General features: G+C 30.7%; 1 pseudogene across 1 annotated transcript; it reads right to left on the bottom strand.

Moving 5' to 3' along the window:
* Positions 1 to 45,001: 45,001 nt before the first annotated feature.
* LOC149540505 (protein HOTHEAD-like) lies at positions 45,002 to 47,040 on the bottom strand (annotated as a pseudogene). The gene is made up of 4 exons (XR_016356533.1): positions 46,918 to 47,040; positions 46,150 to 46,800; positions 45,161 to 45,986; positions 45,002 to 45,059 (listed from the first exon to the last, which is right to left on the bottom strand). The product of XR_016356533.1 is annotated as a protein HOTHEAD-like (transcript).
* Positions 47,041 to 72,089: the final 25,049 nt, after the last annotated feature.

Here is a 72,089-nt window from a genome sequence, read left to right on the forward strand (position 1 = left end):
AGGTTAGCAATTTTTGGATTTGAGAATTTCATTTATCAAATAGGTTTATTTAACAAATGGGGATTTTTGGAATTAGATAGGAGAAAAGAATTTAATTGATAAATAATAGATTATTTGATTTATCAATTAGGACTATAGATGATTAATTAAATTAATCAACTAGGGATGGCAAAGGATTAATTAAATAAGAATTTAATTAATAATGCCTTTAGAGATGGCTAAATTAGATTACCAAAGCATTGTAATCAAATTATTTAGGTGTCTACAGATATATGATACATCAATTCCTTACATAAAATATTCATATCTGCATATGCAAGATGCATAAGAACAAATTTATTAAAGATTTTCAAGTATCAAAAAAATTGTCTATGTTGACCAAGAATTGGAACATAGGTCGAGCACTTCAATAGAGACTTAATGATATGATAGAGATCGAATGACATGGTAGAGACCAAAGGTTATGGAAGAGACTGAGTTGTTATGTAAAGACCTAGTTAAAAGGTGTTTGTATCAACCAAGAAAGTTGACTTCCACTCATCAAAGTACACAATAGTAATGGAGACCTTAATTGATCAAAAGGGAGTTATATAATGAATTTTGAAGACATTGTTTCATACCTTTCATTCACATTTCTTAAGAGCATGGAGAAATTTAGTGATTTTAGCAACTAGTAGAGATTTCAAGAGCAATTTGATAAAGAAAAGTGAATGAGTGAAGATCTAAACTATGTCGAGTATCTAGAGAAGAAATATCATCAAACCCTATCTATGATCATGGTAGCTTCATCGATGACTATAATGAACCAAGACATTAGTAAAGTTCAATTAGTGAAGAGTAATGCCTCTCTTCCACCTAAATTTTGTGCTATTGTAGAGATTGTTGTGAAAGGAGACTCAATGGGTGTGTTATCCTTGATACCACCTAAAGTCATTATGATCCATGATGTCATAAGTTTTTATATGTGAAAAAATAGAGAGCTCAGAGATTATGAAAAAAGGGAAGCTAATGAGAAGGTGTGTAATGAAGAAACTTTGAAGGACAAGTTTTAGATTATTGAGAATAAATGGTTAACATTTTCCCTAGAATTTATGAGGAATTTTATAATTGAATGGATTAAAGTTATATTGAGAATAATTTATGACATGAAGTGTTAGTTATAGAATGGACTGGAGGAGATCAAAACGAAAATTATACATGGCTTTATAGGGAATTGAACCCTAGATAAGAAGAAAATCATGCGATGCTTGAGCTAAGAATAAATTGATGTGAATAGAAGAGACGACTAGAATGGATGTGGTTTGTCTATTACAAGCATTTTTTATCCACTTATAGAATTTTTAGTGAGATTCATTGCTCACAAATTCTATCAATCAAGTAGACTGAATAGTGTGTCATGTATGTTTGTGGATTAAGCATGGAAGATGATGATGAAAGAACATGATTATGATCTTGTTGAGTTACAAAAGTTAAAACTTGCAGAAAATCCAAAATCAATAAGAAAGACAAAGAATTCAAGGTGTAAGTTTGGTTACTTAATTGTTTATATATTCTTTTATATCCAAAAGTATTTTCCTAGTATAGGTAATGTTGTATGGGAACAAAACAAACTAGTTACAAGAAAAATCAATGTTTTTACCACTCAATTGGGAGATAACTTTGAAAATGCAATGAATGCTTATTTTGATGATTTCAAGAAAAAGGATGAAAAGGAAAATAAGAATTTTAGAAGAATTAGTCACAAAATATTATAGTGACATATGTTTTCTTGTTGATATAAATGATACATTTATATAGGTAGTTAAGTTGAGGAAGCCTTGGTTAAGTTTTGAATATGAGATAGATAGTGATGTTGTAAGTACAAACATTAATCCACTACTGAAAGAAGAAATAAATGTTAATGTTAAACCCTTTGGAAGATATGAGGAAGCCAAATCAAGGATAACTATGAACATCAAGATAGCTTCAAAGGAGAAGAAAATAAATAAGATGATTGAAGACCTAGAAGCTAAACTTGGCACCCTGGGCAAAGGAAAAGAACCATTGCAAATTACACAAGGTCTTGGTGAGGATGAAGAATAAGATAGTGGTGATGAAGAAGATGAAGAAGGAGCTAACAAGGGAAAATCCCTAGTTTTTGTCATGCCACCAAGCAATAAGGCTCAAAGAACAAAGAAGAAGTTGGCATTGACCCCTTCACTGCCAAACAAACCAAGCACCAAGGCAACTGCTAGTGCCAAGGAATCTACAAAAAAACAAATGTAGCAGAGACTACTAATCCCAATTACCTAGAACCAAAAGAAGTCCAAATTGGTCAAAGGATCACCTAAAAGGAAAGTTAAGACTATTTATGACATATATCAAGATCTAGGATCATCAGGTTTATCTAGCTTTAGATTTGTTAAGTATGATACACTAGATACATGAGATAAAAATTAGGTAGAGGAGGCTATGGTAGACATTATTGAAAATAATAAACTAGCCTCTAATGAAATTGAGAAGAAGATACCTCAAGATCATTCTAAAGGACTAGAGAGAAAATGACAGCACGCAGAGAAAGCAAAAAAATAGATAAGAAATAACACATTAGTCAGAGTTATAGAGTTATATTTGATATATCATATGATCAAAAGGACACATTTTTTGAGCAATATAGGAGTAGATTTGTTCCTAAGTATATAATGTTTATTTTATTGCAAACTAAAGGGGAAGTTGTATGAAAAAAAAGTGAATTATTATGAAAGAGAATTTTTTGATTAACTACAAAAAAGGTACAAACTATAAACATAGATGATGAATATAGTAGTTGGAAAAGCTCAAGTATGATGAGTCCACAAGGCAACATTTCTCCTATACATGGCGATACCCCTAACACTCTAAAAGCTAAGAAATCAAGGCTCAAAAATGGAGAAGAAGTAGTGAAGACAAAGAAACAAATGAAAATGATAAGATTGGTTCAACACCTCATATTGAGGAAAGAAAAGAATCAAATAAGTATGAATTGAGTGCAACTATTGTTATCTCAAGAATAGATACAAAAGAAAGACCAAGTGGTGACACCCCCTCACATACCCTTAAGGTAGTGTCGGGTAGCAACACCCCTTCACCTATTAGGAAGAGAAAAACAATAAAAGATATTTCACTAGATATTGAGGTTAGTCTACATGAAATCATTGAGATGTACAAATTGATCTGGAAAATCTCACCTTGGAGCAAAAAAATTTTCTACAAGAAATTTTGAAGAATAAAAAGAGACAAGAAGAGCTATGGAGAGAACACATGAAGAAACAAGTATCACAAGATGTAAAGCATATTTTTGTTGATGATTTTGAAATTCAAAATTTTAATGAAGGGACACCAATCTTGACCAACTTGTAAATATTATTGGTCAAGTAAATGCTGAAAATTTAGAATCCAATGAGGAGCTAATGGATTGGTTAGCAAGAAGACTTGAAACCAAGGTTGTGGAAAAAGTTTCCATAACTACTGCTAAGCAAAAAGTCCTGTTGCAAGAAAATGCAGAAGTTATGATTGAATTTATATAGAAAGCGTAACATTTGTACACAATTTTTTCAGATGTGCCAAGGTTTATAGATAATATTTAGACACAAATAAGTAAGACTTGGGAAGATATGAAGGCATCCAATAGTATTATTTTAGAGATACCAAGATCAAGCATTGCTCATTAATACTCTACTGAATGTTCAAGGCACATTGGTCGAGCTATAAGTAGCTGATAGCAATATGAGATCCAAATTGATCTCAATTTAGGCAACAATGATACATAATTTGGAGGTCATGTAGAGAGAACTAAAAACAACCAAAGATCTTATAACAAAAGATGACAACTTATTAGTGGTTGAGAGTTTAATTGATTTAGCTACAAGACTAGAGTTGTAGAGTCAAATTTTGGAGGCAACATGAACCACATGGGATCATGCACTAACCATGATTACTAGAGTTCATAAGGAATTCATTGAAAGATATGGATTACTTCAACTAATTCAACCCCAATAGAAGTGACACATATTTTTAATAGACAAGGGGAAAAGAGAATTGTCAAGGGGGAAAGAGAACTAACAAGAAGGAAAGGGAGTCAAATGTATAAAAGTAAAGTATAAAGGCTGAAATGGTTTTTTTAGTAATTGCTTCTAGATTAGATTGTGTTGAAATTTTTACCATCTAATATAGAAACAATTACTAACAATTTTAATGGATTGTGGAAATATGATCTCTCTAAAATGGATTTATTATTCATTATTCATGAAGTGATAAGACATAGGGGGGGAGCTCATTTTAATCAGATTATATTGTATAGATTTCAATATGACAAAGTGATGTAAATATGACCAAGTTTTTTTTCCACTAGTGTCAAAGGGGGAGATTTTTGGTATTTCTAACCATTGTTGTCTATTAGTGTCAACCACGTAGTCATTTACAAGGAAGATTTAGACAGTCATCATTATGACTGAGCTACTCTATATAGGTTGATTCATGTAGATATGCTAGTATGTACTGAGAATCTCTATATGAGCTGAGTAAATGTATGGTCACAAAGTAATTTTCTAGAGGTACCAAGCACATAGGTGATCAATAAAATTCAAAGTGCACAAGCACCAATTCATAAAGTATGTGTTGAGCACAATATATGCCAAGCATCAAAAGGGTAATAGAGGCTACAAAATAGCAAAATGGAGCACCAAAGATAGTAAAGAAAATGTAATGCAAATTTTACATAATAGTCAAAAATTGAACAAAGTTTGAGGTAAAACATTTTTCAAGCTGACTTGGTAAGTTTTGAAGAGGTTTTTACAAAGCATTTAATACTAGAAAAGGTTGTTATAGAACATCTACATGAGGTGAATCACATATCCCTATGTTTCATGTTCAATGATCAAGATGAAGAGGTAAAAAATGAAACCATTTATAAAAATCTTTATGGAAATATTTAAATAGTGATGATCTTAACCTAGATCAATTATCACTAGAGAGAGATGAAGAAGAGGACTATATATATGAACATGAAGCATTATACTATGAATTATTGAGAAGATCACAAGTCATTCAAGCATTCTATTATCATCTAATAGAGAAAGAAACCTATTCATAAGAAATGAAGTGGAAGAGAAAGACAAGTTTTATCAAATTAGAGGAGAGGACTAGTTAGTAAAGAGAAGACTCAAAAATATCTTATAGAGAAAATCAAGAGTGAGGTACTGAATCAGTTTAAACCAACATGAATTAGGGTAAATCTCTTAATAGATTCCTTAATTATTCGTAAGTGTTAAATCCTCTAACAAGGTTAGACCTAACAATCTCTTAATTCTTTAATATGAAAAACTCTTCAGAAGGTAGATCATATTTTATGTTCAAATATTGTAAGCTTAACTAGTTAACTTTATTACTACAGTAGTGAATATTTGTGGGTGTCATCCCCACCCAAATTTTATCTTCACCTTGGAGGGTTTCAATGTAAAAAATATTGTGTTATGTTGTTTTACTTTCATGCATGTGGTTGAACAAATTTACAAATTACAAAATGTTTACATTAGAATTTTTACATGCACAAGTTATTGATAGATGTGGATGAATTGGTGAAAAGTTTAAAGTTTTAAAGATTCTAATTTACCTCCTCTCCCCCCCCCCCGCCCCTGCCTCCTGCCCTGTCCCCCTCAATATCTCATTTATGTTGTTTACACCTCCATAAATTAGCATTTTTCAAATACCTTGAAACCAAAAAAACTAAATATGCAATATAAGGCCTTGGATGGTTTGAAATCACAATCTCAATAGTACTTCTATATGATGACTCATCAATATTTTTAGCACCATCATCTATGTACAATATAATTTCATAATTAATTATAGTGGAAATATATTACAATCAACCATATCAATTTTCTTTGACATATCCTTTTCATAATTTGTTTGACAATTAAAAATTTCATCTTTACCTTGATAAACTTTCATTCCTTAAAAAATATTTAATGAGACCTAAATGTTTCATCTCAAATTAATTCATCATAGTAACTTTGAATTCCTATTTCATCTTAGAAAAACTTCCAATATATTGCAAGTCATCAACATACAAATTTACAACAACAATATCATTACTTTCTTATTTTTAGTAAAAGATAGGTTCACTCTTTAGTTTTTTAGAAGTCATTCTACTGAATTATCCATCAATCCTAGAATACTATGATCATGATGATTTCCTAGAGGCATATAAATCTTTCCAAAACTTGTAGACATGATCTTCTTTTCCTTAAACCTCAAAAACTTATGGTTTTCTTTTCATCTCCTTAGTACCCATTCAAGGATAAACTTTTCTCATTCATGTAATGAATACTCTATTTCTTTTAAGCTTCAAGTGAAATTAGCATCCTACTAGGTCTTTTTTTGCTCCTAGTTCAAGTGTTTCTTCATAGTCAATATCATACCTTTGACTTAAATTCTTTGAAATCATTCTTTTGTTGTATATTTGAACACTCCCATCAGTGTTCTATTTGATCTTGTATACTCATTTGGTGACAATCTTCTTCTTCTCATTTAAAATATATATAAACTTCAAAGTCTTATAACTATGACTTGAATCTATTTCTTCCTTCCTTTCTTGCATCCTAACCTCATTAGTACATGCATCTTCAAAACATGATGGTTCAAAATCAGTTTTATAAAGTAATATAAAATTTACTATCTCATCTATTATATCTTATTTATATGATTCATTTTAAAATTGATTAGTTACTTGTATGTTCATGGTCATTATTATCACTATCATAATTGAAAACAAATTTTTGTTTTTCAGTTAAAGGAATTTTTGATGACCATATACTCCCCTTTCATAAAAAATTACATCTCTTGAGACAATAATCTTATTATTAATATGATCGTACAATAAATAAGATTTTATCTTCTTACTATAACTCAACAAAATTAATGGTTCACTTTTAGCATCTAACTTTTGTCTATTTTTTATTAGGTAAATAAATAAAAGTCAAATAACCAAAAACTTTAAAATGATTTGCAATTAATATTTTCTCATACCATGCTTCATATGGAGTCATGTTCTCTATGGCACTTGGAGGAATCCTCTAGAGAATATTGATTATTGTAGTTACTATATCTTCCCAATAATAATTTTTCAAATCCTTGGTTTGTAACATGAATTTACTATCTCATCTATTATATCTTATTTATGTGGTTCATTTTAAAATTGATTAGTTACTTGTATATTCATGGTCATTATTATCACTATCATAATTAAAAACAAATTTTGGTTTTTTAGTTCAATGAATTTTGAATGACCATACACTCCCCTTTCATAAAAATCACATCTCTTGAGACAATAATCTTATTATTAATATGACTGTACAATAAGTAAGATTTTATCTCCTTACTATAACTCACAAAAATTAATGGTTCACTTTTAGCATCTAACTTTTTTCTATTTTGATTAGGTAAATAAATACAAGTCAAATAACCAAATACTTTAAAATGATTTGCAATTAGGATTTTCTCATACCATGCTTCATATGGAGTCATGTTCTTTATAGCACTTGTAGGGCTCCTCTTGAGAATATTGATTGTTGTAGTTACTATATCTTCCCAATAAGAATTTTTCAAATCCTTGGTTTGTAAGATGTTCCATTCCATTTCTACCATTATATGATTCTTCCTTTCAATTACTCCACTATATAGAAGTGTGTATGAAGTTGTTAGTTTCCTTTTGATCCCATTCATCTCAAAAAAATTCTTAAAATGACTTGGATGATACACTCCTCTTTTATCCATTCTCAAACATCTGTTTGAGTTCCCTACTTAATTATCTACATGATCTTTAAACCTCTTGAAAGTGTCAAGGGATTCATCCTTACTCTTCAAAAAATAAATCCATCATATTTGTGAGTAATCATTAATAAAAGTGATAAGATATGATGGCTTAAGCCAAAATTTGTGTCTGTGTAGGAGTACACATATCTAAATGAATATGATAAAGTGGGTGATGGGCCCTCCATTCATTTTCTTGCACACTTTATTTTGCACAACCTTCACAAATATTTTTATGCTCTTCAGTCTTAACAAACCCAATAACCAAAGTATTTGATGTGAGAAACTTCAAACTTCTTAAAGTCAAATAGTTATGTTTCAAATGCCAAAAACAATATTTACGTGTAGGCCAAAGTGAAGGTAAAAATATGGAGGGGATAAAACCCATAAAATATTCACTAATAAAGCATTTTAGTTTGTCTATTAGGGCTACAAAGTTTAATCACTTTTGATGATCTACCCTGTGAGTGGTTTGCCCTACTAAGAGATTACAAGATTGTTAAATCATAATAAAGTCATAACTCTATTAGGATATTTACAATAAACATGTTATGACCATTCTATTAAGAGATTAAAGTGATACAATTGTTAGAATATATTTAGCACCATGATCTTTTAGTTTGCACTTCATAGTTGATGATATATGGGTAAAAGCACAAACCCGTGTCACTAATTTATAAAGGAAAATGCTTACAAAAGCATAATTGTTCTACATCAATGACATAAAAGTTGTATTATTATTTAGACTTTTGAAATGAAGTAAACTAATGAAATGTGTAGAAATGGATGACATTCATTATTAGTTTTAAGAATTAGTTGGAATAAGAGTTGATATATTTTTGAATTTTCAAGGATTACTTTTTAGTTGTTAAAAAATGCTAAAAATTAAGAGTTTACTTCCCACCACAAAACTATATGGAAATAAACCTTTTTCTCTTCAATATCATATTATGTTATAGATGGCATATATAGCTAGCTAAATAAACAATTAAAACTGGTATTCAACCAATAATTTCTCTTTCATAACAATTCAAATATGAAATCACCTGAAACTAATAGTTTTCACCTCCCACCATATTTTTCAAACCAAATCTATTCTATGCAAACAAGAAATTCTACATTCTAGAATTTGACTATCTCTTCTAGAATAACATATTGCTTTTTACTTTTATTTAAATGATTTACTATTTTTACTTTATCAAAATCAACATCTTCTCAAGTGTTAAAATACATACTTGTACTATTTTTTATTACAATATACCATCTAATTAAAATACTATAAGCTCTATATGATAATATTCTTAACTTTGAGCTCTAAAAAATGGTATTTGTATGTTATTAAAAAACTATCATTAAAAATAGTAAGATTTATTGAAACATCACTTTTCTGAAATAATTTTATTTCTTTAGCTATTAGACAAAAACTAGAGTAAAATATACATTTAATAGACATTTCCAATTGGAAAAGTGTGAAAACTTACACAAATTTGTTAGAATGAATTTATCTAGATCATATGTTTGAATAAAACTAAACTTTTTGATAAAAATAATCAAATTTAGTCATCTTGATAAGTCATCCTAAAAGGTGACACAAATTTCTGCTTTTACCTATATTTTCTCTTTCCAATATTCAGTCACCTAGATATTTATGTGATACAATGGTTAGAATGTATTTAGTACCATGATTCTTCTATTTGCACTTGATTACTGATGATAGAGCTTCTATTTCCAATATTCAATCACATTGATATGATAGATATATTTTATCTCCTCTCTGTACTGCTCAACCACCTTAGTAATTCTACCTCTAATTCACCTTCAACTACAGAATCCTCTCTCTAAAAAATTGACCAACAAAAAATATTGGTGTAAATCCTTCTTTTATAAACATTTGATGAAGCTTCTACTTCTAGACTAATGATTAGGATTTATTCTTTTTTATGCTTGACCTTTTTATTTTTTCTAATTGGTTGATCACACAACATAGCGATAAATGATTTATAATTATAGGGATAATTATCTCCACAGTTGAATCCTCAGTCATATAAATGTGCTTCAAACTTGATAAAATATTCTACATATAAGTTTGTGCCATTGAAAACTCAAATACAAAAAACTATGTTAATCGACTCATATAGCTTCTGGCTCTTGAACTTACTTGTTCTTTCATGTTGTCCCTCGGTATGAACTTGACTTGGCTATAACTAATTCTTCCTTCTAAATTTCTTAGCACATTTTTCCTCCTTAATCACTCAACAACTACAAAAATATTTGGTGATGAATATGTACACTTGACAACTATAATTGCCTCGAGATATAGTGACCTTATTCACTTCTCTACTTATGGATAATTTTAGTGGAAAATATTTTCCAAATGGGAAATTTCACTCATTAGGGATAATAAAATTGACAAAAATAAATTACACTCTCAGGGTGGCCATGTTTCCCACACTTTATGAAAATTGGGTCCTATGCTCAAACCAACCACCAATAATGATACATAATTATTTTTATTTTGGTGATGAGTTTGCTAATGGAAATTAATAAATTACTCACAATTTATGAGGTTTTTCTTATTCAATAATCACATTCACCAATATGTGGTAAAATATTATGTTAAGTATATATACTTGACCCATGTCTCTATTCCAGAGACTTTTCAAGTAATTTTTATTCTTTTAATATTTGGCCCAAAATATATTTGATTTGGGACATGTGTTAGTATTATGGAGACTTTCTCTAAAACATTTTGTCATTTAACATTTTATCCTATAATAGGATTTATACCATTGATTTACAATCATCTAGTGCTTATTATTTAATTGGTTACTATGTTTTAGATGATATAAACATATTTTTTCTAGATATTTGTAATTTTGATCACAAGTTTCTTCAATAATTAAAGATTTGCGAAGTTTTAATAGAATTTTCATATGACAGGAAAAATTTGCCAACAATTGTTTATTTTTTCCAGTTTGGAAAAAAATTACCAATAGAAATTAATTTTTCCCCCTAAAATATTGTTGGATTCACTAAGATTTTATAAAAAAAATTCAAAGGGGGATATCTTAAAGTTATCCTTGTCTCTACTTGATAGCTTGACTTATATGGTGGCTCGATTGCAGTAATGACCGACCACCATTCCCTAGTAAATGAAAAAGTATTTTGCATTGATTGGCAAGTTCCTTTAGGGTAAAAAATTATCCCCTTTAGCATTAGAGGAAAAACCACTTATCATTATAAAAAATGCATACATAAAATAACTTCAAAATTTGAATTCACCCCTTGGGTACACTCATACCTTAGCTCGATCACTATATACATTAATCTATTTGTGGGTTAAAAAAATATTTATCCCTTGTAATCTTTGATCTCTATACATTTCTCCCTTTTTTGTAATAGTTCGCTTTGGATAGTAAGCTGGGAACTAGGAATTAAACCATACTTAGTCAAAAATGGGTTGTTTCATTTCAAGATTAGATCCTTTATAGCATCCCAATTAGTCTTAAGTGTCTCAAGGACATGGTGTTCAATCTCCAATGTCGAAGTTCAGTCCACTGTATTATCTACAATGGATAAATTATGATTACTCTAAATAAGATCCTTGGCTTTTGGAAAATGTCTTTTTATTACCTCCAAATGACGTGTCAAAAAAGATTGAAATATGATAATCTCTGCCCTTACTTTTTTCCATTTTTATAGCAACTCAAATTTACTTCCTTGCAAAAATATCAGTTCTGAAAAATGTACTAAGCTTGAATTTGCATTAAAGCTAAATGTGTGCCCATTTTTCTACAAATCAACATCAATCTTGTCCATTTTTTCTTTTGTCTCTTTTATAAATGATGAAACTTGGGATAGTTTCATAAATAATGTATTTACATTTTGGACTATCTTCTCAAAATCATTTGTAAGGGTAGAGAGTTCCACCTATTTCACTACAATTTCTGTTACAACATTCTCCATTACCTTAATTTACAATTTCTTTTTTGACCTCTACATAAGTTTCTCTTTTGTGTCTATACCAGGTTCATTGAACTTTTTCCCAATTTGAACTTACTCTTCAATGATTATGTCTTGTTCATTAAATTTCTCAACATCAGTGGTTTAAAAAATATACCCTTGATCTCGTGCAATACCCATCTTTCTTGATGTTCCCTTTTTAACTACCTTTGCTTGGTTTTCTTTGTAAATAATTCACTCAATGTATTCATCTAATCATAGGTTAATTTTTTTGTGTCCTAATTATGGATCAAAATCACTTCATCTAATAGGAAGGCCCAAAAGAAAACCTTGAGAAATGGGTATCCTATTCTTCATTCATCCTCATAGATGTGGGTCTATTTCAAATAGAAATATTTTTTCAAGTCAACATTTCTGAAAATCTTTTGTACATCTACATTCTCCCTTTCCACCTCAATAGTGAAGGAACCTCAAAAGAAGCATGGGGAGAATAGAGAAAATACATATTCTCAAACTAACCAAAATCATATGTGAGAAAAATCCTCTCCCTACTAGCCTTGTCAACATAACTCTCTTTAACCTCAATAGAAAGAGATCCCACCTCAATAGGGAAGATGGGAAGGAAGAAAATCCCAGAAAAAAAGTCATCTGTTAAGACTATCCCATTCTCCAACTATAGAGATAAGGAGATGGAAAATTATTCCCACCATCACCTTCCCCAACTAATTATGTAACCACCATAAGAGGTTATAAAACAACCACAATATGAGTAGAGAATAGAAGAGATAGCAATAGAAAAGCCATCAAACCAAGAGACCTCCAAAGAGATCCAGGGAAGCCAAATGAGAAACTTCATCACCAAAGAGAAGTTATAGAGATGAAATATTGGAGAGATTAGAATCCACCATATCATCAAAACTAGAAGACACAAGACTCCAATAGAGGGGAAACCCCCACAAGAGAGATTTTCCTTTAACCAAAAACATCAAATACCTAAGGAAGGCCCTTGAAAACTTATAGCATCTACTTGACAATGAAGACCAAAAAATAATAAAACCCCTTTGAGAAATTGAGAAGAATACAACTGTAGTCTCCCCCTAATGAAAACAACATGACAAATAAGGAACATCATAGTCTAAGAAGAAACATCCAAAACATGATAGTCCCACAATCAAAAAATCCATTATGAACCCATCCAAGGGGTGGATGGAGATCCAAATAGGACTTTTTGAAACAAGAGCTAGAGCTCAAAGATACGTCAAAGAGGTAGAATCTAAATTTTTTATCCAATTATCACCATCAAACTCTCAAATAAAGAAACAAAAGAAAAAGATGAGGCCCAATTTGGTCAAAACATATCACAAACAAAAGGACCAAATAAGGGATATATTCCTACTACCAAAAAAAATGGCATCTCGACAAATATAGTACTTCCTTAGCTAATGTGCTCCAAATCCTCAAGGTGTCTAGAGGCACTATAAACCTCCATCTCTACATGATTGATCTGAACCATCCCTTGGCTTGACACACCAAACCAAAGGGGAAAAAAAAAAGAATTCCCTTTCTTTAATTGGGCACTCAATAATGAAATAGTTGTAGACAATACTAGAACCAACACTACATGAAGCCAAAGCATCCAGTAGAGTCAATCCTAGACCCATCTATCTCAAAAAAAATTGATTCTCCCTTGAACCAACAAAGAATGATGCATCATATCCATTTTCATCATCCCCCTCTTCCTCTCCCACCTACTTTGAGTTTAAACTACCTCCTCTCCTCTTCTTGCTTGGCATTAGTGTTAAAAATGCATCATAACAAAAATTTTATAACTGAATTTTTATTGATGTTATTTAACTTATTCCTTTGAATTCGATAATGAGGTTAAGATCTTTCTCTAAACTATATTTTTCAGATTTTCTATAGATAACTTCTTCTTTTTTTGTGAGGTTAATATTTTATAAGAAAGTGTGTATTTTGAGACCTTTTTTTAATTTCTTTTGTTAGAGAGGTTGAATAATAGAGAGGAAATTTTAAAAAAAAATTAGTGAATTTATTAACCTATTTAAATTTTTATGGTTAATTATTTGATTGCAAAAACATAATTTTGAGGTCTTCTTTAACCTCTCATATTTTTTGATCCAAGAATTAGACTTTTTTTTTTTAAGTTTTTATGGAGACAAAGATAAGTGGATAAATTAAGATTTTAAAATCTCCAAATATGCAATAAAGTACCAACTTTTTAAAAGCTCAAAGTCAACCATGCCATAACATGTTTTGACTAAGAAAGATAGAGCTTTTGTTCAAAACTAGTGAGTGCAAGGAGTGGCTATGTGTCGATCACACACATGTCAAGTCCTTTGTTAGTATGTTTGGGAGAAGTCAAATTAAATAAATATTTGTGCAATTTTTTATTTTATTTTTATTATGATATTTATATGTAAGAATGTTTTAAAATTTATAATATATTATATTATAGTGATAATATAATATTGGTTTACTTAATTTATAATCATGTAATATTGTAATGTATTGAGCTACACAAGCTTAATCAAATGATAAGGTTAAGGAGGGAAGACTATATTTACTAAGTGACTGCAATGTTCACTAAGTAAATGGAAAATTAAGAAGGATAGTTTAGTATTTCCTAAGAGAGTCTAGACTTAACTAGGTACTAGATTACTTGAATGAAATGTTATGTTCATTGAGTAAGAGCCGATAGAACAAGTTGAAAGAGATGAAATCTAAGGCTTCTTTTAATGGAAAGATGAAATATTTGAGATGGTTAAAGATGTGAGTCAAAATTTGTTGCAAGATCAATCAATGGGAAAATTAAATAAGAATTTGATGATTAAAATTAAAGAAGGATTATGAAGAGAAAAAATTCTATGAAATTGTTCTATTCTCTATGTGGTCAACTACATTGAATCTAAGATCAATGTAACCAAGTAGGAATAGATAGAAGGATCTAGAAGCCCTGAATGACTATTTAGGGAGGAGATCAAGATAGTTTTAGGATATTATCTTTTATGCTACTGATGTTTTCAATAAAATTCTAAAGAGAAGATCAAAGTGCAAGCTATTGAAGGAGATAAAAAAATACAATTGAGAAAGGAGAAAAGGGCATATTTGGGAGAAAAAGGAGTGGGTCATCCATTCAATAGTAGAAAGAAATAAGATTAGAGGAAAAATATTTGACAAAGACAAGAACAAAAAGGAGATATGAATAAGAAAGATAGTGTTATACCTATATAGATCATTTTTACACTATTACTTTATAGCCATTGTAGCAAAAAATCTTGTAGATCAAGTGGACCAAACAAGTCTATGAAATTCTATATGATAATATCAATTAGCGGTGCTTGTAAGTCCTTTAGAGAAGACCACTCTTTAGATGAGCTCAAGGAGGTCTAAGGACTAGATGATATTTTCATGAAATCCTCTAACAAGGTTCTACTAAAATTGAGTTATGACCTTTAACAAGGTTCGCTACTAATGGAAATCACTTTAGAAGAGGGAAAAAGAATTGGTTATTGGTCCCAGGTGGTTTTTCACTTAATAGGGTTTCTACATTTAAATATTCGTGTCAAACATTGTGATGTTACTATGTTGCAAATTATTTTACAAGTTATTTTCATTTTACTGAAACTATTAGTTAAAAAAAATAGTGAATGAACAATTTTAAGTGAAGTGTTAGAATGATTTAAATGTAAATTTTATTGGTTATACTGACTGAAATTTATGATAGTGAATGTTAATTGGTATTTATTAAATATGTTAAGGGTCTATGGATAAATTCTTCACCCCACCCCCCAACCCTCTTAGTTATCTAACAATTGACCTATTAGAGAATTGTGGTTGGAGGAAGAAATTTAAGGAAAATCAAGACCTAAATATCAAAGATGTATAAGAGAGAGGTAACAAGATTGAACACCAAGAACTTCTTGTCATGGAAAGATAAATTGAAGCTACATCTATCTCGAATTGGAGATAATGTTATACATTGGCTGGAACATGTATACACTACCCTTGTTAATCCTCTCACTATAGAGAAAATAAATGAATAGAAAACTAACAATAATCTTATGATTGGGATTGTTTCTACACTTGAAATGTTGTTGAGTTTGACAATATCAAAAACTTTAGTATGACTAAAAAGACGTGGGATAAAATTTGATACTTATACATGGAGGAGATAAAAATTTGAGGAGATTAAAAGCTAAAAGTCATAGAGGAAAGTGTTGTGACATGAGAAATATGGAAGGAGAGAATGGTGTTGATTATGTAAACCAAATCAAAGAAGTTGTGAGCACAATGAAAGCTAGTGGAGGAGTTATTAGTGATTCTAAAATTTTAAGTAATGTTCTTAAGAATATTATACCTATTTATGCTATCAAATTTTATGCTATTCTAGAAGTGAAATTCATTACTAGTAATGTATTGACAATTGACACTTTAGTTTTAGTTAGTTGACTGCATTTGAATTGACTAAGTATGACAAAAATATGGTTGCAATTGGAAATTATTTTAAATATTTACTATACTAGAGGTTCTTAGATAGAGAATAAAATCAAATAAGAAATTGAATCATAATCTAAGGATGATCTATATGAACTTGAAGAATTACTAGAAAGAATATTGTCAAGAGATAAAGGTTAATTCAAAGTTAAACTGCCCTTGATTTGTTTCAAATGTAATGAGGTTGGTCACTTCGGTGGAAAATATCCTATCATAAGTAATAATGACAAAAATTTTGATAAATATTTCAAGTAATAGAAGAATAGAAATCACAAAGATAAAGGAAAGAAATCTTTCTACATTGTTGGAGAAGAGAAAACTGAGCCCAATTTTGATGATGATAGGGAAATAGTTGAGATGGTATATGTTCTAATCAAAGAGGGTCAAAATGGAGAAAGGAATGAAAGAATGTAAAGACCTTATTTCACATGTTATCAAGAATTAGTCATCTATTATCGATAGTGGATGCTCATATCACATGACTAGTGACCTAAGTATGTTTGATAAAGTTGAAGAAATTGATGATGGTAGAATTGTGAAGCTAGGTACAATGAAATTAATAACACTAATATTGAATGATAAGATCAAATATGATGATGAAAATTGGGTACAATGACTAGAGTACCATGTTTTGAGTGTTTTATAGTTGAATGACTCAGGTCACAAGATGTAATTTTAAAACAAAAATGTTAAGATCTCTGTCACTAAGGTAATTTGAATAGAATAGAGATGCAAACAAAAGATAACTTATTCTATCTTGATTCTACTACTGAGACATGCTTATTTTCTAAAGTTGAGGATATAGGGTTATGAAATAAAATATTGTGTCTTGTAAATTCTGAGAACATGGTGAAAGTTAGTAGAAAGAAAAGTGTAAGAGGTTTACTATATTTGCAAAATCTAGTGAATGCTATATGTAAAGAACACCAGCTTGATAAAATGAAAATGTCAACTTTTTCAAGTAATAAAAATACTTCAAATAATATCCTAGAATTGGTGCTTAGTGATTTATATTGTCTAATTGGTGTTGACAATTATTATGGTGACAAGTATTTAATATTGTTTGTTGATCCCTATTCAAGAATGGTGTCAATTATGTTCTTGAAGGTGAAATAAAATGATTTGTATATTTTCAAATAGTATAAATCTTGATTTGAAAAGGAAACTAAAAAATATTTGAAAATTTTAGATCTGATAGAGGTGGTGAGTTTATGTCTACTAAATTTATTGAATTTTGTGTTGAGAATGGCATTAAAAGATAGTTGTCTACATAGAGTACACCACAAAAAAATGGGTTTGATGAAAGTAGAAATAGGTCAATTGTAGATTGTGCAGGACCACTAATGATTAAAAAGAGGTTTCTAAGATATTCTAGAGAGAAGAAATTAGCACTATTGTTTGAACTCCCAACTAAGTTCAATTAAAGAAAGGAACATATATGACACCCTATGAACTTTAGTATGTTCGTACATTGAATTTATGTTATTTCAAAATATCTGGAACTAAGCATTATATTCAAAAGGATGAAAGGAATTCTAATTTTGATTGTAAAGGAGATTAAAGTATATCCCTTGGTTATTCGTCTAAGCTCAAATCTTATAAGTGTGTAAACAAAGTCACTAACAAGATGATTGAAAGTGAAAATGTGAGATTTGATGAATTTGCACAAAAGAATGATGTTGAAAACAATAAGGATCCTAAAGATTACATGTAATATATTGCCTAAGTTATAGTAGATAAATACTGAGGACTAGTCAATAACATCCAAGTTACAAAATAGATTACCCAAGGATCAAATAGTATTATTGGAAATACAATAGGGAAAGTAAACTCTAAGAGAGAGGAGGGTGAATGAGTCCTTCAAAAATTTAACCATAAATTTGTTCACCACACATCCATCTCATAATTTGCATGTAAACTAAAGTACCAAATTAAGCATATGCATCCATAGCATGAAAGAAAATAACATTCAACACATGTATAACACAAGATATTTGGTTACCCAAAAACCCTCCAATGAGAAGGTAAAACTAGGTTGGGGATGACACCCACAAATCTCTGCTAGTATAGTAATAAAGGGTATCCAATGAAGGCTACAATGTTTGATCATAAACTATGATCTACCCTGTTAAAGCCTTATAAGATTGTTAAATCTTACCCTGTTAAAGGATTTCAACACCCTATTAGAAGTGTGCCTAATTAAAGGACTTTAACCTACAATGAAGTAAGTCCTATATTAAAGGATTTAAAATAGCTTGTTAAGACTACTCTATGAAGAGATTTAACTAATTCACTAGCTAGAATGTATCAGCAATTATCCTATAGTTAGCACTCTACTACTAGATAATAGATGACCTCTTTCCTGATGTGTACTTGATCCTCATTGATCAGATGTATCACTTCTGTCATCTAATTTATTTCCTCTATTCTCCTCTAACTAATTATGCAATGTATCTCAATTCACAAATCCTCAGTCACCATGAATGCTCTGTTTGTGCATGCAAACTTCTCTCTTTTCTCCTTCCACATTCATAAAAAATTTAGGGTTTGTCCTCCTTAAGAGGACCTAGGTGTCTTAGGGTTAGGTATGAATCAATGATTGTAATTCATCTATCTAGCCACTCAAAACATCCCTTCAACTAATTGGTTACATGCACTACATAGGGATCCTCAATAAAGATTAGTCCTTGTCATCTAGAATCACAAAACAATCCTTAAGTTCACTAAAAAATGGTTTACATAGAAGTTTGTGCCATTATAAACAACTATGTCCAAAATCATTTACTCAGCACTTGAAGTGTCTAATGCTCAACATCCACTACATTATCAATGTTGTAAATCAACCTCTAAATGACTTTGCATTCATTGATCACTCAACATCTGAATGAATTGACACTTACTATATGCTCAGCACTTGAGTGACTCAACACGTACTAGTTACTCGACATATACTATATATCTCTTTCTTGGCATATACTATCTAGAAACTTATGCTCAATATATATTACTTGTTTGACATGAACTAAGTAAATGAATTAAGTATATTGTCACTCATATGTCAAAACAAATCTGAGATTTACAAGTACAACCTCAAAACAAAGCTAATCCTCTACCAAGTGGGGAATTTTTTGAAAATCAAATAACTGAACCTGTAATGGCCAAATATGTACAAAAAATTCATTCCCATGAACAAATTATAAGTGATAGAATCATTGGAGTATAAATAAGAAATATGTTAAGAAACAATACATATTTGATTTCTAATTTGAACAAAAAATAGTTAAGGATGCATTAGATAATAAGAATTGGATAAATGCTATTAATGAAGAAATTGAGAAGATTGAGAATAATAATACCTTGACACTAGGACCAAGACCTATTTACAAGACTGTAATTGCAACCAAATGGATTTTTAGGAACAAGCTAAAAAAAATGGTGAATTGGTTGGAAACCAAGAAGTATTCATTTGTGAAGGATATACATAAGAAGAAGGAATTGATTATGGAGAGACTTTACAATTGTGGAAGTATTGGAAGAGTAAGAACATTATTGGTTTATGCTACTTTCAAGAAGTTCAATGTCCATCTAATGAATGTTAAATCTACATTTTTGAATGGAATTTTTGAAGAGGATGTATATATTGAACAAATTGAAGGATTCATTGAACCTACAAAAAGAAAATGGTATGCAAGTTGAACAAAGAACTGTATGGATTGAAACAAGCACTGAGAGCATCGTATTAAAGGTTACATTCATGATTGATTAAGATTGGATTTTCAAGAAAAATAATTTGTATTCAAAAAATAAATCTTGAGATATGGTACTAATTGTTCAAATGTTTGTCTTATATATTAAAATGAAGACAAAATGGGGGTTAACCCATAACAAAATGAAAAAGCAGGCTGTAAATTAGTTGGGAATTATTACCATCAGATTAACCAATCCTCTTCCTTAATATTAAAAAAACAAACCCAAACTAAAATTTATTTAATACTATTATTGCTAATAACTACAAAATTTTCCACATTATACATATAACTAGCCCAATAATTCATAGTGCCCATTAAACAAGTCCAATAAATATTAATAGAAAAATCCCCATGGGCAACAAGAAAACTATCTATCATACCAAAAAAAAAAAAAAAAAAAAAGGAGGAGTTAACTATGCTTTCTTTTATTCTTTGGATTCTCTAGAAGCAAGCATAGTCAATCATCAACCAAGAAACTGTATAGAAAATAGGTCATCTCTGTGTCCTTGGCATCAATATTCTCCTCCTTGTTCATCTATAAGAGGTAATGAGTAGTAGCCATTGAATGACATACCCACATAGAGATATTAGCAGCCCAATCAAAATTATCTTCTAGGTCCTCATTCTTCTTGATTAGGCTAGTGATGGATTTCTTTAGCTTAGCCGTACCTTTGTTACACTAAGATTTGTCAGCTTTCCCCATTGTGCTTCCATCCTTCTATATATCACTTTTCACCATTTTTGTACCTTTATATTCATCATCTCCCATAGGGGGGCCCCTTGAATCTAACTACCCAAATTAACAACCCTAATAGGTAAAGTACATTGTGCCCAACTCACCCACAACCCCACCTTTCCTAGAATTTTGGTATTGGCCTCTATTTTAAAAGTGTCAAACACCCAAGAGGAAATAGGGCTATCTGTTCCCCCCACCTCCATGACTATGTCATTCCTACCCTCACTATTAGTATCCACCTCCTCTTATTTCCCATAATTCTTCTTAGTGAATTTTTTGTTTAGGTCTAGGGATAGTCTTCTTCCTAGAATCAAAAAATTTAGAATTACAAGATTCCTCCAATCCAAGATTTTCCAAGGGGTTATTTTCTCTCAATCTTTTTCTTGACCTATTAATACCCTTCCTTTCAATATCTACAACCTTAGTTGTTTCATTTTTTATCATCCAAGAAGTTTTAGTGGGCTCCCTATCACTCTTGATTTTGCTAGATGGTGACAAATATTTCAACCACTTCAGTAATTTTTAGTAGAGAAGGGCATGGACTTGGACTTTTTAGATGAATTCCTTTATAAAATTTGTATAGGAAAAAAATTAAGGCTTGGTGATACATAGTGTAGGTTTTACATTCCTCTCTCTTCTTCCAGATGTTACATACACAATCTTTCATTGAATGCAACAACAAGTATAGAAAGGAGTTACATTTCCTATTCCTAAAGTGGTTATGAATAAAAAAATGGTAATATTAAAATAGATTAACTCCAGCTTTCAAGGTTATATACCTCATTATAACATAGCAGATCATGTCCCACAATTTTGATAGCTTTTCGTGAGAAAATACACCATGGAAATGAGTAGGGGCTTCATTGGGTAGGAAGAACTTATGTACACTTGTCTCATCTACAACCATCAATTTTGTCCTCCATATTTTTCCCTCTAAAGCTGATCTAGTTGAATTCACAATCAGGTCCTCAATAACCTCAAAGGAGGTTCCATTCATTCTTATCCAATGGTTCTTCCAAGAATCCATGAACTATGAGGTCACCTTGTCATCATGTCCCTCAATACCCCCATAAATAGATTTATCCCACCTACCTTCAAGTATGTCCAAACTACTTATCTTTATTGACGGCCTCTTCAATTCTAAGTAATTCAGTCTATGCAATGGAAATGTTCATAGATTCCACTTCACCAAGACCAACAAATATTTATTGATGAAATAATATTTGAAGAAAATGACATGTTGTCTAATATATTTTATAATCAAATAAGTGTAGAGGGTAAAAGCACAAACTCGTGTCACCTTTTATAAAGAAATGGGATATCAAAATGTGAAAGTTCAACATGAATGACAAAAAAATGGTATTTGTGTTTAGAATTTGAAAATGATGTAAATTGCTGAAATGTGTAGAATTGGATGAATTTTATTCCTATATTTTTATTTTTATTTTTGAGTAACAATTTATTTATTTTATTTTGAACTCTCTATTTTAATTGTAAAAAATATAGGGCATAGTTCTCGTAAAACAAGTATATGAAAATCATTTTTTTTATTCTGATTTGAAAATATCTTATAGATGACATGTATAGCTAGGGAATAACAAAAGAAATAATTATTTTTGATGAATATTTTCTTTTTTATTAATACTCAAGCTCGACCTTATCAGAATCCAACAATTTTTTCCTCCCTTCAAAACTTCCCTATCAAATCTACACCTTCTTGGAAAGAAAGTAGATATTCATGAAGAGGACTCTTTCCTTTGGAGATAAATTTTTTTTTAAAATTTTCTTGATATGATTTACTATTTTTCTTTTTTAAGGGAGCATCTTTTAAAATATCAAAATATCAACTTATAATATTTTGAAATTATAACATATTGTAACTAATCAAAGCACTAAAAAATTTATATAATGATGATATTTAATCTGAGATCCACAAAAGGGTGATTTTAGTTTTTGAAACAAATTGAGTTTGATTAAAATAAGTTTTCGTATCCTAAATGGTGACACAGATCTACTCTTTTACCCTATAATTTGAAATTTTAATGTGTGGCGAAGTTAGAATTGTCATTAGATTACAAGTCTATCAAACAAAGAATTGTATATATGTCACTCTATCTAAATGTGTGAAAGAAATCTTGAAAACTTTTTGGATAGATGAGTCTAAATTAGTTGGTACACCTATGGTTACTAGAGTCAAATTATCAAAAGTTTACACTATTAGAGAGGTAAATGAGACACAATATAGATCTATAATTGGTAAGTTACAGTGTGTTGTCTATAGTAGACTATATATTATCCTTTCTATTGAAACTTTTGCAATGTTTTCATCTAATCCAAGGGAGACACACACAACTATCATGAAAAAGATATTCAGATGTCTTAAAGCTACTAGATATTATGGCTTAAGGTACAAAAACCATGATGAATTTAATCTTAAAGTCTACATAGATTTTGTTTGAGCTCATAATATTGATGATATAAAATGTACAAGTGGTGGAGCTTTCTTTTTAAGAAAAAGGTTGATCACATGGACAAGAAAGAAACAAAGTTATATTTCAAAATCTACTACTGAAGCTAAATATGTTAGTATTTGAATCAACTAATCAAATATTGCATGGCTTAACTAACTATTGGAAGGTATGTAAGAAGAGATAACCAAGGTTTTTTATATTTATTGCAATAACACTAGTGCAATAAATATTTCAAAAAATATGGTAGTGCATGCAAAAACAAAGAACATATCAATCAAGTATCATTATTTGATGGAATAAGTACAATAGAAGCAAGTGTAAATTAAATATGTGAACTCTAACAAGAATTTTTTTGACATATTTAGTAAGTCACTATCTAGGATGATTTTGAGTATCTAAGAGGTAAACTTGGGGTCTTTCCCCTATCCAAAATTCAATAGGTGAAGAGGCATGTTGTATCAATTCATAGATGAATTGTAATATCCTTGTGAAGTCTATGCAAATGTTCACATTTTAGGAATATTTCTAAAGTTCTGAAGATGACTATGATGAAATTACTAAAATTTAACATGCAAGATACAAGGAAAACTCCATGGACTTATAAGTTCCATATTGAAATTTATAATTACCATCAATGAATTATTTTCAAAGAGAGAAAAGTATATGAACGGAGAAGAATAAAAAAATTTATAAGGGAGATAAATATAAAAAAGGAGGAGAAGTGAGAAAAAGAAGTATGAGAGAATTATCAAATGGTGGAATATACCCAAAGGGGAGAGAGAATTTTCAAAAGGAAGACATGATGATGATGATTGTTTCTATGAGAGGTACAAATCAAGTTACAAAGAATCTCCTAATGAAGACAAAGAGATGAAGTTGAAAAGTTGTCATGTTGACAATATATGCACTTGATTATCTTATCTAATGTTTTATAATTTTGAATCATATGCTATGTGTTTCCATTAATACCAAAGGAGGGATTGTTACATCTAATTGAAAATTTAATTGGTAATTCTATGAATGTATGTAAAAGAGCCATCTAAATATTTATATTATCATTGATGTCAAAGTCTTAGTTGCCTAGACATTATGCTAATTCATTAGAGTGCTATATCTTAATATATTTTTAAGAGGATTTGAATAAAGTATGTTGAAGAGAGAGTTGATGAGTATGGTATTCACTGAGTACTTAAGGGAGTTGGAGAGTGATAATGTAATGTTAATTTGATTATTTTATAATTATATAATATTATAATTTATTGAGCTACAAAATCTTAACTGAGTGACTAGGTCAAAGAAGGAAGACTATATTCATCGAGTGACTAGAGTGTTCGCTAAGATAATAGAAAGGTAAGAAGGAAAGTTAAGTATTAGAGAGTCTAGTATTAACCAAGTACTATATTACCTAAGTGTAATGTTACATTCACCAACTAATAGCTAGAAAAATATGTTCAAAGAAATGGAATCTAGGGCTGAATTTTCATTGCAAGATGGAATGTTCAAGATGGTAAAAGATGGGAGTCAAATTTTATTAGAAGGCCAACTACCACAAAAAATTAATAAGGAGCCAAAAATGAAAATTAAAGAAGGATTATGAAGAGTATGAAGTTCTATGAAATGTTTTGTTCACTATGTGGTTAAGAACATTGACTCTAAGATCAACAATGATGACCAAGTGGGAATAGATGGAAGGATTTAGAAGCACTAAAATGACTAGTTATGGAGTAGATCAAGACAATTTTTTTGTTCAAATGCTAAAGAGGAGATCAAATTATCAACTATTGAAGGAGGAGAAAGAAGATAGTTGAGCCAGGATAAAAAGGAGTGAATCTTCCATTCAAGAGTATGAAGAAAGGAGATTAGAAGAAAAATATCAAACAAATATGAAAACAAAAAGGATATGTAAACAAAAAACATAGTGCTATATCTAAGAAAGCATATTTTTATACTATTACTTTCAAATCATTGTAGAATATAAAATCTCATAGACCAAGTGGACCTAGAAAGTTTATGAATTCTCATATGGTAACATCAATTATTGGTGTTTGTAAGTCCTTTAGAGAAGGCCACTCTTTAGGAAAGATCAAGGAATGATAAGGTCTAGATGATCTTTTGCTAAAATTGTGTAACAAGGTCATATTAACATTGTGTTGTAACATTTAAAAAGGTTGGCTTCTAGTAGAGCTCACTTTAGAAGAGTTAGGTTTTCCCTTAATAGGATTTCCATGTTAAAATATTGGTGTCAAAAATTTTGGATGGTTTTATTTTGTACATTATTTTGTTTATTATTTTTATTTTAGTGCAAATTGGTAACAACAAATTTTATGGTCAGTAATAACAAATATGAATCAAATTTTATAAGTGTTTGAATGTTGTGAACTTGAATGGTTACACCAAGTGAAAGTTTATGATGATGAATGGTGTTTGGTACTTATTGTACTTGTTATAGGCAATAGTACTATTGTATTCAGTTTCTTTGAGTTTTCATTTAATTTACACCAATCACCAGCAAATTTTATTAATGGGCAATTGAGATATTTCTAAAAAAAATTAATTAATTTACCAATTTCATATATTCTAATAATTATTTTTTATCAGTTTGATTGGTTGATTTTCTTTTGTGTTATAGAACCCCTTTTTTTAGAGGCGAGGCTGGGTCCATAGTTCATTTTCTTAGCACAATTTTAGATATAAATTAATATGAAAACTATTATGATTATTAAATCTATTACATTTGTTTTTAATCATCATAAAACTATATATGATATTTATTTAAAAATAATAATCTCACATACATACGTAATTTTGCTAACATTATTATTTTAATGAGCTAATTGAAATAAATACTTCAAGTTAATTTTTTATCAAGCATTACGCTCTATTATATTTTATCAATATATCTTTTATACACAATTTTTTACAATATTACTATCATTTGTAAAAATATATTTTTAAAATTGAAATAAAACTATAATTTTTTTCCTAAACTATCTACTATGACTAAATGGCAAGTACATGCCACTATGTGGCACTTGTTAAATATTTGAAGTCGTTGTCCCCCCTAGTTATCTAACAATATATTCCAAAACTATTTGTATTATTAAAAACATTACACATTTGAAAAACAATACAATACTATACATTATATTTATAGAAGAAGTTTAATCTCACATAGATATATAAGTTTAATAACATTGTAAGTCACCAAAATAATCTTTATATAAGTTTATTTTAATATAATTACTTCAAATAAAAAGTTAATTTAATTTAAATTTTAAAATACTATCATCCATTATGTTTTAATTTACTTCACATTAGTTAGATGTCTAATTTTTTAGAGTACCTATCATGAAATTGAATGCTAGGGGTGATTTAAAATTAATTTTAATCTATTCATTTAATTTATGTAATATAATATTAATTCACTTTATTTATCTTTATAATAAAAATTTTATTTTTGATATTTTTTAATCTACTTACATAGATAATCTAGCAATCTATTACTATACTTTCCATATTATAACTATTTTTAGATAAGTTAAATATTTTTAATCTTTTATAATTTATTTATGAGTTTTATACTACTGAAATTAAATATCCCAAATATGATTAGCTTAGTTTATTTTTTTGTTATTGGACCCCTTTTTGGCTAGGTTCTACATATTTCATTTCTTTGACTCAAATTTAGATATATAATTATAAATTATAATTTATTATTGTTAAAATATGTATTAAGAATTTACATATGGTGAGAGTTAAATAATAGATTATTGAACAATAATATAATATATCATTATTATGCATTCTAATATTTCTTATATTAAACTTATTCTATATAAGATAGTAAAACATAACAATTTAAAAATATTTAAAAATATTATTATATACTATATCTCTACTAGTATATTAACTCTTTAGTCTAGTAAGAGAACATATTCAAAAGAAATGCATATGGCACTTAATCAATATTATGGCAACATTATGAACTATTTTTAAGATGATAAATGCATTTTTGAAGACTAATTTGAAAACTCAATATTTAATATTAATATTATTATATCTAATTATATAATATATATATCTAGTATTGAATTAAATTTCTAAACTAATTTTAAATAATTTATTTAAAATAAGTGTATATATCATTCAATTATTAAAACTTAATATATTTTAATGAGATATATCATTGTCACTACAATTTTCTCTACAAACTATATATTATAAAATAAAATTATTGATTATGCTTAAACGATTCATTCATTTTCAAACACTAACTTCAAGATTAAATTATAATTTCTAATTATTATAAAAACTATAACAAACCATAAAAATAAGTACACACTTGTTTCAATTACTATATAGCATTTAGCATAGTTAAAATATGTTTCATTTTTTTGTTAAATATAATTTTGCATGCACATTCATGTTTTTTTTTTGTGGGGAGTGGGGGAATTTGAAACAAATTTGTGGAATGTGAAGAGACGTCTGTTGGGGGATATGAGCCTCTCAGAAGTTATAAACCAAGGCTCCTCATTTCATTTTCATTTTATGTTTTTGCAAGAAAGAAGAGGTGGAGGTTATTGGAGGATTAGATTGAAGTTTTGGAGTAACATTTTTGCAGGTGAGATTTCTATTTTTTATTTACATTTTCATTTAGATTTAGATGTAGATGTAAATTGAAATTCAAAATTAGTTATAATATTCTACTTTGATTTAGATTTCAATTTTAGTTAATTTAATTTAGATTTAGAATTCTGTTCATAACTATTTAGGCTTGCATTTAATAGTTTAGTCTTGCATGTTTGATTTAGATTTAGATTTAGATTTGTATTCAAAATCTATTTGATTTATATATTTTATAATACTTTTCATTGTTAATGGTGCTTGATGGGAGTGTTTTAGGGGTGTCTTCTTTTCTATTTCTGAAATATTTTGATCCTATATGTACTTTCCTAACCAGATCCATCCATTTTCTTTTGATTCATGCATGAAGCTTCCTGACGCTATTAGCACGTTGCTAGGACTGAATGGGAATGGATTAAAGGTAAATGACTGACTCTGGATCTGGATATGCATTTGGAATTTGCTCTTATGTGGCTCCAATTTTTAGGTTCGTTCCTGCTACTTATTCTTTCGATGGTTTAATCTGGTTAAGTGTGGATTGAGAGGTTCTGGCTCATTCCCACCGGTCTGTAATTTTGTCACGATGTCTAGCGTGTGGCATTCTGATGGGATTCTTCATTGGAAAATGGTGCGGATAATTATGTCAATGCTGAACGACTTGTCCAATGTGCTAATTGCTCTAGATATAGAGTGCGACCATGGTGGTTTTCTTAGCAATACAATTGAAAAAAAAGGGAAATCTAGTATTAACACAATGTTATAGGAAATCTGTGAGCAGAAATGCTTATAAATACATTCAAATTTCTTTTGTAACTCATAATATCAATCTCACTTTTTCTTGTGCTCCTTTAGTCTAAGAAAGATAACAGATTGGAGGAACAAATTGCTTCTGTAATGGCAGTTGCAGGTGCAATTATTTTAGCAATTTTGGGCATTCTAACTATTCCTCTGATGGGTACTTATGTTTTACTTCTTAGATTATGTGATTTGGTTGTATTTAGACTCTTTTTAATAATGATTGAAACTACTGTTAAATATAATAATAAAGATTAATTTAATGTTAAATATAACATGCTACAACACTTATCAAAATTATCAAAAACACAACTGCTACAGCAAAACGAGAATGGAGAAAAAACTTTAGTTTTTGTATTGATTCATCTGCTTAAAATAGATTACAATTGCCATATTTTATATTGAGAAACGTCTCATATGGACTTTCACATGCTTATTTAACTGCACTACAATCAAGACTAACTTTGTACTTAATCTAATTTTATCGAATGAGACTGGCCCAAGATTCCTATGTAAAGTTGTTGTTATAACAAACATAGATAGCTGTAGAACTTGTGATTAATAATTTACAACGGCTTGATTCTCCGTATTTCATGCGTAAATTCATGATTCTAAAAACCCAAAGTTCAAACTGCATGTTACATTCTCTTCCTTATTCGGTGAATTGGTGCATGAATATTAGATTAAATGGTGCATGGAAGAGACAAAACACTGAAAGAAATTACTCTTTTCTTATTATTATTGTTGCTGCTATTTTTAATTTTTTTATAATTATTGTTAGTCTTGATGTTGTTTTTAATTTTATTATTACAAATATTGATTATTAATATCTTTGAGTTCATCCAGAGAATAGTACTAAATCTACAAGAACTTAGTAATAACAGTTTGAGATAACTGCAGAAAGTTTTTATTTTCACAAATATTCTCTTTCCTTTGAAAATCTGCTATTATTTTGGTAATGAATTGTAAAGTAGAAAGGAATAACTTTTTGTAAATCTTTTTTGGCTACTGTTTTGCTTGCAGTTTTAATTTTATATGAAAGTTTACTATTTTTTCAAATCTTAAAAATAAAGATTTTTATATATGTAATTTTATTTTATTATTAAAATAATAAGATTTTGGAGGTTGTAAAATATTGAAGTTTAGAAATTATTTTAGATTTTACAAATGAATTTTCACATAATATTTATATTAAAGAAAGAAAAGATAATAAAATTGTTACTTGAATCAAATATAAAAATTATAAAATTTTAACTAAATTTATTAATTGTATAAAAAACTATTAACGATAAATAAGTTCTATTAATTGTACTTGATTTTATATTATAGAAATACAAAAAAAAAAATTAAAAATTGGGACAAACTTTAGAAATGAAGTAAAATTTAAAGAGAGAAAAATAACATGAGGTGACATGTGTGTGTGTGTGTGTGTGTGTGTGTGTGTGTGTGTGTGTGTGTGTGTGTGTGTGTGTGTGTGTGTGTGTGTGTGTGTGTGTGTGTGTGTGTGTGTGTGTGAGTATGTGTGTGTGTGAGAGAGAGAGAGAGAGGATAATCTTAGAGGGGGTAGAAGGAAAAGGGGAGAGGGGAAGAGATGAGCCATGGAGAGAAAAAGCATAAGAAGGGTCCCGCAAGAGGGTGAGAGACATGAGGTAGACATACAGAGAGCATTTTAGAGATATATAAACATGAAGATGGTGTGTGTGTGTGTGTGTGCGTGTGTGTGTGTGTGTGTGTGTGTGTGTGTGTGTGTGTGTGTGTGTGTGTGTGTGTGTGTGTGTGTGTGTGTGTGCGCGCGTGAGAGAGAGAGAGAGAGAGAGAGATGATTAGAGGGGGTAGGTGATGTAGATATATAGAAGGGGAGTAGGGAGAGATGAGCTAAATAAGAAAAATAATATATAAGGCCCAAAAGAGATGTAGACAATGATGGGGAGAGGAAGAGTATGATGGATAGTGATAGAGAATGACAATAATTATGGAGGGAGAGACGTATATATGTAGAGAAAGAGATGGACAAAGAGAACAATGTAGGGGGAGTGGGGAGGGTATACATTATTGGGGGGGTAATTATAGAATGGGACATGTGAGAGAGAGTGTGATTACAATTAACCCTAACCCTAACCCTAACTCTAAGTTATAATTATAATTTAGAGTAATAATATTTATTAATTATAATTTTATTAGCTATAATATGATTAGTAACCCAAAAATTATCTTAACAGTAATAATAACACAAACCCTAACTCTAACTCTAACTCTAACTAGATAATTCTAATTTTAACCCTAACCCTAACCCTAACCCTAACTCTAACTCTAACTCTATCTCTAACTTTAATTCTCCCCCTAACCCTAACCTTAACCCTTTATAATACTAAATCTAATGCTAATTCTAACCCTAACCCTAATTCTAATCCTAATCCTAGCCCTAACTCTTACCCTAACCCTAAATCTAATCAGGTAACTTTAACCTTAACCCTAATCTAACCTTGATCACAACTCTATCTCTAACTCTAACTTGAACCCTAACTCTAACTTTAATTCTAACTCTAACTCTTATATGAACACTAACACTAACACTACCTCTAATTTTAACTCTAACTCTAATTGTAACCCTAACCCTAATGCTAATCCTAACCATAACCCTAACACTAACCCTAACCCTAACCCTAATGCTAACCCTAACCATGACCCTAACACTAATCATAACCCTAACTCTAACACTAATTCTAATCCTAACCTTAATTCTAACCCTAAATATAATCCTAACTCTAACTCTAACTCTAACTCCAACCCTTATTCAAACTCTAATTCTAACTCTATCTCTAACCCTAACCCTAACTCTTATTCTAACCCTAACACTAACCCTAACTATATTTGTAACCCTAATTCTAACCCTCACCCTAATTCTTACCCTTACCCTAACCCTAACTCTATCTCTAATCCTAACTATATTTCTAACCCTAATTCTAACCCTAACCCTAATCCCAACTCTAACTCTAATTTTAAACCTAACCCTAACCCTAACTCTAACTCTAACCCTAACAAGAACCCTAATTCTAATTCAAACCCTATCCCTTACCCTAATTTTCATCCTAATGCTAACCCTAACCTTAACTCTAACCCTAACCCTAACCTTAACACTAACCCTAACCTTAATTCTAACCTTAACCCTAACCTTAACTCTAACACTAACCCTAACCCTAACTTTAACACTAACCTTAACCATGAACATTAATTTGTCCCTAACTCTAACCCTAAATCTAACTCTACCATAATTGGACTCTAACCATAACCCTAACCCTAACTTTAATCTTGGCTCAAAACTTTTCCCTAACCATAACTCTAGAACCTTAACCCTTACTCAAGCCCTAACCCTAACCCTAACCATAACCATAAGTCTAACCCTAACCTTAACCATGACCATAACTCTAACCCTAAACTTAACCATAAACATAACTCTATCCCTAACTCTAACCCTAAATCTAACTCTACCATAACTAGACTCTAACTCTAACCCTAACCCTAACTTTAATCCTAACTAAAACCCTAACCCTAATCCTAAACCTAACCTTAACCCTAACTCAAACCCTAGCCCTATCCCTACAATAACCCTAACTCGAGCCCTATAATAACCCTAACCCTAACCCTAACCTTAACCATGAGCATAACTCTAACCCTAAATCTAACACTACCATAATTGGACTCTAACCCTAACCCTAACTCTTACTTTAATCTTGACTCAAACCTTAACCTTCACTCTAACCTTAACCTTGACTCAAACCCTAACCCTAGCCTTACTATAACACTAACCCTAACCATAACCATAACTCTAACCCTAACCTTAACTATGACCATAACTCTAACCCTAACCTTAACCATAAACATAACTCTAATCCAAACCTTAACCATAACCATAACTCTAACCCTAACCTTAACCATAAACATAACTCTAACCCAAACCTTAACCATAAACATAACTCTAACCCAAACCTTAACCATAACTCTAACAATAACCATAACCATAACTCTAACCCTAACCTTAACCATAACTCAAACCCTAACCTTAACTCCATCCCTACCCTAATGCTAACCCTAACCCTTATTCTACCCCTAAGGTTAACATTAATTTTAATGGTAACTTTGTTCCTAACCATATATCTATGTTTGACTATAACATTTTACATTACAATATGCCAAAAAGAAAATTACTTTTTTAAAATCATAATCCTACCCCTAACTCTAACCCTAACTAGAAATATAACTCTACCCTAATTAGACTCTAATCCTAACCCTAATCCTTAGTTTAACCTTCACTAAAATCGTAACCTAACCCTAACTCTAACCTTAACCCTAACTCAAAACTCTAACTCTAACCTTAACCCTTACTTTAATATAGATGAAAACCATAGCCCTAACCCTAACCTTAACCCCAACTCAAACCCTTACCCTAACCTTAACCCTGATGTAACTCTATATACAACCCTAACTCTAAATATAAACCTAACCTTAAACATCACCCTAAAACTAACCCTTTCTCTACCCCTTCTCTAACTCTAATCGTAAATCTAATTTTAACCCTAAACCTAAGCCTAATTATAACCCTAATTTAAACTCTAACTCTAGCCCTTATTCAAGCTCCAATTCTAACTCTACCTCTAACTCAAACCCTAACTCTAATTCTAATCCTAACCCTAACTATATGTTTAACCTAAACCCTTATTCTTACCCTAGCCCTTTCCTTAACGCTAACCCTAACTCTAATTCTAACCCTAACTATATTTGTAACCCTAATTCTAACCCTAATCCTAACATTAACTCTAACTCTAATTCTAAACCTAACCTTAACTATAACCCTAACAAGATTCATAATCCTAAAAATAACCCTAGCCCTAACCCTAATGCTAATCCTGACTCTAATTGTAACTCTATTCCTAACCGTAACTCTAACCCTATCCATAACTCAAACCCTAACAATAGCCCCAACCCTAACACTAACCCTAACCCTAACTATAACTCTACTCTTCAATATAACATTTTACGTAACAATATGCTTAAAATAAAACTAAATTAAAGTGATGCAAATAAATACCATATATAGAATTAAAAAATAAAATATTCAAGAATAATTTTATAGTAAGTTTACACTATTACATTTTTATAGTAAGTTTACACTATTACATTTTTATAGTAAGTTTATACAATTGTATTTAAAAAGAAATAAATAATTCAGCACTTACCTTAAAAAAATAGAAAAAAAAATTTAAAATACTTTTCCTATTGCGCCGTGATTGCCACTAGCTTATATATACCCCTATATATATTACACCGAGAGTAATCATTCTCGAGGCGCCTATTTTCATTTTCATAAATCCCAACTGTGATTAAAATAACCCTGGGATTAAATGAAAATAGGCGCCTCAGAATGATTACTCTCGGTGTAATATATATAGAGGTATATATAAGCTAGTTAGGAGTATACTCGTAAAAATGAAATGTAAAGTTAAATAGGTGACTATGCGAGCATTAAATAATTTTTAAAACATATATTGTTAATTCTAAAATCTATCAAAATAATATAAAATTACCATTTATTAAGGTAACTATAATAGTTGGCACAAATAAGGAAAAATTAATAATATTTAATTTTAATCAAAAGAAACATTTTACTATGTCACCTTGCATTTATTTCTAATATATATTTATTATCATATATATATTACTATTGAATTAATAATCTATGACCATATATATGTTACTATTGAATTAATAATCTATGATTAAATATAATTTTTTTATTTTGTTATAATTTTACTTCATAAAAAAACCTTGCAGATTACTACTATAAAAGTTCAATTTATTAATATTAATATATGTAATTTATATTTAAGTAGTTTTAAAAAAAGAATTAAAAATAAAAATAGAATTCTTTTCATTTTACTTGGATAATAAAAAATTATATTTACCAACTATAGATTAAACTTTGGAGTATAATTAAGTTAGCATCTGAAATCCAACTATAAGAAAAATAAGGCAACCAAACTATGAAATAGTTACCACCTTGTATTTATCACTATGTTAAGCTTTTAAATCCTTTAATGGTGATATGAATGACCTCATTTCAAAACTTGGTCACCTACAAAATTGTTGTACTCATTTTTTTAAACCTTCTTTCATTAGAGATAATTGATAATTTTTATACAAAAAAAAAATATTTTTTTTAATTTAATAGTAATGAGTGACTGTCATATTTTATATGGAGTAATTTGTGTTTCAAATTTGAAATATATATGATTTCTCTTAGCCAATCCTTATAAGCCTCTCTTTTGGTGAGACTAATCTGGTAGAATGACAAAATAGTTCATAATTCACCATCATAAATAGGCTTTGCCCCATAGAATTGGTCTTGTAAATTGTACAAAAGAACCCAAAACATTAGCCAACTACACCACTCATTTAAGTCATATGATTTATATTTTATAATCAGCTACATAAAATGTATTTTAGTTTTAATTAAAAGTTAATGCATTGAAACAATTATTTAATGCGTGAGGACTAGGTTTCAAATCAAATAATGATTGTATGATATTGCTTTTGGTGAAAATTTGGTGTATTAAAAATGGTTTTTAGGTGTTATATGTTGGAATTAACGTTTACGTTTGGGACTGAGGAAATCAGAGTATTAGATTGTTTAAAATCAATAAAAACCCTAGAAATAGTTTTTTCCATTTAAGCTAATTGACTCCTAGCAAACAAACAGTTTGTCACAATACAACCGAAGGTATCCAGAAAGGAAAGCAAGTGTATCGATGGCTTCAAATAGGTATAGATAGAGTACAGAAAAGCATAGAGTTCTCCTTTACAAAATTAAGTTGCTATTGAAAATTTCGAATGCAGTATTGATACGTGGTTTGTCTTCTTTGCAGTGAAGAGATTCCGATAAAGACAAACAATGAAGGTGCGCTATCTTTCTAATCTTTTATTTTTAGTCACCATTAAGAAAACCAGTTGGCAAATCATTGTCTATGTATGATCGAAGTTGCTTTTTTCTACATCCAGATGCGAATGGATTTATTGGTGACTATCAGATTAGAAAAATCCCTTACATGCCAAAATCTGTAAGGGATTATTTAAGGATCGCACGAATGAAAGGTACGAGTCTCTTAATTTCAGATACATACACATTTTGTTATGCCCGTTGATGTTAATATTTGTTTGTATAATACAGAGAGAGTATTTAAGATATATCAACTAGAGAAAGAAGCTGAAATGAAGGAAAAACAACAAAAATAGAGACATACTTGGAATGTTTCTCGGTGAAAATTCATTTGAAAACATAAGTTCCTTTATTTTATAAGGAAAAATAGTGACTTTATCTTTATAAAGAGGGACAGATCTAGTGAGAACTGCTATTCTGCTTATTTGATGTTCAGGATCACTAAAAATTACAAGAATTTAACAACATTTTCGACGTTAAAAGTGTTTTCCTTAAAAGTTAATGATAATGTCCAAGTTCTATGTCATTGAATTTTATGTATGCATGTCATAGAACATAAGTATCTATGTCATTTTTATTAATTTACATATATAGTTTGAAGTAAATGTAATGGTTAACTCATTCTTTTACCTTTTATCTGTATTATGAAGATTTCAATCTCATCTGCCTTAATAATATAACCAGTTCCATATTCAACAGATGTACATACACATCTTTTACATACACATCTTTTTACATTCATGAAATTTTTTTCAAGATATTCGTAGATTTAAATGGTTTTCACATGAGTTATTCCTTGCTTTCACTTGCTTCAATAGCATTACATAATAATTACCTATTTCATCTTTTCAATTCTCTATTGTAGGTTAAATCTTTAAGGGTGTCAAAGAGCATATATAAGATAATTATTATACAGAAAAAAATATTATTGTTTCAAGTGTTTAGATGCTTGTATATTTTATAGCTTAAGTATAGCTTTAGAGTGTTAAAAAGAGCAATATGATATTTTTACATTTGTGAGTGTTAGTAAAATTATTAAAGTAGAAGTTCGGAAAATTGATATTGTAAATTGAAATCAAGCACTGAGATGAGATCATTTTATTAAACTTTTAATCAATACAATGAAATATATGATTGCATACACTCATTCATATACTTCTCTTCAGGCTTCAAGCTAAGAAATAGATCCAAACAATCATTTGACCATTGGAGTTCATATTCCCAACAATCTCCCACTTGAAGTCCAATTGAAGCAACCATGCTGTGCTAAATTTTGTACATTTCTAATTATTTAAATTGCAATAAGACGCATTGAAGATTTTAACATAGTCAAACTTTGCTCATAGAAATGGAGAATTAATCTTCTCCAATTTCTATTAGATTGAACACAGTAAAAACACATAATATCTTCCCTTAGAACAACTATAAGAGTAAGCTTTCTTGTAAAAAAAAAACAATAAGAAAATATGTCTACAAGTTTCAATTTCCTACTAGTTGATCTCAATTGATTACCTAGTTGTAAATTCTCCCTTACCATGATTTGAGACTACTAGTAATTATGCATGGGCAACTCTTTTCTAGGTTCTTTTGCTTCTTAAAAAAGTTGAAATTGACAAAGGTATACACTAGTCATGGGTTTCTGAGACCCCTAATTTCTATTAGTGTAGCTACCTCCCCCACTATTGGAAGCATTAATCAAGTTCCCAATCTTATTACTACTATTGTTCTTGGAGCCACTATTCTTCTTCACAACCAATTTAGAATGTTCATTTTATTGAGTCTTTGATAGAAAATCCTAGCTCAACTTCCCCCACTACCACAACATCATTCCTATTGGCAACATACAATTTTTCACCATTAAAATTATGCTTGTTGACCCTCAAATACCATAGGCCTATCCCTTGGCACAATTCTCTTCTAGGCTTTAGCATTAATTCCTACGAGTCTATATTTTTCCTTGTCAATTCCTAAATCCTAAATTGACAAAAATTATATGGAGCTCAACCAATTTCATCTTTAGATCTACATCTATTCTATTTTGAGAAAACTCTTGGTCTCTTATAAAATTTTCCTTTTCCTTCTCCATAAAATAAATCTACTCTTTGACCATCAAAACCACCTCTTTTAGACTAACAATTTGATTTTTTGAGTAAAACTCTAGCTTTTTTCAAATCAAAGCCACAACTAAATCAAGAGCAGAGAAACAAACAAACTTAGCTTCCTCCTCTTAACCACTCCCTTCTATCAATCCATCTGACCAAGGGACATAACCATCATTTTTTTTGCTCATGGGGTTTGTCAGGTCTATGTATGTGGTTGTTCACAAATGGTTTTTCTTTGCCATTAGCTGTGTGTCTAGCCTAGTTTTGGGTTGGGTACCCTCTAGTTGGTATTGTTGATGTGTCCCTAGGGCTGGGGAGTATTCTCTAATGGATTCCTCTTGGATTTTTATCTTGGGTTTGAGATTATGGGCAGGGTGATGTTCATTTCTTCTCATAACTACTTTTTTGTTTAGGGGAGAGGTTTTATCTATGGGCTTTTCACTATTGATGCTAAATGTACTTGTAATCCCATCTTGGCTTAGAGTCTTATTGAGAATTTTTTTTTTTTTTCTATCTCTATTATTCATCTATGAGTTAAGATTATTCTTTAGATGATTTTCTCAATAGCTCCTTTTGTGCTACTACTGCTATCTCTTTTCCCTGTTATCATTCTTTTGTCTTCTCTATTTTTATGGAGTTTATTATAGAGGTTAGCAGTTGTCTCTCCCTTTCCCTATTTGACTCCTTTTGATGTAGGGTATTCCCTATGGAGGTGGGAATTTTCCATGTTCTTTCTAGTTAGAGTCCTCTTTGGATGTCTCTCAATTTCTTGTTCTTTTCATATTGAAGTGGGAGAATCTTCTTTTCAATTGGAGATTTGCTATGTATAAGAGCTCGGGGTCAATTCTTCAAGGGTTTTTCTCCTCCCTAACTATTGGTGGAAGGGAAGGATGAGATATTTTCTTTTGTGGAAGGGTACTTTTCCTTGCTCAAGCTATGGTTTGCCAGGCTTTCTTCTTGTTGAGAAGATCTTGGGACCCTTGTGTCCCTTATTGAATTTCAAGAATATTGATCTTTTTTGGTTTCTTCTTGACATCTATGTGGCCTTGATCTCTACTAAGGAGAGATCTCCTTTTTGGATCACTAGCAATTAATGACAGCTTTCTCCATTATCGCATCCCTATGAAGATGGAAGTTTCTATTAAGGAGGAGGCTCTTCTTTTGAAGGAGGCTTGGTGCTGGTATTTTTCAGGCATTCTGTGGGTGTTGGTGGCATTCTCTGCCTTTTTGCCTCTTGGCATCTTGGCTTGAGTAGAAGCTTCTTGTCTTTGGTGGCTACCCGTAATGAGGTGGGTATTGTGTTGGGAATGAGTTCTTTAGTTGTCATGGGTTTGTGTAGGTATTTTCTAGTGTAATGTTGATGTGGAGCCTTCTATTATGTATGATGATCATAAAGAATAATAGAGCTCTATCATCATATTTATTTTATGCCATTTATTACTATATTTTTAGAAAAATCTTGTAGCCTGTTAGGGCCAATTTCTTTTGTCTACTTAGCTTAAGAAGTAACATTTTAGTGACTTCAAATTTCTCTATCAATATCCTCTAAGTCATGCCCAAAGGTCCCATTTTGGGGCAGATCAAGAGGATATCCGCAAAGAACTTGACTTTGCTTGCAACATTGAAAGGCTTTTCAACAAATCCATTTTGTGTACATTCTATAATCATGGCAACCCTAGGACATTATTTTAGGAAAGGAAGGAATAGCGTATTCTTCAATAGTGTTCATTAAAATGCATTTAATTTCCATTACCTCATTGTTGTTTATTAATTTAATTTTTGAAGATTAAAATGATTTGGACTATGTGATACTTTTGTCATGAGCTCTTCTTTATAACAACTTTGCCCAAAAATTGATGGACAATTGTAAAATATTCATTTAAAACATCTTATTCTCTGAAAATCAAGATCTCCCATGAATAGTCAATGACTAAACTAGCACTTGCACCTTTGAAGGGTGTAAGGATGATGTTGATAGTTTGATATATGAAATGATGTTACATGATTTGACCATAGGGTAATTTTATACTAACCTTGACAAGGTTATGTTGATGTTGATTTATCTATTTAGTTATGCTTCATGGATGCAAAATAGTTACATCTTGTTTCTACTACTAGTTGATTGAGGCAAGATTCCTCTTTCTTCCATTTAATTGTGTATGGGTTATTTCTCATTTTCACATACCTTTCTAAGGTAAAAGTGGGTTGAATATGAATATTAGTTAAGGTTTTTACTCTTGGCATGGTTGTAAATATCATCCCTTATCTTTCTATTCTACGCATGTCAATTGTTGCTTTGTAGAGTTTTAGCCCTTGTGATTTATGTATGGTAATAGCCCATGACATGGTGAGTAGGAGTTGTCTCTGGCTTCCCAATGTGATAGAAACAATTGCTATGGTCTTTGAATCATGTTCATCCCATGATGGCCCACTATAATTATCGAAACACATGGTAATGTACAAAGGAAGACCTGGTGATTTACAGTATGTCTCATAAATAATCTTAACAACCTCACCAAGGGCTCCATTCACTAATCTTGTATCTATCCATATATTTGTTGTAAGCATGATATGTTGCCCCTTAAAAAGGAGCACATGCTTTTCAAGTCGTTCTTCATCCACAATATTATTGTTACTGCTTAGCCAATACATTATTGTACTCAGTGCAACTAGAGAATTCAATGATTGTAACATCTTCTTATTATGTAGTTTTATGGCCTCATTAGTTGCAGATAAGTGTGTAGCACCATTTAATGTTGTATTTTTAGATGCTATCAGGTATGTGTATGTACATGTCATTAATAGATTCCAATAATCCTCTATTGGATTTGCATCTCAGATATTATGTAACATTTGACAAAATTGTTCTTGTGTCCTGCTTGACAAAAACTTGTGTGCAAAGTGACGACTATTGTGAATTGATCTCACAATAACTTAGCAATATAATGTGATGTATAGATAGGTTTTTCCATTAGAGGTGGTAATTGGGTAAGTCACCAAATAGTATCATTGAAACACCACCAAAATATTCATGTTGTCAATGGGGGAAGGCCTTGCGTAGTCTGCTATCAACTTTGAGAAGCAACTTTGGTCCTATGAAGCTAATCTCATCTATAACGATATATTTATATATTCCATTTCTTCCTAGAATGTGATTAATGATTAGTTATGTAATGGTTTCATCTCTTTAATAGGTATTTTTAGCCTTGCATGTATTCTCAAAGCATGTATAATAAACACAACCACCCCTATTAGTGCTAGTGTGAGTAATCTGCTCTTACTTTGTGATGTAAACCTAGTCAAAACCTCTCTTATACATGAAATTATGTATAATTTTCTCGTACCTGTAGTGCCCTATACGATCATGTGCAATGGTTTATTAGATTGACATTTCTTATGCTCCTCAATGATTTGGAGTGCTAGTCTCTATTTAGGTGATAAAATTGACATATCATGCTTGGTTATTACTGGTGTAGGTTCACTACACCCATTCATTTTTTAACATTTATGAAATGTGTAGCAATTTCATGTAAATCTTGTGCAACTGTATTATGGTCCCATTGATAGTTTCTATCCAATTCACGTCTTTCGAGCATATCAAGGTCATTTAGTGATACAATACTTGTTAGGCCCATTTAAGAGAAAGCTTCCCATTCATTTATGTCCATTATTCCATCTACATTATTATCTACTGCCTATTGCTCTATAATATCATCTTCTTCCTCTAAACTACTTTCTCCTTCAATGATGTGATTGATGTGACATAAATTAGATCCCTCAGTGTATAACTGTATCCAATTTGTGATTATTACGTCTCTCATGAGGCCTATATCTCTTTCTATATTATGAAACTTCTTGTATAATAATAGCTCGCTCCAACATAATGTTTCAAAGTGTTTTGAAGTACATTCTAGGATTGTGTAAAACCTTGGATATACATTAACAATTGCCTCTATTGTTCTTTTTTTTCCACTTGCATCCCTTGCAATTTGTAGCATATGAATATTTCCTTACAGATTCAAGTAGCATTATATTTTCTAACTCTAGTAGACATTCCATATACGAATGTATGTAGTTAGGTTTTATATTGCTAGTTTCTAATGTTTTAGCGATACGATGCAACACGTTTTGTCCTACATTTATAGAGATGAAAGGCCTATGAAAACAATGAGGGGAAGTTTTTGCAACATGTGACATGTTTCTTGTGCACCTATATCTCTCTCAACAATAACCTCTAACAAAAATATTTGATATGTTATGAGGGCAGCATCATCTAGCTTTTATGTCAGAGATATTCATTTAAGAACTTCAAAACATGTCTTTGACTATCTCTCTACTTTTGCTGCATACTTGGCAATGTATTTGAGTACAAGTGGATGAGAAATAACAGGTTGGCAATCAATATTCACCCTCCAAATTGAAAGCATCTCTGGGTTGTGAATATTTAGTCGATTGTCATTTCTTGTAGGTTCATATTGAGCCTTTCCAGTACCATCATAGGATAATGTATAAATTTGTTGTTCTTTTGATGGAGCTTTATTATGACATATCATCTTATTACCCTTTTTGCATAGACATGTTCATTTACTACATTTCATATGTCTTTGGACTCAATTGACCAACTCTTCATAATCATGGGCAAGGTGTACAATAAAAATATCATGTGTGTCTAGCAAACATGGGTCATCTAATGGTGATCAATACATGGTATTATCTCTATGAGATGTATCTTGAGACATATTTATCAAAATATTGCCTTGCATGCTCGACTATTGTATCATTATTCCAATCGATTTTCTCCATATTTGGTGCATTTTGGAGCCAAATAAATCCATGTACATTTCTAGTTCACTAATGTTGCCATTCAATTCTATACCACCAATCTGTTGCACCAAGAATCTTCTCAATTACTTCTTCACAAAATATTATGAACCATTGGTGAAGATATAATGATTTCATATGAGGATTATTAACCACATTATCCAATCAATTGGAATACCATCAATCAGGTTGATAGACACTTTATAGAAGGACTTAGAAAATGGTTAATCTAGGATGAGCCTTGGAACCACATTGAACTCAACTCAACATGGTTCAACAAATTAATTGAAAATAAATTTTACTTAAAATATTTTGACAATTGGTGAAGTAAAACTAAAGAAGTTGACCAAAAATAGGGCAACTAGTCATGGGCCAACAAGTTGCTATATGTTAAATGAAAAAAATTCAAATCAAGATGCATGAGTAAAATAGTAAAAATTAGTTGAGTTGTGATACCACAAGGAAACCTTCCCTTTGAACCTATCTTGGGGGAGATTCCCACAAGCCCCATTCAATAATTTGGAAGGAAATCATAGCATTACAATCAAGCTAAATTTAACATTGAAGTTTAATAACCAATTAGACACCATATAATAATAATAGTGAATGATTGTTGTTAGAGATATGTGCTTTTATCCATATTTTTCTTCCAAAATGAAAGATTCACTAGGATTTTATAGAATTTTCATACGATTGAAAATAATTGGCAATAAAATTAAAAGATTTCCCCTAAAATAATGTTGAATTTGCAAAAAAATTGATACTTTTTCTAAAGTATATATTAAAAAATATATCACTAATGTGCCTCTTGTTTATAGAAAATTTAAGTGTTTGGTTTGTAGTCACATATTGTTGTCATCATATGTGAACCCAAAAAATCATGTCTAGTGTCATGGGCTATAAAAAGACCTTACCTTTCCTTTCTCATCACAAATTAAAGGAAGGTTAATAATGTTCTATTAATATAAGAAGGCTCACACATATAATTTCTTCTAAATAATTGAAATTTTTCTTTTTCAATTTCCTTCAAGATTGTGTCTATGCTCGACTCTATTTCCTCTTCTTCCAAATTTTGTTCCAATTGTAAGCTAACTTTTATATGTCTTGGTTTTGGGTGTTGCTTAGTCCCTTCCTTGATGGTTCAAATTTTACCTAAAGATTTTATGCAAATTTATGTCTCTTTTTCAATGCTATATTGTTAATTTAAGGGTGTATCATGTTAGCTATGATCTATTCCTATGCTCACATTAGTTATTTGAATTACCTTGTCATCTCATTACATAAGAGAGCCATATGTGCTACGTTTAGAATTTTTATGTAGAGGGTTAAAACCATCTCCCAATTTTATCAAATAAAAACACAAAAAGATGAAATAGAGGTGTATAAAAATTGTATTAAACAAAAATACTAGGAATAATGAATATAGATATATATAGTTTTGTTAGATATGGTGTTAAAAAATATAAATAAATTCATATCTTAAGATAGAGAAATTTATACAATTTTTACTTTAAATATATGCAAACTTTAGATGTTCTATTTATTTCTAAAGTGTAGTGGAAGTATTATACCTTTGGAAAATAGAGACTTGATCAAAATTATGTGGTGATAAAATTAATAATAGAAGTTAGAACCCATAACATGATTATATAGTATTTATCTATAGATTCTTATGTATTCTTAAATGATTTATTGTTATCTATCTCTATTGAGTTAATATTTATTGTTTCAATTACAACAAGGATAAGACAAGTCTATTTAATGTAGTTTCTTTATATTTTTTAAATTGATGTTTATCTATGATAAGATTTAATTATTAAAGACAAGGTTGATTTTTTTTGTTTTAAACTAGAAAACTATAATAATTATATCTAGTAAAATCAATGTCAACTTTAGTTTGCATTGAATAATATATAATTTCAAATTTGTGATCTTTTTATTTGAAAAATATCAGTTTTTTTAATAAACCATCAATATATGTCTCACAAGTAATAAATTTTATAAGTAGTTCTTACTGATATCTAATATAGTTTCTACTAAAATTTGATAAAATGAATAGCTTGCCAATTTTTTATTGTATAATACAAAAGATAGATTTGAATATAAATTAATTAATATTGATATCTATCCACATATTTACTACACTTCAATTTGATATATATGTGATTAACAATAATTGAATATTGAATATGGCAAAAGAACATGAAAATGATCAAACTTGTACCTAGAGATGGACATTTGATAATTATTCATAGTGCTAAAATTTTTATTATCATAAATCCTTCATAGAGTTATCAATTACATCATCATTTATTCATGTAATATGAGATCACATGAAAAATAGTATTGTTCTAAAGAATATACACAATAAAAGGTAATATATGACACACTATTTTGTAGAAATTTTAATTTGTAGTACTTTTAGTGTGTGTACGTTCCTTGATGACTTGAATTCCCGCGTACCTACATACAGGACCAAATACAAGTACATCCTTAAAACAAAGATGAAAAAAGTTTGAAGATTTTACAACAAATAAATTATATTGAAAGAAAGAAGAAACTACCTTCCCAACATCATAGTAGTGGCTTGTGGATTTGTCCCTGGGCTATCCTTGAAAATGGAGTTATCAACAACCCTTAGACTATCAACCCCTTTTACATGATATCTTTGATCAATAACAAGGTCAACTTGACATCCTCTGTGATAATGCCATACTGATGCAAGTGTATCCCTACAAAACTCTATGAGGGCAGCATTGTCTAATGGGTTTTGTGGCAATGACGGTCCACTGAATTTGAGCATCTTCGAGTTTCCACTAACATTAAATGCAAACTCTTGGATAGATGATGTCATGCTGATATTAGATAATGTCTTCACACCAAGCATACATTCTTTTAGATCCAAAGGATGAGAAAAATAATTATATCTCACAGAAGGGCTCTCAAAAGGGTCCTTGCTATTAAGCCACAACTCACCCCTTGATAAGGGATAGGCCACCTTACTAGATATTACACCTAAATATTGGTTATGTGTGGCATTTATTTCCTTGATATAGCTAATAGGCTCAATATATATGTTTGAATTGTCTATTATACCTACGATCTGTGCGTTCCCATACTCCAGTGGTTTGGGGGATTGAATGACAACGGTTGAACGAGGTGGGTCTTGAACCCTTTTCCCTACTAGTTTTGAATTTTACTGAACATTAATATTCAACTTTTCTAGTTCTTCTGATAGGCCTATTCCACTTAATAGCAGAAGCTGGGGACTGCCTATGCTTCCTGCTGACAAAATAACCTCGCTCATATCTGATGACTTGTTGGTTGAGACTTGATAAGACTTGCCACTACTGCTACTCATGAATTCCACACCGCTAGCCTTCAGCTTCCCTGGAAAATTATTGACAAGCTCGTGACCATCAAACTCTATATGGAATAGAAAAATTACTTAATTAGAACATAACAACAAAGATTTGTACTTGAGTACAATTTATGCTTGCAACACAAACAGAAATAAGGAGGATATAGATATAAAATGGATATACGTGCGTACCCGTAGAGGAATCAAAGAGGATTCTGCTGGCCGTCGTATTCAGGAGAACTACAATGTTGTCTGGATTTGCGTACTGCAGAAGATCGGCAGCCGTGTGTCTGGTCCCATTCTTGTCAAAAATGGTAGCACTAATCTTGGTGCCCTCCAAGTGATCAAGAGTAAACCCATTGTAAGGAAGCACTCCAGCTTCCAATAGGCCATTCCGTACAGCGGAGCTCCAAAGAAAAAGGTGATCAGGTTTGAAGGCATTCAATCTCTCCACCCATTCATATGACTCCTTCACAAGCTTCTCGTCCCAACCCATCTTTCGAATGAATTGAAGGCTTGCTCTGCTGTAGAACCCCCCATTGACTGACGTTCCACCTCCCAAAACCCTCGCCCTCGCCGTCTGCACTCCATCCTCTGTCACAAATCCCTCCAGGACATACGGATATTCGCTGGCGTTGACAAATACCTTGAAACTCCCTTTGTTGTCTGCAGTGTCGGGATTTCCATAGGGAGTGTCTCCCCTCTCCAACACCAAAACAGAATGATTCTGTGACAGCGTTGCAGCCAGAGGACATCCTGCTGTTCCTCCTCCAACCACAATGTAATCATACGTTCTCGCAGCCACCTTTTCAGCATCATATGTCATAAACGAATATGGATATTCTGCAGACATCACCAATAATATACATGTTAGGAACGAATATGAAACTCAACAATTTTTTTATCAAGGGTAATAAATCTGAAGGGGAATATTCAAAATATTTAAAACTATACACTGACCTAATGCCTCCACTGGACCGAGCAAGTCATGTTGATTTGTAAACAAAAGCAGGCATGAAATCAAAGAGAATAGGATCTTCATTCTTATTTTAATCTAGCTCCTCCTATAGCGTAGAATTGGAAATCAATCTAGCTGATGTATGTTATTAAATTGAGGGGAAATACAGCCGAATTTATAGAGACTCTCCGTCTACTGTTAGTTTTGTTAGCTTGGACAGCTGTTTGTCCATATGCTATTATTTAGTATCTAATTGTTTTTGCTAACAAATTGGTTAGAGCAAGGACAATTATTTATTAAATAATTGACTTCTTTTAGAAGCAACTAGAAACTAATTTTGTTAGGGTTGGTAAGTTGTTTTATATCTCCACCGTCGATTGTAAATCAATCTCGGCCGTTGGTTTACCAATGAGAGTAGTATAAAAGGGGGTCTAGGGGGCATTTGGAGAACATGAAGTTTTGGAGAAGCATTTTGCAGTGATAGCAAATTGTCTTGCAGTGTTAGCAAGGGCGCAGTGTTAGCGTGGGGATAGCAATGGGAAATATCAACGGGAGAAATTAGGAGGTTGTCGGAGTTCTGCCAGTGAGAGGCAAGGAATTTTGTATCTCTTGATTTGCTAAAGTTTAATATCATTTCTCATCTATAGAACTGGTTTTCCCTTAGGAGTTTTTCCAGGGACAATTTCCGAAAATATTGTGTTCATTGTGTTGTGCATTTCTTTCCGTATTTTATAAGTAAAGTTGCAGTTGTGTTATTTTTTGATATTAGCTGGGGATTTATTTTTAGTAGTTTAATAATCGTTTATGATAGGAGATTAATAATCAGTGACTGCAATAGTTAAATTTTTCACATGATATCAGAGCATTGTTAAGGGTAGAAGAGTTTTGCCCTAGGAAAGAAATTTTGATCTCTTTAGATTTATTATTGCTTTAAACCCTTACGATGGCTTCAGCTGGTTTGAGAGATCAGGATAGATTGGATGGTGCGTCAAATTTTGGTGTCTGGAAGGCCAGAATTTCTTTATTGTTGGAAGAGAATGGTATCAAGGATTATGCTACCAGTGTTGTACCTATACCAACAGATGCAACACAGCTTGCAACATATAGGAAGGACGATGCCAAAGTGAGGAGGATTATCCTTGATGGTGTCAAGGATCATATTGTTCCACATATCTCAGAGCTAGATAGAACAAAGAAGATGTGGGATGCCATTCTGAATCTATACCAGAATGCTACCACCAATAGGAAGTTGATTCTTAGAGAGAAGCTAAAGAATACTCGAATGAATCAGGGAGAAGACGTCACAAGTTACCTTACCAGGCTCAGACTTGTCAAAGATGAGTTAGCGGCTGTTGGAGATAGCCCTAGTGATGATGAGCTAGTGAGAATGGCCCTAAATAGGTTTACTAAACAATGGAGTGTCTTTGTTCAAGTTTTCAGTGGACAAGATACTTTACTGAGTTGAGATCGACTATGGACTGATTTCACTCAGGAGGAGTTTAGACTAAGTCTTGTCAATGGGACCAACAAGAGTCAGAAAAATGAAGTGGAACAAGAGAACGTTGCCCTAGTGGGTAAAGGGAAAGAAAAAAAGGGATCTAGCAAAGGATAAAATTCACAAAGTGAGAAGAAGAAGAAGGACCTTTCTAAGGTCAAGTGCTTTGGATGTCACGAGTTTGGCCACTATGTCAGTGATTGCCCAGAGAGGAAGAAGGGTAAGAAGCAGGTGGCAGCTTCAACAAGTGCAGAAGAACTCTCCAGTAGAATGGAAGATGAGTTTGCACTCATAGCTTGTATGGTTAGCTCAACCTCATAGTGTGTTTGGTATATAGATAGTGGGGCGTCATTTCATATGACAGGAGTTAGAGAGTACTTCTCCAGTTACAAGGAGGAGGACACCAACATCCAGATTTCTATGAGAAACTTGTCCAAAGTCAACCCTGTTGGAAAAGGGACTATTCAGTTTCAGAGGGAGAATGGAAAGATAATCCCACTTCATGATGTGTTATATGTGCCAAGCTTAGGTATGAATTTGATTTTTGTATCTGTTCTTTAGGATAGGGGTTATAATGTACTCTTTAGAGGGACAAATGTGTTGATTAAGCACAAGGATTGAAAATCACCCATAACTATTGGAGTTAGGAGTGGTCACCTTTATAGATTGCAGTTTGATACTCCTAAGGCACTTATGAGCAATAGTAATCCTAGAGATCTTGGAGAGCTATGGCATAGGAGGATGGGCCATATTTATCATGGAGCACTTAGATTGCTTCGTAAGACAGTGACAAGTGTTCCAGAGGTGAGCACAGAGCATGACGATGTATGTAAGGGATGTGTGTTGGGGAAGTTTGCGAAAGCATCTTTTCCAAGGAGTGACACCAGATCTAAGGGTGTTCTTGATCTAGTACATTCAGATGTTTGTGGACCAATGTCGACAAAATCTCTTAGAGGATATGAGTACTATGTTACTTTTATTGATGATTTCTCTAGAAAGACTTGGATATACTTCTTAAAGACTAAGGATGAGGTTTTCAGTCGATTCCAAGAGTTCAAGGCTCTTGTGGAGAACTTGACAGGAAAGAAGATAAAGGTTCTTCGGTCAGACAATGGAGGCGAGTACAAAGGAAATGTCTTCTAGGAGTTCTGCACCAGAGAAGGAATCAAGAGAGAATGGACTGTTCCTTACAATCCACAACAGAATGGAGTTGCTAAGAGGAAGAACCATTCTATATCGGAGGCAGCAAGAGCTATGCTACATGACCAGGACATGCCCTATTACTTATGGGCAGAGGCGTGTAATACAGTAGTCTACATCCAAAATAGAGTTCTACACAAGGTGATAGGGAAGATGACACCAGAGGAAGCTTTCATAGGGAAGAAGCCAGATGTTAGTCACTTCAGGATATTCGAGAGTTTGGCATATTGTCATATTCCTAGAGATACACATGCAAAGTTAGATCAGACTGCAAAGAGGGGGTACTTTGTTGGGTACAGTGAGACCTCAAAGGCATACAAGATTTTTATTTCGGGGACTAAAAGAATTATTGCCAGACGGGATGTCAAGTTCATGGAGGACAAGGCATTCAGGAGATCTAGAGATTTTCCAGTAGATGATCAGAGTGAGCAGCCAATAGAAGCTCCAAGACCAATTCAAGAGCAACAAAGCTCAAGTATAGTTACCAGTACGAGAGTAGACTCAGTTAGTGAAGATTCACAGAGCATGGAGCAACAGGTGCAATAGAAAATGCATCTAGAAGACTTAGAGGTTGACATTTCATCCTCTACAATTGGCAGTGGGAACCATGTGGTTCCAGATACACAAAGGGATACTCAGGAGTTTGTGGGAGCTCCTAGGAAGAGTACTAGACAGTGAAGACAACCAACCAAGTTTAATGACTATGTGGCATTAGTTAGTCAGTTGGTAGATAGTGAGCCTTCTAGCTATCAGGAAGTTGCAGAACATTAGGTATGGTGAGATGCTATGGTTGAGGAATATTCTTCAATAATGCAGAATGATGTGTGGGAGGTAGTACCTAGACCAACAGATAGGGTTGTAGTTGGATCACCCTGGATCTATAAGATAAAACACGGTGCAGATGGTAGCATCGAGAAATACAAGGCAAGGTTCGTGGCAAAGGGGTTCTCTCAGAAGGAGGGAATAGACTATGAGGAGACATTTGCTCCAGTTGCCAGGTATACTTCTATACGAGCTGTAGTCTCACTTGCAACACAGATGGGATGGCAAATCCATCAAATGGATGTCAAGACAACATTCCTTAATGGTGAGTTGAAGGAGGAGGTATACATAGAACAACCAGAAGGCTTTGTAGCACACAACAAAGAGACCCACATGTGCAGATTGAAGAAAGCATTATACGGACTCAAGCAGGCTCCTAGAGTGTGGTATGAGCGCATTGATACATACTTGCAGAAAATGAGCTTTGTGAAGAGTGAAGCAGATGCTAACCTCTACTACTTGATGGTTGGGGGTGAGATTCTCATTCTTTTTCTTTATGTGGACGACCTATTTCTTATAGGTTCACTAGGGCTCATAGTGGATTGCAAGAGGAACCTTGCAGAAGAGTTCGAGATGAAGGATTTAGGACTTATGCACTACTTTCTAGGCATGGAAGTGTGGCAGACAGATGGGGAGATTTTCCTTGGTCAAGGGAAATATTGCATTGAAATCTTCAAAAAATTCGGGATGGAGGATTGCAAAGCCATGTCTACACCCATGATCATGAATTGGAGGAAGGTAGATACATCTAAGGAGAAAGATGTAGATCCCACTTTATATAGGTAGTTTATTGGTTTGCTTATGTATTTGGTCAATACTAGGCCAGATATAGCATTTGCAGTAAACTCTCTTAGTTAGTTCATGGTTGAACCAAAGAGAATGCATTAGATAACGACTAAGCATGTGCTACATTACTTGCGTGGTACAGTCGAGTATGGGATCAGATATGTTCGAGGTGAAGGTATCAAGTTGATAGGCTATACTGACGCAGATTGGGCAGGAAGTACAAAAGACAAAAGGAGCACTTCAAGGTGTTGTTTCAGCTTGGGATCCTGAGTTGTATCTTAGTTCAGCAGGAAGCAGAAGTCTGTGGCTCTAAGTTCAGCAGAAGTAGAATACATAGCAGCTAGCATGGCGACATGTGAAGCTATATGGCTTTGGAAGTTGCTAGTAGCCTTGTTTGGTCAGAAGGTTGAGACTACTGTGATGCATTGTGACAATCAGAGTTGCATCAAGTTGTCTAAGAATCCAGTGTTTCATGATAGGTCTAAACATATAGATATCAAATATCACTTCATCAGAGATTGTGTACAAAGGGGAGTTGTTCAGCTACAATACATACCTACAGAGGAGCAGGTAGTAGACATTCTGACTAAGGCATTGGGGAAGGCAAAATTTATCTTCTTAAGAGATAAGTTAGGTGTCCTGCAGATAAGCTTCCTCGCTAAGAGGGAGTGTAAGTTTTGTTAGCTTGGACAACTGTTTGTCCATATGCTATTATGTAGTATCTAATTGTTTTTGCTAACAAATTGGTTAGAGCAAGGACAATTATTTATTAAATAATTGACTTCTTTTAGAGGCAACTAGAAACCAATTAGGGTTGGTAAGTTGTTTTATATCTCCACCGTCGATTGTAAATCAATCTTGGCCATTGGTTTACCAACGAGAGTAGTATAAAAAGGGGTCTAGGGGGCATTTGGAGAACATGAAGTTTTGGAGAAGCATTTTGCAGTGATAGAAAATTGTCTTGCAGTGTTAGCAAGAGTGTAGTGTTAGCGTGGGGATAGCAGTGGGGAATATCAACGAGAGAAATTAGGAGGTTGTTGGAGTTCTGCCAATGAGAGGCAAGGAATTTTGTATCTCTTGATTTGCTGAAGTTTAATATAATTTCTCATCTATAGAACTGGTTTTCCCTTAGGGGTTTTTCCAGGGACAATTTGTCCAAAAATATTGTGTTCATTGTGTTGTGCATTTCTTTTCGTATTTTATAAGTGAAGTTGCAGTTGTGTTATTTTTCGATATTAGCTAGGAATTTATTTTCAGCAGTTTAATAATCATTTATGATAGAAGATTAATAATCAATGACTGCAATAGTTAAATTTTTCACATCTATTATGGCCGTCGTTCTGCTTTTCGTATCAATTTACAACACTATTCCGATTGGGGAAGGCAACCGAATACAAATCTATTACAAACATGTAATTTTAAATGTTATCCGATTTAATAGTCAAAGATTATAAAACCAAGATAATCTTTTGACATAAATAAAATAGTCATCAAAGACATTTTTCTCACAAAATTAATCAACTCAATAAATAAGTCAACAGAAAAGTATTCAGTTAAATTTCGTTACGAAGATTTAAATTTAGGGAAGGATGTAATTACCATATGTCCTCACAATAATATTCAATATTAGCGTGTTCCTAAGTTATAGTCAAATATTTCCAAACTGTTATAGCATAATTAATTAATATATATTATTTTTTAATTTATAGTCGATTTTCGAATGGATAAATTAATGTAAAAGTCGCTGAAGTGGCTTTCACTTAGGATATGGTATTCATTTCAAAAAGTGATGTAACTGACGTCACGTCTTGGAAGAGTTAAATTTGAAAATTTGAATACGGTATTCATTTCGAAGAGTGCTGTAATTGACGTGACATCTTGGATGAGTACATGCTCCCAGAATTCCACGGAGAAGACTTATAGATATTGTCAACCAATAGGAGCGCATAAATATTTGTACGGACCCATTTGGCAAGTGGAATAGGACTGGAATAGGCATTTGTCTATTCCAAAAATCATCGAATTCTCCGTTTGGGTGTGTTGTGTAGGAATACGGAATAGGCATACAAGTAAAATACTCCGTTTGGATGTGTTTTGTAGGAATATGGAATAGGCATACAAGTAGAATACGTATGCCATTTTGTACCTAAAAAAAAAAAAGGTATTTCAATTCCACCCAAAGAAAGAGGTGGAATTGGAATACTTATTCCAATCCCACATTTTTATGTGCTAAAAAATACAAAATTTTGGTCCGTGTCCGTGTCTGTGAAGCCCTTGCTATTCTTTTTGGCACCGGCTACGATGCAACATATTTGCACCGGGCCTACCGTTTAACATAACTTCCTGTCTTTTTGCATTTTTTTTGTACTATCAAATGTGGTTTCAAAACTTCCGTCTTCTCCCCTTTTTCCGTACAGATGTCATTTCAATACTCTCACCTATTGTCACTTTTTATAAATTTAACATTGAAGTATTAATTTTTAAAAGTTACGATTAACATTGAAGTATTGTAATTTTTAAAATTATGTATGGTAATAAGCGATCATTATTATTATTATTATTTTAATTTATACTTCACATTTAAATTAACACATTAAATTTTTTTAGTTTTCATTTCTTATATTAAGAAATTTAATATTATAACTAAGTTGAATAATAACAATACATTCATAAAAAAAAAAATAGAAATAATAACTTATTTGCACCACTTCCGTCTTCTCCCATTTTTATAAATTTAACATTGAAGTATTCTAATTTTATTAACATTGAAGTATTGTAATTTTTAAAATTATGTATGGTAATAACCAATTATTATTATTAAATGTTTATTTCCTATGATTTTTTTTCAACTAAAATTAACAATGAGATATTTATTGTTGATTAGAAATTTTAGATTTTTTTATAGTGAGTAGTTTATTTGTAGTTATCATTTGAGGTCAATTGTAGTGTATTTTTTTTTCTATTCAATCTTTATGAATCTTTAGAAAGCTTACAAGTAATTTTAATTAATTATTATAATAGGTGATTATTATTATTAAATGTTAAATTCTTATGATTATATTATTTTTTTTTTTATTAAAACTAAAAATAAAATATTGATTCTTGATCAGAAATTAGAAATTTTATTTATTTAGGAGGTAAGTTATTTGAAGTTGTCATTTGTATTGTAAATTTTGACCTCTTCAATATTTATAAATCTTTAGAAAAGTATATACTTACAATTATTTTTAAACCAAATATCACTTTGAAACTCTAACAAAGTTTACAAATTTTAAAATAAATTATTCAAATAAATGATGTAATGAATTTATCTTTTATTTGAAATCAGTATTTGTTTTATTATTTTATAAAAATTTAATAGAAACAAAGCTTATTTTGTAGGTCAATAAAAGCTATTATGTAATTTAACCAAGTTAATTACATTCAAATCATTAATTTTACATAATAATATTTCAATAATACTATTTTAATATTTTAAATAAAGGTAATTTAAATAAATCATGTTCTTTATCAGAATAAATATATTATTAAAAAACTATTTGAATTAGATATGTTTTAATAATATATATTACTTTAATTATTCATATCAATATTATTTAAATTAAAAAATGATATTATTATTTTTATAAAAAATAATAAATTAATGTAAATAATCAAAATAATATTATTGAAAATTTATCTATAGTAAATATGATATTTATAGTACCCATAAAAAATATATATCTATTTAAATTATTCAATAAAATTCAGATATCTTTAAAACAAGTTTTTGATTTAAGATTTAATATAGTGGCTTGTATTTGCCTAAGTTGTAATAGTTTAATTAGAAACAATAGTAAATAAGAAAATTAATAAAATTAATTGTAATAATAATATTTAAATAGTATTAAATGAAAATTTTACATGAAAACTTTTAATTTAGAATGATTATAAAAATTATCCTAATATTTTTAAGTAGAAATATTTATAATTTAAACTAAATTTTTTTTTTTTTATGAATGTAATGTTATTATTCAACTTAGTTATAATATTAATTTTCTTAATATAGGAAATGAAAACTAAAATTTTTTAATGTCTCAATTCAAATGTGAAGTATAAATTAAAATAAAATAAAATAATGATTTATTTACAAATCATAGACTTTTAATGCATTTTAGTCATATTAGCTGAAATGATGAAATTTCGTCAAATTGTTGTTTTTAGTAAGCAAAACTTATATATTACTAAATAAATGTATACTACCAATATTGAAAATGGATATATATACATGTATGTATAATTTAAATAATTTTATATTTATTGCTAAAATATTCTTTTTATCATTTATATATGTATAAATATTGTGTATTAAATTAAGAAAGTTCCTTATTATAGGTAAAATAGGGCTTTGAGTTCCCACATTGTTGACATGGTGTCTAAGAAAATGAATTAACACGAATAAAACTAATTTTTAATACATTAGAATAAATATTTAAGTTTTCACATCTCTTTAAAATGTTTTGAAAAATAATAATAAGTATTTAATTTTGAGAAATCATTAGATATTTATTTTTAATTAATTTTCTTATAATTCTCATATATTCGGTAGTGTTCCCTTAAAATCTGCTCGTATAAGACCCAAATTATATGGACCAATCAAGTGGAAGAAAATTAGTTTTAGCAAAAAAAATTTAAAAAAATACTCACATATAAAAATTACAAATTTTAAAACTTTAAATATAAAATAAAAATACTTTTTTTTCCTATTAGATATAAGAGTTTCAGAACCAAAAAAACACCAGAGTATCAATACGAATATACACAAGGAGGCGAAGCCTCACCCTGAAGAGAAATTGAAAAGATATAAAAGTACTTGTGAGCTTTATCAAGATTCATAAATATTGAAAAAAAATTACACTACAATTTATCTCAAAATTTAACTACAAATAAGCTACCTCACTATAAAAAATCTAAAATTTCTAATCAACAATAAATATCTTATTGGTAGTTTTAATTTAAAAAAATCATATTATTAGTTTTAATTTAAAAAAATCATAAGAATTAAACATTTAATAATAATAATAATCGCTTATTACCATACATAATTTTAAAAATTCCAATACTTCAATGTTAATCGTAACTTTTAAAAATTAATACTTCAATGTTAAATTTATAAAAAGTGACAATAGGTGAGAGTATTGAAACGACATCTGACAGTACGGAAAAAAATGAAAGTTTTGAAACCACATCTGACAGTACGGAAAAAATGCGAGAAGATGGAAGTTATGTTAAACGGCACCGGCTACGATGCAACATATTTGCACCGCACCAGTGCCGTTAAAATAAACTTTTGTCTTCTCCGTTTGTGCTGGTACATTCATGATCTCATTATTTCCGTATTGTCAGAAGCAATTCGATTTCAAACACCTCAGCCTGTACATCCATTTTATATATATTATTATCGGTTTAAAGTTTTTGGTTATGATTTAACATAAAAATATTGTATTTTTCTAAATTGTTAATAGATTTAAAATATTTTTAATTGTTAATATATTTATAATATGGTTACAATATGTTTGTAATATATTTTTTATAATTAATTATTGTAATAAATGATTATTATAATTAAAAGTTAGTCTTATAATAATAATTATTTTTTAACTAAAACTAAAAAATGAGATATTTATTGTTGATTAGAAATTTTAGATTTTTTCAGTGAGATAGGTTATTTAAAGTTATCAAAAATTGATAAAATTTGAGATCAATTCTAGTATAATTTTTTCCTCTATAATATTTATGAATCTCTAGAAACTATTTTAAATAGATATATTATAATAATATATATTAATTTAATTATTTATATCACTATTATTTTAATCTTAAAAATGATATTATTGTTTATAAAGAAAATAATAACTTAATAGAAATTATTGAAATTTTATTATTATGAATAATAAATAAATAAAATTATTGAAAATTGATTTATAATAATCATGATATCTATGGTATCGATTCATAAGAGAAAAATTACATTAAAATTAATCTCAAAATTTTCCAAATAAATGATAACTTCAAATAAATAACCTATCTAACAAAATGTAAAATTTCTAATTGACAAAAAAATCTCATTTTAGTTTTAATTTTAAAAACAAAAATAATAAGTTTCTGACTTTTAATTATAATAATCACTTATTACAATAATTAATTATAAAAAAATTATATTACTAACATATTATAATATTATCACTATTATCTATAAATTTAACTAAAATAAGTTAAGTTAATTAGATTTAACTCATTAATGTACAAAATGAATATTTCAATATTAATAATTTAATATTTTAAATAAAGTAATTTAAATAAATCATGTATATTTGTAATAAGAATAAACATATTATTAAAAAACCTCTTTGATTTAGATATATTATAATAATATATATTAATTTAATTATTAATATCACTATTATTTTAAATTTAAAAATGATATTATTATTTTATAAAGAAAATAATAACTTAATATAAATGATTGAAATTTTATTATTATGAATAATAAATTAATTAATTAAATTATTGAAAATTGATTTATAATAAATATGATATGTATTACTAACATATTATTAGAATAATTAATTATAAAATATATATTACTAACATATTATAAACATATTATAAATGTATTAACAATTGCAACAATATTTTTATTTTAAATCCTAACCTAAAACTTTAAACTTAAACGGCCTATGATAGTACGAAGACAATGGCATATAAATGTATCATTCATATTAAGTTACTATTTTCTTTATAAAACAATAATATCATTTTTAAGAGTAAAATAATATTGATATAAATAATTAAATTAATATATATTATTATAATATATCTAATTCAAATAGTTTCTAGAGATTCATAAATATTATAGAGGAAAAAATTATACTAGAATTTACCAATTTTTGATAACTTCAAACAACCTACCTCACTTAAAAAAATATAAAATTTTTTATCAACAATAAATATCTATTTTTTAGTTTTTCTTAAAAAATTATAAGACTAACTTTTAATTATAATAATTATTTATTACAATAATTAATTATAAAAAATATATTACTAACATATTATAATCATATTATAAATATATTAACAATTAAAAATATTTAAAATGTATTTATAAAAATACAATAATTTTTTAAGTTAAATCATAACCAAAAACTTTAAACTTAAATGATAATAATATAAACAATAGAGAAGACGGAAGTTTATTTTAACGGCACTGGCCCGGTGCAAATATGTTGCACCGTAGCCGGTGCCATTCTTTTTGGGCGCTCAAACATTGCTTTTCGAGAAAGAGGCAGGGTTTTGTGTTGTCTTTTCGTCCACAGCCATTTCTATTTTGTTAACCGCAGCCAGAGAGAGGTAGGGTTTTGTGTCTGGTTTTTGTTCGTTCTGCAACCTTGATTTTTTGGTTAACCGCAGCCATTTGCAGGGCCGTTTTTATGAGTTTTTATTGCATTTACCGCAGGAGGTGAAGCTCGAACGGTCGCAAGCGATTTTTGGTGCAACATTTGTTCTTTAGGGCACTCCGAGCAAAACGTTCATTGGCACTCAAGGTAAATTTCCAGCCATTCTTTATCTCATAGTCAATGTTAAATAATAATGAACTAATTTGCAGAAACATCAGATTTGAATCAATTAACCAATGGAGGGCATAGCCTTTTATGGAAAATAATGGTTTAATAATCGAATGCGTTGGATGAAAGTAATATTGCAGAATTTTAAAGGAATGCCGTCCAATGCAGAGGAAGCTTAGGGCCACACAACTGCAAGTACACGTGTTTAGAGAGTTTTAATAGTAGACGAGGAAGGAGGGAAGAGTGGTGAGATCTGTAACGCCAGATCTCGCAACTGCTGCAACTTCAACTGCCCAAATCAAATTCAGTCGTTTGCGGAGCATCTCAGATTAGCCAGAACCAGGTAAAAAACTAAACTCGACTAAACTTGAGTTTGGAACAATGTTCATAAGTTTGAGATCTGAAGTAGGTACTTGAGCTCATTAATGGATGCCCAAATTCTTTTGCCCTCCTAGTCGAGCCTGTAGCGAAATAGGTGGAGCATTTGGTGGGGTTTTCAGCATTGGGTTTTTAATTAATGGGTTTTTTGGACAGCTAGGTTTCAATTAGTCTGGATCATTACTGGTTGTTTTTGTCGACAACATCTCAGCATCTGAGCTATTAACAATATTAATTAACTATATCAATCTTTCACAATGAGGAAGCAATACCGAGAGTTTTCTTTAGGTTTTACATGCAATTAGTTCATAACTTGACTCATAATTTACATCTTTATTGTGAATTTATAGAAGTTCTGCTGAATTTCTTTGTGATTCTATTAAAATCACCTCTTTCAACCTCTCATTTTATTGGCTTGAGACTGATTCTTTACTGCTTGTTTTTGTCTACAATAGTCTTTAATGTGATGTACATTTAGAAACATATAATATGCATAGTTAAAAACATATAATATTTTACTTGAATAGTTAAAAATGCTACCACAGACAAGCAATCTACTTGCACAATTCCAAGTGTAGACATTCATTATGGCAAAGCTGCAGTGACACTTGAACACATTTATAATGATAGTCCCTCTGTCTCACATTCCAATTTTGAGACTTCAGACAAGATGGGAAAAACAAAATCTAAAAGGAGGAAGCCGAAAAGCTCGGATTCAAGTGTAAACAATTACAAGTTTCTATCTGAACAGAGCCGAGAAATATTCCTGATGGAAGATAATAATGACAAGAAAGATAATAATAACATATAAGGGAGTAAAATAAACCTCCAAAAGACTGAATTATAAAATATCTTTTAAGGTATTTGAAGCAATGTGGCAAACAATTTTCTAATTCAGATCTGCTTTGTTTGATTATCTTTTAGTATTCATACTTGATTCCGAAAGGAAATAAGAGTTGGTTCTAAAAGGTCTCTCAGAAAAACAATCAACGTACATAATGAGTTAATAACTATAAAGATTACAAAACATAATGAATAAAATTATCATAGAGAACTTTTTTTAAGTTGTCTATTTTCCAAGTGAAAAATCTCGCTTAGCGAATTCCAAAAATCCAAGATAATTACAAACAATTGATACCTGGACAAGTAAATATGACGTTGGATCTTTGAACAGATTTTGATTACATACTGAATGTATTTTGCCATTAACTAAAGGAATAATTCTAGACGGGCTTCCTTTAAGATATACACAGAATAAATGAATTAATATGTCAGCAATTATTTATTCAAGAGTAAGTGACAATTGACATAATTTTACTGTACATCATGATGAAACGAAAAAACATGGGTCACAATGGAACTTCAGTACTATGGCGATATTGGCAAGACCATGGGGATTTTCTATTGATATTTTATAGTGACCCACAAAGATGTGTAAAGCCATGACAATTACTTCTAAGCTCATTCCAGTTTTCAGTTTCTTTTAACGGGCTTCTTGATAAAGTGAAGCAATGTGGAGTCTAAAATAAATCTGCAAAAGACCAGAGTCTAAAACTTCTTTTGAGGTATTTGAAAGAATGTGGCAAAAAAAAATTATGATTCCGATATGCTCTAGTTTAATTATCATTTAGTAATTATACTTGAATCCTTCCAAAGAAATAAGAGTTGGTTTTGAAAGATGTTCTTCATCAGCACCATGCATATCTTGAAAATCCATAAGGTCTATGATTAAACATGGAGGTGAATAAATTTTATGGTAGGCATTAATAAATTTTAAATGTATGCACTGCTTTTGGAATATCTACCTTTTGCTATTGTTATGTATATACCTGGGTATTATTCCCAGCCACAGAAACTGATCTATAAGCTCAATTATAGTGTGGATTATCAATCTGTTTTAATGGAATTTGCCTTTTATTGTTTTAGTACTTCAAAGAGTGAATATCCATATTATTGGTTTGTTTCCTTCCTAGGTCTTACCCATTTTCCCACAGCTTGTCAACCTGCCAATTGAAAAGTTCCAGGCTGCACTTGCACGGATTCTTTAGGTACTTAGCACCAATGTGATACTAAGACTAGTTAAATAAATTTTTTTTGGCTATCTGTTTCACTGGCATGTCAGTGTATGTATTACATACAAATTTAGACTAAGATAGAGAGAAGCATCTAATTGGTGAGATTGTTGTGTGAAGAGTATTGGTAAATGTTATAGAACATTTGAATTTGTTACTACCAACTTTGGCACTAGTTTGTTCTTTGGTAATTTGGAAAACATTGAAATTTGTGGAGTCTCTACTTTACAATCTCTATGAACTTTTATTGGCACATTTTTTGTTTTCTCCCACTTCTGATTCTATATCACATGAAAAGATCTAGAGCACCATTAAGTAGCTTTGGTAATCAATTCATCATGGTTACATTGAGCTTTTTCTAAAATTAGAGACATCACTTAACTTCTAATAATTTTTAGGATATGGAGAGAATGTCTTTTTTGCCCCTTGCTATGACTCCTCTCCATCAAACATGCTAGAAGTAATGTGGTTAAATTATCCCCTTTTAACACTGATTTATCACAAGGTGTGAGCAGCATTAGTTCAACCTTTCTAATTGGCAATTTTTAGAGCCTTAACCTCTGCTAAGATGTTAGAATGGCAATTATTAGAGCCCTTTGTTAAGCTCTAGCCTTTGCTAAGATATTGGATAAGCAACATAAAGCTTCATAGTTGATAAGTATCTCATCAATGTTGTGATTTCTGAATGCACTCTTTGGCTTCATCCTACTCTAGGTTTCTTCAGAGGCCATATCAGCATTTCCCTATCTTTTACTTATCTGTGATTTCGAGGAATCCAATATGTTCATTAAATAAACTATGGAAGGTAAATTGTGACAATGAAATTTGATCAATCTTTCTAGGTTATTCTTGTCAACTTTTATTCTTGTCAAATTCATTTTTCTTCAAATTTTTCCGTTTCCTCTCATTCATTCTCCTCATCTTTATTAATATGAAAATCTAAATTAAATCTATATACGTGTTTATAGGGCGTTCGATGGATCCTACTACTGATAAAAGAGTTTATGGAAGCATTGTTAGGAAGATCACGCTCTTGCATGTACTTGTTGTTTTGCTTGCAGCCCAAGTAGTACTCACAGTAGCATCTTAAAAAGATGCTAGAAGACAATGACACAAGCAAAGAAGAGCTACTTGTCCTTTCTTTAAATGTATTATATATTCTGATGACATGGATTGCCATGACCAAATACACATGAGTAGAGGAGCTTTCTTCAAACTTGCCAATATTCTAAGGGAGAGAGGGACCATTAAAGATACGATAAACATGAAATTAGAAGAACAATTGGTCATGTTCCTACATACCCTTAGCCACAATCTAAGGAATCGTAAGATTGGCCATAACTTTGGTCACTCAGGAGAGACTGTGAGTTGCCACTTCCACAAGGTCTTGAAGGCAATCATATTGCTCCATGGCAATTACTTTTTGCCCCCTTCTATAACTACCAATCCAGAAATTTTTGGGAAGGATCATTTTGATCTGTACTTCAAGGTAAATCTCTTGGATTCATGTGCTTTCTTGCTTGAGTATATTGTTACATATTTGACTATAATATTTTTAATGTTCTAGGATTGTGTTGGAGCAATTGATGGGACCCATATACTAGTTACCATTGATGTGGACAACCAAGCAAAATACTGCGATAGAAAAGGTAACCTATCACAAAATGTAATGGGTGTTTGTTCCTTTGATTACAAGTTTCAATATGTTCTTGCTGGTTGGGAAGGTTCAACTACAGATAGTCATGTTCTTGCCTCAGCTCTATCAAGAGAAAATTCACTAATAGTCCCCCCTAATTTATTTGATCATATTTCTAATGATTATATAGTCATTATCATAAACTAGAGCGTTTATGTTATTTCAATCATAATACTTATTATTCTTTTGTATACGAAAATTATATTTAGTTGATGCCGGCTATCTAAATGTTCCTGGATTTCTTGCCCCTTATTGGTGTATGTGATACCACCTAAAAGAGTTTTCCAAAGAAAACTTGATCAACAATGCCCATGAGCTATTTAACCACTGACACTCCTCTCTTAGGAATGTGATTGAGCGCACATTTGGTATTTTGAAGCAAAGTTTTCCTATCTTGAGGGATGCAACATCTTATAGTATCATGACTCAAACAAAGATCATGCTAGCATGTTGCATACTACACAATTTCATTACGATAGAGGACGGTGTTCCACACGAAGTGGAAATTGAAGATGACATTAATCATGGATGGATAAATGTCCCAATTCTTGAGACTTTTGGGATGACTCAACGAGATAGAGATGATTGGGGAAATTTTTGAGATGAACTAGCAAAAAAGATGTGGGAGGACTATAGATCTCGACATTAGTTGATCGTTTTACTTGCATTGATACATTCTATTTCAATTTTGAATAGCTAGATGCTACAGATTTTTTATACCTATTTATTTCAATACAAATCAATAATTTTTGTTAAATCTTTGATAAGATCAAAGAGACTTTCTTTCATATTTACACAAATAGCTTGGTTTGGACACAATCACTTTTTTTTTTTTCCAAGGCACCATACTTTCAACTTCCATGCTTTCATGAGAATGTGGCACCTAAATATTTAGCAAATCCATAGCAAACATATGCTCTGCCATTTTATTGGGACCACAGGTATTCTTTTGCTTTAGTCTATGTAAAGAATTCTAAATTATGGGTATTGTTTTGCTTTGATCAATGTAAATTTTTGAACTTCAGTGAAGGGACTAGATCACCCTTGCTCTTCAATTCTTTAATTTATTATCCATGAATTTTCTCTACTAGCCAGATTTATTTGAATAAAATTTGACTACTTTAGATTCTATAATTAGATTTAATTTGTATGGTTTTTTGAAAACATTATTTCAAAAAAAATCCCAATGCTTCAGGCTCTGTTAACAATTGTACAGGTAAAAATCAATCATTTGAATTTTTCACCTATTTGTTCAATTTAACAATGCTTTAGGCTCTATTTTGAACACTTGATTTTGTTTGTTAGCAGTGTAATTGCCCTTTTTACGAGAGGGCAACTGCATACATGCACCTCTCATCTACTTTTATTTCTTAACCAATAGTTTTCATTTGAGTTGCATCTAACTCTATCAAATAATTTGAGCCCCTCAAGTGAATAATGAAAATATTTGAGCCCCTTCAATGAAGGACACTCAAGAATCTTGACTTGTACTCTAACAATTTGGAAGGTGAAACTATCCTCACTACTATCTGTTTGCTCAACAACCTTAGCATGGTTGATCTTTCTTGTCTCTCTTCTGTGACTGATGTGGAGATCCTATGAATGTGCATCAATCCTATGAGTCTATCTCAGTAGTCTATCTTTTTTGACTACTCAAACTATTTGTAAACAATGGGGACATGAATCCAATGCCGGTAATGAAGTAGGCCATCGAAGAAAAAATGTTCGAACAATTGGTTGTTCTAGACTAAGGATTTTCTTTAAACATATGTAATCCTCACTAATATTTCTCAAAAAATCTTATTATTTTGATCTCAATTTTCCCTCATCCAACAGTCTTATACTTTTATCATTTTTTTTCCAAAAAGTACTATTATAAAACCCCTATATAGTCTTCTATAATATCCACCACTCTTATACTTTAATCATTTTTTCCTCAAAAAGAAGTACTATAAAACCTCCAAATAATCCTCCACAATATCTACCATTTTCTTGTCTCACCCTCACTGAAACATATAAATTTATCCATATTTACATATTTGTATAAATTTGGTCATACACAAAATACATTTACAAGTACAAACCATCCCATGCTTGTAGATGATTGTGTTTTATTATGAACCCAAATTTCAGATAATCTTATCAAAACCCATTTCAATCTTATAATTAATTCATATCATAACCACTAAAAAGAACAAAACTATTGATAAAATGAGATAGATGACCAGGAAAGCAATCTTTCCTAATTACCCACTTCCAAACATGTATAAAAATAACCACACTTTGTATTCAAATTAGAAAGTTCCACAATAGAAAACACATATTGCTAAGTTTCCATTCCCTTAAATACAAAGTCACATAGGTATAAAAAAACAAAAAAGTGAGCTGCAACTTATTATTATAGTCTATAAATATTTTATGCTTTATCTTGCACAACATCATGCATCCTATATATACTCAAGTATCAAAGAATGTATTCATGAGATCATTTGCAGGTGTAGTTGTCATAGGAGCAGTTTGCCCCACACATGCAATCATTTTCTCCTCCCACTGTCATACTACCATCCACATACCTTCATACATTATCAACAACAACACAATTAGTTTATATTCAATCTTAAATGAATAAATCAGAAAACTATAGCAGTAAAACTTAAATGAATGGGTTTGATAGCTTACCCCATATCAGATGTAGAGCTTGCCAACACAAACTCCATTGCAACTGATTTCTCACTGTAACTAAGATCATAAGTAGAGATGCTAGTTTAGAATACGTTTAGACTTCGATGCTAGTTTTACATGAGGCCACTGAAGGGGAGATGTTTGAACGGTTGATTAATCTCGACTAAACCAACAATTTATCTCAAGGCTTGGAATTTTGACACTATACTCAAATAAGATATATGTAGGTGATAAAGTTTGCTACTATATTTCCATGCTATGTACTATATAAATTCTATGTTTCATTTATATATACAGATTTGGGTTTAATGGAAACACATGATTTGATTGCATTATTATATGCTTTGAACTTGGTCCATTCATAGGATTTATGCACATTGCTTGAATGCCCTATTTTTCTCTCCACATTCATAGGATCTCCAACCTGTCTCAGTAGTCTCTCTTCTGTGACTGATGAAGTATATATTATTCAATTATATATTTTGAGAGCTGAATAATATGAAGAAAAAATTCCCAAAAATTATTACTTCTTTGAGATTGACTAAATGGAAACAATATTCTAGGAAAATTTGTTTAGTGGAATAAATGGGCTAACTACTACACAATAGTAGCGAATAACATATCTGTTCTATTCAGCTTCATCATTATGTAGGCAATCCTCCAAAAAGCTACTTAGCTAAGAGGTGTAAAGATCTGGGAAATTCTAAAAATGATCCACATGGGGTGATAGTTCAAAATTGCAAGCCCTCACTTTGTGTCCTTCTTTCTTTTGTTTTTCAATAAATGCTTCCACAGATTCTATAGGAATTCACCTATCTATAGTGTTATTTCTATAGGAATTACCCTGTTTGCAATGCTATCTATGTAGAGCTGGGGGCATTGTGTCTGCTGATTCGATAAAAGTCCCAACACATCTGAAAGCCTCTTGTTATTTAGTAAGGAACCTAGAAATTAGATAATTAAAAAATAGAAACCAAAGACAAATCATACTCATTGGTGTTAGTTCTTAATAATCCTTCACCCTCAAATAAAATGATAGAACCTGCTGTCAAAAAAAAAAGTAATGGCCTGTCAAAAGAGTAAAATAATTTTCTTTAAGTACTTGTCAAAAATTGGAAGCTTTAGAAATACTTTGAAAAAAAATTCTAGCCTAACAAGTAGAGTTGTCTCTACAACATCAATCTTCGGCTCATTCTCAAACTCTAATAAATCTCCACATAGTTGTTATCAGAAAAGCAATTTACTTGTATTGAATAATTAGTCCACGTGAATGAATAAATAGGTTTGTTGAGGGGTTATTTTAAAGTATGGTTGATATTTGGTGATATATATTTTTAGTTGTTGTTGACAATATATAATGTGTACTTTTTTTTTATGGATGTTTTCTAGCAATATAACAGTTGCCTATTGCAGCAATATGTTGTTCATAAATCTATTGACGGGCATACATGAGGAGGTTAATATGCCCCCCATTGTCACCCCTATTGCTACACCTATTTCTACTCCAACTTTGTGTAGAAATCCAAAAATTATTGGATTTGCTCCTTGAGCAAGTCAACCTAGGAAGGAAAGGTGAGGAAGGTTTTTGTAAAGAAGCATGAAGTGCTATGGAGAGGAGATTCAATCAAGAGTTAAAATTGAATCTTGGAAAGGAAAATTTCATAAATAAGTTGAAAACATGGAAGACGAGGTATAGAATAATGAAGGAGTTACAAAATACTAGTGGCTTTTCTTGGAATGAGGTAACTCAATGTGTAGATGTTGAGGATAGCATGTGGGATGAACTTCTGAAAGTAATATCCTCTTCAAAGTTTTTTTCAATACTAATGTCATAAAAAAATCTAATTATTTAATTTTGGCAACGTGTATAGAGAAAATAATTTAGAACTGCAAAAGTGTATAGGAGGCAGCCATTCAACTATTTTAATGATCTAGTTGTCATAGTGGGAAATGACATGGTGGAAGGAAGTGTAGCTGGAACACCAAAAGATGTTGAAGATGGTAACCTTTATGATGATGTTGTTGATCTAGATGATGATGATGATTTGAATATGCCTATGAATGGTGCTACTAATTTGGATGAAGATTTCCTTTAGTCAATTTAGTCCACTGCATTTGCTAGAAGCATTCATTCAACACCAACGACAAGGAAGCCAAAGAGGAGGAAGGCAATCATGGCCACTTCTTTGGATGTTATATCTGAAAGCATCCATGAGATACAGGAGGGAATCAAACAATTGCATACCATCAAATTTGATAAAGAGGATACTAAAAAAGAAGTTGTAGATTTGTTTGCTGCCTTGAAGCCATCCTTGGAACTAGTCAAAAAACTATGACCATCACACCAATGACAAGGAATCCAAAGAGGAGGAAGGCAAGCATGGCCACTTCTCTGGATGTTATATTTGAAAGCATCCATGAGATACGAGAGGGAATAAATAGTCGCACACCATCAAATTTGATAAAGAGGATACTAAAAAAGAAGCTACAAATTTGTTTGCTACCTTGAAGCCATCCTTGGAACAAGTCAACAAACTATGACTATCACATCTGATAATTTTATGCAAGAACCAACAAGAGCTATTTGGTTCTTAGAGATGGATGACACAGAGAGGGAAGATTATATTAGATATAAATTTGGAGAATTGTAATATTCTCAGCGATAAGGAAAATAGTATTTTATGTCATCTTCTGTCTTGTTTAGAACTATTTAGCACTCTATATTGAGTGTTCACATTTTTTTGAGCACTGTGGTAACATTTATTAGCCATACATGTATGCTATTATCAGCCATACATGTCAGATTCCTAGAACTTATTTTCATTTTCTACCCATTATATTATGGGCGTGAATTTTCAAACATAAAAAAGTCTCTCCATTTAATTAATAGCTATTAAAACTTCATTGATTAATCCACTTTAACAATTATTATTTGCCTCTTAATTTTGTCAAACCTCATGCCATTAAATTGTCCCTACTTAGAATATGTATGATGTGCGACTTTTATAGATATGAATGGTAACTTTTATCTGTAATTTTGGTACACATTTTACTTATAGTTTACATAATTTTCTAGAATTTTAAAAATTTGTATCTCTATAAAATAGTAATAATGCTTATTGGCTCTATAGATGCAAACTATTTTTCAAAAATCTTTAGAGCTAAAATGTGATGTATATTTTATGTTTTAACCAAATGATGCCATCTAAACTGTAACCTTTGGATCTGATCTGTAGCTATTCTATGATCTTTAATCATATAATTTGTTCTCCACTCACCTTATTTTATTGGGATTCAAAAAAAAAATCTGAACTAGAATAGCTACGCCCATTACTGTTACTCTTTTTAGGTTTTATAGAGGTGTTTTTATATCATTAGGAGTTCTATTTTCTCAGTTCTTGTACAGTAAATAGGGAAAAACTTTACAAAGAAATGTAAGTGTGTTTTCTTCTTTTTAAGATATAAATAGAGATTATTTTTCTAGTCCAAATACTTGTTGCATTTGAATGTAACTTATCATTTTGGGGAGCATCTGCTATTAGTTTCCACTAATCATGACCCACATTGCCGACAAAGTGTGATATAGAATTCAATTTTTTATATACATCACCGTGTTGCTATGAAAATAATCATATCTCACCATCATAATTTATGTTATCATTGTAGATTAGTTTCTAATTTATAATCCACTATTGAGTCCTCATATGTCAGCTTGCTATTGCAAAATGATGTCCAATTCTTTGGGGATAACATTATGATGCTTATGAAAAATGAGCAGTTTAGAAGTGATTTGGATGCATCTACTCAATCCTAATGCTAGAAATGTTGTCACAATTGGGGAAGCCATTCCAGGGTTCAAATAACCAATAAAAACACACACACATCAACTTTTCCACTAAGGACTAATTGATGAAGGACAACTGACTCATTAATAATGACTTCTTTCTTACATTTATTGTTAATACTACTTACACTAGTCCACCAAACAATTATCTGTACTGTTACAACAATGAGAGAAAAGGCCTTAGCAGGCAGCCAAGTAGCCCATCTTTTGATTGCTCACAATACATCTAGGACTATGAGAAAACTAAACACACCATAGCATGCTAAAGTTAAGCAATTAGAAAATGTTGTGAAAAAAAAGAGCCAAACCCAATGATGAGGCACCAAATGATTTACAGGAGATGCATTTCTACCAGATGAAAAACAATCTCCAAAATTTCAAGCAAAACAGTTAGCAGAACACGAAACAGAATACTTAGTAGCACATGAAGTAGAGCATGTAGCCATATATAATGGCATATAGTCTACAGAAATATTCACAGAACTTTTAGTAGAAGTATTAATAGAACATGTAGCCATATTTTTCTGCTTGGCGAGCATTGAATTTTTGATTAAGTTAACACTATGTGAGTATTTCTTGTCCATCTTCCTACATAACAGCATTCGCAATTGCATAATTACATATAATATTTTACTTGAATAGTCATTCATTCTAATCAGCCTCAATCCTATAAGGCACAGGGAATTTGTATTGTTGTGTTAAATGGTCTTACAACATATCACAGTTTATGTACTCATTTAGAATCTTAGATGATTTTTCTGACTGATGTTCAACTCAAAAATAAATGGTTTTTTTGTTTGACTCTCTTGGTTTCTTCTTTTATGCACTCCAAGATTAATGTGTTCTAATTCACCATTCATAAGGACTCACCCAATGGCTACCTCTACTTCCCAAGTGCTTTACTTGGATCACCAATAATTATTGGATAAATAGCCTAAATTTGAAGAGTGGGATTACATAGATTATGTGGAGCAATTGTATATAAAATAATATATCTTGCAAATTGAATGCTTCATTTTATTTATATTTGTTCCTATTTTATACAGGTTTGATGGATTTAAATTTGCCATTGTGTGAGTGTGGTGCTGGTGCAGTAGTGAAGACCTTGCATACTAAGGATAATCTGGAATGTAAATTTTATTCTTGTCCAAATTCAAGAAAGGTTATTACTAATTTTTGTTGTATGAACTTACATTTTTGTACCAATTAATTGTTTTGGACACTACTAATTTAGAATTTTTATTGTAGGCGGACGGTGGTTTTAATTTCTTCCAGTGGGTCAATCAAGTCCCCCCAACATCTGTCGTATCCAAATCTGTAGCACATGAAAGTACTAAGTGCAAGTTGTGTAGGATTCTAGAGAGTGAAAACATGTTTCTTTGAGGAATATTGAGAGGCATGTTGGGAATTATTATTGTTTCAATTGTAATAAACTTTTGGGACCATATGCGTAAATGCAGTTAAAAGCCAAAGCAACTATTGTAATTTATTTTATGATTTTGAATAGAAATGGTGGACATATTTAATAATGATTTGACTATTTAATTGTTTGGAACTTGTTTTTGATCATATTGTTGTGACTAATTCTATTAAAATGATGAATAAATTATACTAGTTTCGTTACTATTTCAATTGATTGACTAATTGAAAAAAAAACAATTGCATATTTTAACTTGTTTCTTCATGTTTCCTTATTTTGGAGAGTTGAGTTTTGATTAAGAATTTGTTACATTGGAAAGAATGATTTTTTATTTAATGGAGGATTTTGTTTTCATAAGGAAGAAAAAGGTTTCACATTGAATTTAATGGAAAAATGGTGTTTTAAAAAATATTTTATTAATAGAAGAATTTGGCTAAGGATTTCATTGTTTTAACGTAATTACATATTATAATGCATTAATGAAGTTTGAATCCTACTTACAAAAATTATGACGACAAATGATATTTCAAAAAATCATTTCAACAATTTATTTATTACCTTAATAATATTTATTATATTATAGGTTGTGCACAAATGATAGGTGGTGTCTATGCAACTGACCAAATCTACCATTTGTTATTATTTAAAATTACAATAGAAGTGTTCTGGTAATTTTAAAATAATTTTAAAATGACATTAACCAACCATTCTGTCAGCTAGATAGTCATTTCGCAAATGATAAGGCCATAAGGTCCTCATGTTGGAGAGTATATGTGATCTTTGTGACTTTAAATATGTAAAAATTGAAAAACATAAAAATAAATTAAAAATCTTAAAAGTAATCTAACTCATTCAAATGTATAATTGAAAAAATATTAAATAACAATAAAAAATAACGTTATTCCAATTCCACTATTGCACAACCAAACATAGGTTATACATATTCCCTATCAAATTCTGGTTGAACCAAACAGAAAATAGGAATATGTATTCAATTTTTGTATTCCTAGAATAACAAACCTGGAATAGGTATTCCTATTCCTATATTCCTATTCCACTTGCCAAATGGGCCCTAATTGTTTCCAACATTGTTTCATTTTTCTCATATACTCGAGTTCTCGATATCAATTGAGAAATGGTTTTTGAATGAAAAATGTGGTGTGTATGGATGATAT

The sequence above is a fragment of the Cupressus sempervirens genome, chromosome 9 (assembly GCF_028749045.1).
Source record: "Cupressus sempervirens isolate cs-2001-9-10 chromosome 9, ASM2874904v1, whole genome shotgun sequence".
Taxonomy (NCBI): Eukaryota; Viridiplantae; Streptophyta; class Pinopsida; order Cupressales; family Cupressaceae; genus Cupressus; species Cupressus sempervirens.